This window comes from Neomonachus schauinslandi, chromosome 13, assembly GCF_002201575.2.
Source record: "Neomonachus schauinslandi chromosome 13, ASM220157v2, whole genome shotgun sequence".
NCBI classification, from domain to species: Eukaryota; Metazoa; Chordata; class Mammalia; order Carnivora; family Phocidae; genus Neomonachus; species Neomonachus schauinslandi.
This window is the reverse complement of record NC_058415.1, coordinates 55,927,076-55,988,023: the sequence shown is the minus strand read 5'-3', so window position 1 is coordinate 55,988,023 and position 60,948 is coordinate 55,927,076. Positions and strand designations below refer to the sequence as shown.

The 60,948-nt window shown below is 48.0% G+C and overlaps 1 protein-coding gene across 2 annotated transcripts; it reads left to right on the top strand.

The window, feature by feature from the left end:
- The first annotated feature begins 1,052 nt into the window (after positions 1 to 1,052).
- B4GALT1 (beta-1,4-galactosyltransferase 1) lies at positions 1,053 to 55,538 on the top strand. Of its 2 annotated transcripts, XM_021691376.1 has the most exons (6): positions 1,053 to 1,725; positions 32,760 to 32,995; positions 47,233 to 47,420; positions 49,876 to 49,998; positions 52,246 to 52,350; positions 52,573 to 55,538. In XM_021691376.1, exons 1-6 carry the CDS (start codon positions 1,308 to 1,310, stop codon positions 52,703 to 52,705), a joined length of 1,203 nt encoding a protein of 400 aa, XP_021547051.1. In that variant the 5' UTR covers positions 1,053 to 1,307; the 3' UTR covers positions 52,706 to 55,538. The 2 variants fall into 2 exon arrangements, with proteins under 2 accessions (XP_021547051.1, XP_044776501.1); XM_044920566.1 differs by lacking the exon at positions 49,876 to 49,998.
- Positions 55,539 to 60,948: the final 5,410 nt, after the last annotated feature.

Below are 60,948 nucleotides of genomic sequence, written 5' to 3'. Positions count from 1 at the left end.
GGGTGAGGTGTCCCTGCTCACTAAGCATCAGGTGTTCCTGAAGAGTGGCCTCTGGGTAAAATTTGAACAGAGCAACTTCAGTGCCTAAGCCTCCCACCCAGACGTGCAAATCAACCAGGGGGCAAATATGTGGTAAATAAAGGTTTTGGAGCCAGAATTCTACCTCTGTCTCTCACTAGCTGTGGGATCTTAGGTAAGCTTCTTAACCTTCCTGAGCCTTGAACTCTTCTATCTGTGAGATAGGGACAATTCCTACTTCCTGGGATTGTGTCTGAGCTCACGTAAACTGTAAACAAAGCTGGCTGCTCTCCTGCAGGCCAGCAAGGGAGTTACTGAGGCTCTTTGCCACCCTCTCACTCAAAGCACGTATCCTCGAGGGGCGGGATGCACTAGAAGAGGCACCCACACACCCAAAACCGAGCTGGGTGGGCCTCTGAGATGCCCCGGGCTGGGCTGCCGTAGGCTGAGCCAGACAAGCGGAGACTCGTGCCCTTTCCCGCGGCGAGAGGGTGAGCGGCGCCTCCTTGCTGGGCCCCCGCATTGGTAGAGGAGTCTGGCCCCGCCAAGGTAGGGGTATCGAAGGTCCCAAAGAATCCCTCCGCGGCTGTCCCACCTCCCTCCCGGTGTTGAAGCCCGTTTCCTGGACAACCTTTCCCCATCCCTCTTCCGGACCCAATCAGGCCTACCGAGGCGCCCTGGCTGGAGCGCCGTCGCGACCCCCAACCCCTCAAGTCAACGACCAGCCGGCTCTCTGCGCCGCCGCGCTGTAGGCCCAGGCCCGTACCCCAGCCCTTCAGCACCGCAGGAAGCGGCGGCGCCTCTCGAGGGCAGCCAGGAGGAGGAGGAGGAAGCGGAGGAGGCGCGGCTCGGTAGCGACCGAAGCCACACGACGAGGGCTCGGGAGGAGGGCGGTGTGGGAACCCGAGCACGCGGCGCGGCGCCCCGGGGAGGCCAGCCGCCCTCGGGACGGCTCCGCCCCCTGCAACTCCCTCCCGAGTCCCCGCCCGCGCGTCGCGGCTCCGCCCCAGAGGCCCCGCCCTCCCGCTCGAGTCCCGAAATCCCCGCTCCAACCGGCGGCCCCGCGCCCGCCCCCACCCGCGCCTCGGGCGCACTTCTGGTCGCTGGGCGGTCGCGCTGGCCGGAGTCTCCGAGTTCCGCCGCCTGCCAGCCGGGGCAGTGCTCCCTCTTCGCTTCCCCTGCGGCCCCTCCCCCAAGCGCCGCGGTCGGGCAGCGCCTGGCCGGCGGCCCGCGGGCGGGCCGCCCCTCCCCGCTGTAGCCCACCCGCCTCTTAAAGCGGCGGCGGGAAGATGAGGTTTCGGGAGCCGCTCCTGGGCGGCAGCGCCGCGATGCCGGGCGCGTCCCTGCAGCGGGCCTGCCGCCTGCTCGTAGCCGTCTGCGCGCTGCATCTTGGCGTCACCCTCGTCTACTACCTGGCGGGCCGCGACTTGAGCCGCCTGCCTCAGCTGGTCGGAGTCCCAACACCGCTGCAGGGCGGCTCGAACGGCGCCGCCGCGATCGAGCAGCCCTCCGGGGAGCTCCGACCCCGAGGGGCCCCGCCGCTGCCGCCTTTGGACGCTTCCTCCGAGCTGCGCTCGGGTCGCGACCCCAGCCCAGAGGCAGACTCTCACTCCGGCCCCGGCTCCGCGAGCAACTTGACTTCGGCCCCGGTGCCCTCCACCACAGCGCTGTCGCTGCTCGCATGCCCTGAGGAGTCCCCACTGCTCGGTAAGGACTCGGGGACTTTCCCGAATTTCCTCGGCGGGGTCCCCTGGACGTTCGCCCGTGCCCTCTTCCAGGATATCCAGCCTCCCAGTTCCGGATCACCGTCCCTAATCCCAGACAGAGGTTCCGGGCTGGATGGCGTGAGAGGGTGGGAGGCGAGTCCTTTTGGATTCACGTTGAAGACTGGGGTGGGGGTGGTACAAGGAAGCCGCGGGCCCCTCTGGCCCCAGGGCCCCAGAACCGGAGAAGGCCTTGTAGACTTCCCTGCTCTGGCTCACGCCTCAAGAAGTTTTGGAGTTTGAGTTTGTTTAGAGCTTGGAGCTGCCTTCGCCTCGCTCACTCTGGTAGGGACCAAGAGGCAGCTCAGAGTAACCCACTCCAGTCTGGGAAACTGATGATGAGGCCTCCAGTGAGGAAGGAAATTGACCTCCCAGTTCACATCCAGTTCACTATCTTGTCTTTCCCTAGAACCACTCTCTCCTGAGTGGGTTAACTTTTCGCGAGCTTTTGGGCGAGTGACTTGTTAACTTCTGGTTTTTCATCAGTTAAATGGGGAAGATAAATGGTACCTAAGTCAGGGTTGTTTGGGAAGATTAGGTGAAACAGTGTAAACAAGTATTTACATTAATGAAGGTAAGCCCTTAATAAATTGTTACTATTGTGTCAAGTTCCTCTTCTGTGTAGATCGCTGCCCTGGGGCCTTCCTACCCTGCTTCCTGCACCTGTAGGTTCCCCGAAACCTATGTGAGCAGAGCCCTCCCAAGGACTGAGGGTGTTTGTAGGAGTACAATGTGTGTACCACAGGGGCTGGAGGGCTAAACTGTAACCAGTCCACACCCAGTTGTTCCTTCCAGGGAGAAGCTTGGAGTCTCAGGTGTCTTGCCCAGGTGATCGGAAGGGTGGCCACCAGCCTGCTGGGAGCTTGAGAGGGTGGGTTTGCGTTCCTCCTGTCCGGAGGAGGCTGGGCGGTTCCCTGCCGGCAGAACGTTTCCTTGACATGTGATCTCCACAGGCCGTCAGGCCCAGGCGGCCACAGGTTGTTCCCAAGATTATCATACTGGTGGCTGCTCATTTTTTAATGCCAGAGTTTAGAGATTGTTGTTCTAAGTGAGGGGCCCTGGCAGGAGGGCAGGCATCCTGCCAGTAGGAACTCTGTCACCTTCCCGCAAAACCCTGGCAGAGCAGGCCTTCTACATGCTCTTGCTCAATTTCTCCAATAATTACTTCAGTATTTTCATATCAAGTTTAGGAGGAAGCTCTTGGAATTGGTCAGACATGAGTTGTGGAAATAAGGGGACTTTTTTTTTTTAAAGCAGAAAATTGAATCCCTTTGGACTTGGTGGTTAGTCTGAGAAGCAGACTAGTCTTATAAAATAAAGTTGAATATTTGCCCTGCTGTTAAGTGTCTGGCCTCAAGCATCTTACAGAGTTTTTCACAGTCTGTGTCTTGTATGTAAAATGGGGTTGTTGGTGTTTAACTCGGTTATTTTTAGGGCTAAGTGAGATTGTGTACATTAAGTACATGGCAAATAGGACTTGGGACTTGAGTTCCATTTTCTCAGACTCCTGTGGAGGTGGCTCTGAACAGCAGAGAGAAAGGGGGAAGAGAGAGATAAGTCCCCAGAACCCAGAGAGGCCAGTTTTCATGTTTTTGTTTTTAATTGTTGCCTAGATGTTTATGCAGAAAAAAGAGAAATTAGCAAATTAAAGTGCCCCAAAGTTCATTAGATTGGTATTTGAGGTATAAGGTCTTCTCAGTGAAGTTCGAGGGCCCATGGTGCTTTGTTTTTGTTTTGCGACGGTGTTCCTAATGCTTGGTGACCGGTTACTGGTATTTCTGAGCTGAATTTTGAATTGGCAGCGTGAAGGCACTTCCTGAGAGATAACATTTGGAGGGTGAGGAGAGGCCCTGGGTCTTCTCTAGCTTGGCCCCTTTAGTGTGACACGCATGGAACCGTGATGTTTGGGCTGCTGCTGTGTAGGTCCCACAAAGTGAAGGTGGCAGGTTTTTCTTCATTTTAATTGAGCCCTTAGGTTTGAGTGGTTGGGTCAGCTCTCTGAATGGGGGCTCCTGGCTGAGAGGGGGTCTCGAGGAGGCTGAAAGTCTCTCTAGGAGTGTGTGGGTTGGGGGGAATTGAGCCCATCTGTTCATCTGAGCAGGTGTCAATCAAAGCCCCTGCGGGGTGGTTTTGAGGTTGATGGGAGAAAGCATCCGTGGGGTTTAGAACTGTGGCCTTTTCACTACTTGCAGTTCCTTTCCTTGACTTGGCTCTACTTTCTGGTGTCCAGGGGTCTGGGCCAGACACTGTGATAAGCTCCTATTTGGTACGTGGAGGGCAATGGGCATGCCCTTCCCTGGAGGAGCCAGACACCAGACCGGGCTGTTGATGGTGTCTGTTTGATCTCTCATGGGTTGTCAGAGCCTTGGATAGACTTCAGAAAGACTTGGGCTTGAATCCTGCCTCTGTCTAGTCTTTGTGACATAAGGCAGGTTGCAGTGTGTTGAGCCATTCATTGTAGGCCCTGCCTCAGGATCCCCCGGTGGGCTAGTGGGAGGCCTTCAGGAGTAGGGACTGCAGTGGGGGAGGTGGGCCTTTCCTGAGTATTCCTCCAAGTTCCCGGGGGAGTTCTCCCAGAAAGTTCAGGCCTGCAGGCACTGTCCTCTTGGCCCTCAGGCTGTGTAGCATCTAGTCCACGTAACGCGGTCACAAGGCTCCCTTTCCTGGCTGCCTGGGTGTTCGACCTGGGAGGAGCAGCGGTCTTGCATTTTCTTTTCCTGGAATGTTCGTCTCTGCTCAGATTTGGTGGCAACTCAACGTGACTTGACTGGTGCTGGCCTTGGCGCTGCCAGCCCAGAGAGGGGCTAGGTGGAAGGTGGGCAGGACCTTAAGTTGGACTGGTTAGGGGAGGCAGGACTGACCTGGGGGCTCAACTGGGGCCTGGTACAGCTGCTACAGTCCCCTCAAGGGTGTATGGGGTGTGGGGGGTGAGTATAGGACTGCTTAAACCCAGAGGCTTCCTTTGCCCATCTATGCTTTGAAGAGATCCTCTTCATTTGTTCAAACGACTCTAATCTAGAGGTGGGCACCAGAGAGCCATGGGCACCTGGACCAGCAAACAGCCACCATAGGTAGCCAGGGTCCTGGGAGAGCACTTGTCCATGAGTCAACTTCCCCAGCTTTTGTGGGGGCTGTTAACCAAGCTTCTGTAGTGGTTTGTGCCCTTGGGAAGACAAAGCACTATCTGCGTCCCTGCTGGCTCTCAGCTCTCAGGTGTTTTTCCACCAGCATGCTATCCCCCTCTCCCCCTTCTCACATATTCACACATGTGGACACAAGCAGGCTGCCCAGGACAAAATGTACTTTGAGGACATCTGTCCCAGCCCTCAGCTTGGGGAAGGGCTCTCTCTCCCCTTTGAGTCTTGGAGCCTCATCACTTTCTGGCTTGGGGTAGAGCCTCATCCTCAGAGTTGGGGAAGGTACGGGGAGCCTCCCCTTGTCCAGGTCTTTAACTCTGGGAGATTATGTAGCTAGTACTTTAAACTAGTTTGTCCTGTTGTTTTTCCTTGGGAAAGTAGTTTATTGGCAAATACAAAGATACACCTTCTTGTCTAACAGTCTGAGATTGAGAAATACCCTCTATGACTATTGGGCTTGCTTCCTTCCACTCAGCCTGATGGTGGCAGGAGTGATTCCTACCTGTTGCAGTCTGTCCCAGACTCAGCAAGCATAGAAGCCTCCACCTTATGGACCAGGTGGACACTCCCTGGGGCATGGGGAGCAGAGAGTCAAATGTGGGATTGGATTCAAACTGCAGCATCTTGGACCCATAGCATCCCAGGATGGGACTGTCTAGTTCCCTGGCCTCATCCCTCATTGTGCTGGGGCTGGAACTCGGGTATCCTGCTTCCCAGCCCAGTGTTCTTCCTTGAGGTTATTGCCCAGTAGACACCTAGTGCAGAGGCTCAGAGCAGGCTAATATGACCTAGAGTTTGAGAGGATCCTTGCTAGGTATGTCTGTCTGTCCACCTGAAAGCTGGCCTGGACATCCTTGATGGCTAAAACATCTGGTAACTTCATTCATTTAGTTCCCACGATGCACCTGTCCTGTGCTGGGTACTAGAGCTGCAAAGAGGAAGATGACACAATGCCTCTTCTTTAAGAACAGTCCAGGCAGAGGAGGCATAATTAAACTGTGCTGATGTCATTTAGGGAAACTAAAATGTGTGTGTGTTTAGTCTCTCCCTCTCCTATCCATCCCACCTTTTCTTCCTTTCTTCCTTCTTTCTTTCTCTTATTCAGAAAACTAGAGTTGATATCAAAGTTCTTCAGTCCTGGTTTTGGTTGTTTCTGTAATTTCTGAAGCCTCAAATTAGCTCTGTTGAGTAATCTGTACCTTGCTGCTTTATAATGACTGTTACGAGACATCAGCAGCCATATGGTCTTTGGGTAGCAGCAGGGTAGGGATTTCCAGGCTGGGACTAGACTAATTTATGGGTTGGGAACGACAGGACAGTTAATGCTCAGGCAATCCCTGCCTTTCTGTGGATTTCACCCAGGGAATCTTCTGGGCTTTGGGGGCAGGTCTGGGAGGCTCATCCTCTTTGGGCTTAGCTGGGCTCTGGGTGTGTATGAAAGTGGCCCAGTCTCCCTCTCTTGCTGTCTCTCTCTGTCAAATAAATAAATAAAATCTTAAAAAAAAGAAAGAAAGAAAGAAAGCGGCCCAGTCGTCCTGTGGCCAAGTTAAACCTAGTGATTTCTTCCTTGCTTGCATACCCAGTGCCTCCAATGCCATCTTCACTATTCAGTGTTCCCTGCCTGCTCCTGACAAGAAGCAGAGACTGGAATTCTGCTTGTAATAATATCCACCTGGAAATTCCAGTTATTCTTATCTGGTTAAGTGGCAATCCATTTGTCCTAAAACAGATGGATTGCCCTTGCAGCTTAAATCCTGTGGGTCCTGGCACTGTGGCCATTTTACACTTGGCTCTGGCAACGCCCAGGGTGGTCTGGGCAATGAGGTCACTGTAAAGGCCAGCGAGCCAGACCCTAACTCCTGGGGGAGTTCACCAGGCATGGGATTGTGAGTGTTCCTAGGAGCTGGACTGTGGCTGTGATTGTAAAGGCCCCAGTTGTGGGGGTCTCTGTGCTTATGTGGGCCTACGCGGGTCACCAGTTTGGGGAGAGATTGCAGATCCTGTTGTGAAGGTCAAAACGTCCAGGTTCGAAGGTCATGGTGGCTTAAGGTCAGGGGATAGGGTCCGGTTGGGAGCTGGTTCTGAGTGGACGTGGCCTAAAGGGATTCGTCCTTAGAAGGCAGAAGGGCTGAGTCACACACTCAGTGTTTCAGGTTCCACTTTCCAGCCTGGCCTCGGCCCGCCCCTTCCCTACACAAATGAAGGCCAGGAGATATATAATTGGCCGTTGCTGAATTCTTTGGCAGTGAATTTAATGTCTGGTCTGGGTGTGTTATGTAGCTGCTTCCCTTTCCCCTGCCACCCCTCCAAAGCCCCTCACGAAGTCCAGAGAGAGGGAAGGAGTAGCTTCCATGGAATGCTGCAGGCTAGGGCTGTGGGTCTTTGCTTTTTCCTGTATTTTTTTTGTAAAAAGTAATGCAGGCTTATTGAAAATAACTTAAAAAGGTAAAAGAGGTAGAAAGGCACGCCTGTATTCCTTTCACCTAGAGGAAACATGTTGGCGTATCTCCTGCTAATCTTTTTCTTGTACATATTTAAGACTATAGATGAACAGATAGATTGGTATAGATAGACATAGATAGCCTGGTATCCAGCATTTGTCACTTAAGATTCTTTCTCACGAGCTTGGTCCTACACTTTTAAAAACCCCAAAAGCTGTGTCATTCTGTCAGCTGAATATGCTATAACTTTATTTTTTCAGTTGTTGTTGAACACACACACACACACACACACGTAGTTTTTGTTTTTTCTTAGTGGCCCTCTGAGGCTTGTGCATAAAGCATTGCATTTTCTGGATTGTTTCTCGAGTAGAGTTTTCTAAAAAGGGAAAAAAAGGGTGAATGCTTTTTGAGAAGAGCTAGGTTTTAAAACCAGTTTAAAAAAGATAGACCCATTCAAAATTACAGGTTTACTTAGTGCTGGCAGAGGAGTATCATTTATTGCTGAATGAAGGATGTGTCTAGAATTCTGATTAAAAAGGAAACTAGGTGCAGGAAGTGCCTGGGGCAGGGGCAGAGGGCCAAGCTGTAGGATGGACACTTGGGATCAGACTGAGCAGAAATCTGTTGTTAACAGAAGCAGTGGGGGTGATGCCCTAGGAGTCTGCTTTCTCAGTAACTTCTCCATTTGTCTCCTTAGCTGCCAAGTCCCTGGGCTAGGCTTGTGTGGACTGTGGCCCTGGGGCCGTGGTGCTGGGGAGACACCAGCTAGCTAAGCTGGTGCAGTTGACATGACTGACTGTTTCCACGGAGCCGCCCGGAAACACGCTAGCAAATCGGACTGTGAAACCAATAGCACAGTGAGATCTGGGGAGGGGCCCTGAAGTGAGACCCTATAGGTTTCCAGGAATTGCTTTTGAGAGAAGCCTCAGAGAGCATTAGAGCCCAGCGCTCAGTTGGGACTGGTTCAGGTGGTCTGAGCAATCTAGTCTCAGGCCATTAGGCTAGGCTCTTCCCAAGATGTCATTGCACTTGGAAATTATTCCACTTTGATTGCCCTCACCGGATCTACATTCTCCCTTTCTGAGGGACACTTGGGCTTTGGGACTCTGCCAGGGGTCATTTGGCACAGAGTCTGGGGATCCGTGGGGAGGCTGTGCTGAGGGAAGTGGCGGGGTCATGTCAGACCAGCACGACCAGTATGGTATGAGGTCAGGTTCCTTCCTGTCCCACCTCATGGGTCTGGAGGTCATGGGGAGGGGCCCTGGCAGGGGGTTCACTAATTGCCTGACCCCATGACCGTGTGCATTTAAAAAATGCCTTTAAAAGTTTCCTTAAGGGGCCCCTGGGTGGCTCAGCTGTTAAGCGTCTGCCTTTGGCTCAGGTCATGATCCCAGGGTCCTGGAGCCCCTGGGATCGAGCCCCACATTGGGTTCCCTGCTCGGCCGGAGGCCTGCTTCTCCCTCTCCTGCTCCCCCTGCTTATGTTCCCTCTCTCGCTGCCTCTCTCTCTGTCAAATAAGTAAATAAAATCTTAAAAAAAAAAAATTTCCTTAAAAGTTTCTTCCTGTTTTGCATAATGTCCTTTTGCCTTTGACATCCTGAAAGTGCAGAGCTGTCGTTAGTGTCTCAGGCCACCCTGCCGCCACCAGCTTGAAAAAACAGAATAGGACTCCAAGCTAAGGGTGGGTGTAGGGAAAATGGTATTTGCATCATAGCAGCTTGGTGACTTGGCGCTGAGGTGTTAGGTAGCTCCTGGCATTCAGATGAGTATAAAGGCAGCCTGGGCATGGCCACTGCCTGGCTGAGAATGGGTAGACCTGAGTCTTCACCCCAAGTCAGGAGGAGCCCTAAGGAAGTGGGTGAATGAAGACTGATTTGCTCACTCAGCAAGCTTTTGTTGGTAACCACAGTATCTGAAGCATGGGAGATAGACATGAACAAGGGCTCAGCAGTGGACAGACCCTGGCAATATGGTGTAGTCAGAAAGGGGAAGTGTGGGTGTCCCCAGGGCACTGGGAAGGTGCAGAGAACCAGATGGGTGATCTGGGCTAGGTCCAGACTCAAAATGAAGGGCCTCTCTTCCAACACTGATTCTAGCATCTCTGTGTTTCTCAGTGTGTCTGAACAGTCTCCCTGGTTGGGAAGGGCAGGGGTCTACTGCTGAACGCAGCCTGTAATTTCCTCTGGTTGCTGTCACATGGGAAGAAGGCCATGGCTGCTGTCCCAGCTGCTGCATGCAGTCACCAGCCGGGCAGGAGAGGACAGGAAGTGGGAGGCAGAGTGAAAGGAAGATAATGGAAGAGAGAAGGTGGTGCAGAAGGGGCTGTGCTGGACAGGGGAAAGCTGAAGATAGCTAGACTGAGGGCCTGAAGGAGAGAAGGCGAAGGGAGAGGGAGGTACAGAACCAGGGGGTTTGTGGTCTGCAGGGGGTAGGGGCAAGCCTCAAAGGCCACTGGTGTGAGAATTCCGTGTTCTGGTCCTTCTCCTAACTCATTCCATCATTTTGGGCAAGTCCCAACTCTATTGGTCCCTCTTTCCCTCTCTGAAGTTTGAGTGGGTTGGACCTGTTGGTCTTTAGTGCTCTTCCTTCTCTTCCTCCCGAAGTCTGGATTGGTATGGGGGAAATCCTGGTCATATCTGCAGCATGAAAGGGCTCTGAAATTCCCTGTGAAGCACACTACCCACTGGCTAGCTGTGTGATATGGGAGAGATGTTTTCCTTTCAGTGCCTCAGTGCTCTCACCTGTAAAATGGGGATAACAATAGTGTCTACCTCATAGATGTTGTAAGATTTAGGTAGTAGGCATAAAAAGGCCTAAAACAGTGCCTAACACTGAATAAGCTCTGAATATATGTTATCTATTATTGGTAGCACTGATAGTTCTTATTTGTGAAGATTTTGGTGTTTGCTTGTAGGATTTCTTCCTTTTTTCTCTTTTTTAGTTGAAAATACATCACCACATTAAATATTTTAAAAAATACAATTCTGCTGTTTACCATTGTAATGAAACATATGCCTACCACTGTAACAAAACTTGACAAGACTTTCTAAATACATACATACTTTACTCTGTTGTAATTGTAGTGTGAAACTATTCTGCATTCTGTTCATTTCATTCAACGCTATCTTAAACTGGTATGTTATTCATAATTATCCTAATTATCTTTTCAAGCTGCTATCTAAAATCCTTATGCAGGAGTGCCTGGGTGACTCAGTTGGTTAAGCATCCAGTCGGATTTTGGCTCATGTCATGATCTCAGGGTGATGAGATCAAGCCCCACGTAGGGCTCCCCACTTACCAGGGAGTCTGCTTGAGATTCTTTCTCTCCTTCTCCTACTGCCCCTCTTCCCTCAAATAAATAAATAGATATATAAATCTTTAAAAAAATTAAATCCTTACCGATATTTCCTTAGCATTCAGTGTTCCAGGTTTCTCCATCATGGTCATTGTTTTTTTTGTTTGTTTGTTTTGTTTTGTTTTAAAATCATAGATAATCTTGAACATTTTCTCTTATGCTTTGCTTTTTGCTTCAGTTGAATTATTTCCTTGGGATAAATTTCTAGAGAGGAATTAGGCTAAGGGAGATAGTCACCTTTATGACATTGGTTCACATTGCCACTTTGCTTTCCAGGAGGGTTGGAATAATCCACAAGCCCTAAACTGTAAATTCCTGGCCTAGAGATATTGGCTTTTAAACAATGTGGATACCTAGGGGAAGTCAGATCCATCTGGAGTCTCACATTGACACTCCCAGCTTGTGTGTATGTGTGTGCGTTAAGTTCCTTGTATAAGGCACTGCACCCAACTTGGACTTGAGGTTCTTCCTCTACGCCATTGTGTCTGGGAGTTCCTGCTGAGGTATATCCACCAAGGAGTCTTACTGGTGGCTCTTTCAATACTTCCTGTACCTTTGCCAAAGAGTTGATTTACACAAGGTAAGAAACTTTCCTCCTTCCTTTATTTGTGGAGCCAAAGCTGTAGAATGGGGGCAGACCCTGGCTTTATAAGCCTGGCTTCAAAATGGTGTTGGTCCTAACATAATATAATAACAAACAAACAAAATAAAACAAAACAAACACAAAAAGCAAAATGGTGTTAGTCTAAAACTTTGTGGGTTGATGTCTGGAAGTACCATATGCAGCCATCCACAGAAACTGTGTTCGGTTCTGACGGGCTGGCCTGGGCACCTGACCACCTAACCCATGTGGATCAACTCCAGTCTGACGACCCTGATTGAGGGGATCCAGAAATGAGGCCCAAAGGAAGGACTTAAATTATGTTGGGTAAAAATAAGTTGATCGATGGCTGGGAATCGCCAGTTCTGCCTCTATGGCCACCCCCTTCACATGCCTCTTTTGTAGATAGACAGGAGCCTGCTGACGTCCATAAGTAGTACAATGACTTTGGCGCCAGTGATTTCAGTGGCCAGAGGTTTACAAATTAAGCAGATGGGGTGCATTCAACTTGTGACAGCTGCTACTTTCATCTCACAGCCCCTCTTGTCCTCTTCTGCCAAGTTCCGCAGCACTCAGCTGTGATTTAACAAGGTGCTCCCTGGATGTATTTGCAGTCAGGCCAGAGCTGTTGTCTAGCATATTGTTCCTGGGGTGCCCAGGGCAATACTTTCTTCCTGTGTAGAATGGGGAGATAATTCTTACCTCAAGGGCTTGATAAGAGGATTGAATGAGATGAGGTATGTGGTGATGTCAGTGTTCTGTTCTTTTGTTCGATGTCTAACCCATTCCCTTGGGTGCAGAAGACATACACTCAACATAGTAGGCTGCAGAGTAAAATTTTCTCCAAATGCGGGTTGTTGTTGTTGTTGTTGTTTTCCATCTGCCCTGGGGCAGAGTTAAGAGGATAAGGGAGAGGTGTGAGGCTGTAACCACAACTTAGGGATAGGGTTTAGCCTGGAGCCAGGGTTTGGCGGAGACTGTGGCCTGCCTCGATGAGGAGACCTACCCCAGGCCACAAGGAGGCCTCCATCTTGTTGAATCCACACCACTGGGAGCTGGGAGTGAGTGTTGCCACGCGCCAGGCGCGCCAGGATTCTGTGGTGCTCCACAGCCTTCCCTTCGCCAGGTGGACATTTTTTGTCCATGTCCTGGGGAGAGGCCATCATAGAGTATAGAAAATTGAATGGAGGGAGCATTGGATGTGTCATGGAGTCTCAGGGGACAAGAAGAGATGTGTTAAGAAGGGAGGTGGGGGGAGGGGGCAGCCCGGGGTGCCCAGTGACCTAAGCTTGGTGTGTTATTAGGACAACTTAGGCAGAGGCCTGTAGATAGCCTGTCTTGTAAAAAAGTAAGAAATATTGATTTGTAGTTCTTTTTTTTTTCAGCTTTATTAAAATATATTAAAGATTTATTTATTTGAGAGAGAGAGAGAGAGTGCACACGCACGCACAAACTGGAAGAGGGGCAGAGAGAGAGAGGGAGAGAGAATCCCAAGCCAACTCCCTCCTAAGTGTGGAGCCCAACTCAGGGCTCGATCCCGGGACCCTGAGATCATGACCTGAGCCGAAATCAGGAGTCAGATGCTTAACCGGCTGAGCCACCCACCCACTGCACAGCATTATTAAGGTATAATTGACAAATAAATGAATTGTAGTTCTCTTTATTGTGATGTCTTTGTCGGATGTTGGTATCAAGGTAGTACTGCCTCATAGAATGAGCAGTACTACCCTCCTCTTCCCAATTTTAGGGAGAGCTGGTGAAAGATTTGTATTCTTCTTCAGATATCTGTTAAAATTCACCAGTGAGGCCATCTGAGCCTGGGTGTTTCTTTGTGGGAAGCTATCTGATTACTAACTCAGATTCTTGTTGCATGTCTATTCAGATTTTCTGTTTATTCTTCAGTCAGTTCTGGTAGTTTGTGTCTTCCTAGGGATTTGTCTTCTTCACCTAAGCCACCTAATTCATTGGCATACAGTTTTTCACAGTATCCCCCGGGGATCCTGTTTGTTTCTCTAAGGTTGGTAGGGGTGTTTCCTCTTTCATTCCTGATTTTGGTAATTTGAGTCTTCTCTCTTTTTTTTTCTAGCCACAAGTATGTCATTTTTGTTGATCTTTTCAAGGAACCAGCTTTTGGTTCACTGATCTTTATTGTTTTTCTGTTCTCTATTTCATTAATTTCTGCTCTAATCTTTATTATTTTGTTCCTTCTGCTTGTTTTAGGTTCAGTTTGCTCCTCTTTTTCCAATGTCTTAAGGTGGAAGGTTAGGTTGTTATTGATTTGACATCTAAAGGCCATATACTTTTTTTTTTTAAAACATTTTAATTTATTTATTTGAGAGAAAGAGAGAGAGCGGGGGGGGGGGGTGGGTGGCGCAGAGAGAGAGGGAGAAGCAGACTCCCCACCGAGCAGGGAGTGTGATGCAGGGCTCGATCCCAGCACATTGGGATCATGACCTGAGCCAAAGGTCAGGTCCAGCTTAACCAGCTGAACCACCCAGGTGCCCCTAAAGGCCATATACTTTTAACGTTTTTTTTTTTTAATTAAAGATTTTATTTATTTATTTGTCATGGAGAGAGAGGACAAGCAGGGGAAGTGGCAGGCAGAGGGAGAAGCAGACTTCCTGCTGAGCAAGGAGCCTGACATGGGACTCGATCCCAGGACCCCAGGATCATGACCTGAGCCGAAGGCAGATACCTAACCGACTGAGCCACCCAGGCATCCCTACTTTCAACATTTCATAGATGCTGTCAAATTGCCCTCCAATTTGTGCTCATCAGCAGTGTTTGAGAAATGCCTGTTTCCCACATTTATGCCAGTTAGCAGTCTTTTTACATTTGCCAATGTGATGATCAAATGTGGTATCTTGTTTTAACTAGTTTCTTTGACTACTGATGATGTTGACCAAACTTTCATGTATTCGTTACGTTGGCCATTTGTATTTCTTCTGTAAATTACTTGTTAATATTTTTACCCATTTTTCTTTTAAGATTTATTTATTTATTTGAGAGAGAGAAAGTGCGTGCATGCATGCGAGCAGGGGAAGGGGCAGAGGGAGAGGGAAAGAATCTCCAGCAGACTCTGTGCTGAGAGTGGAGCCCGGTGTGGGGCTTGATCTCAAGACCCTGAGATCATGACATGAGCTGAAATCAAGAGTTGGATGTTTAACCTACTGAGCCACCCATTTTTCTATTAGTTTTTTAAAATAGGTTTGGAGGAGCTTTTAATATTATGGATATTACTCCTTTATTATATATTGTTTGCAGATATGGCCTGTCACTTATCTTTTAACTTTATCTCTGGTATCTTTGACCATACAGAAATTTCAAATTTTTATATATTTAAATCTGTCTTTTCCTTTATGGCTTCAAGTTATTTTTGCACTCAGGAAGATCTTCATCCCAAGATTATGAAATTTTTCTTCTGTATTCTCTTCTAAGCTGGTTCTTTAACATTTTTTTAAGATTTTATTTATTTTTCAACAGAGAGAGAGACAGCGAGAGAGACAAGCAAGGGGAGTGGGAGAGGGAGAAGCAGGCTTCCCACTGAGCAGGTAGCCTGATGTGGGACTCGATCCCAGGACCCTGGGATCATGACCTGAGCTGAAGGCAGACGCTTAACGACTGAGCCACCCAGGCACCCTGGTTCTTTAACATTTTATTTCTGACAGTAAAAGATGAACAGAATCACTGTTCAACCCTCATGTGTTGCAAGAAACCTTATATCATACCCAAAAGGCCCTTTGAGGTCTCAGCCTCTTCTTCCAAATCTATCACTGATGCTGGTAGATCAGAATAGAAATGTGAAATTTTAGCCACTTGTGATTATAGGGCTATAATAATCTGTAGGCTTTGAAGGTATAGAGATTCAGGGCAAAAGGCAAAGTAATACTTATTGAATATCTGTTAGTGCTAAGTAAGCATTGTGATAAGTATATACAGGTGACTCTTGAACAATATGGACGTTAGGGGCACTGACCCCACCCCACCCCCTGTGTTGTTCAAAATCCACGTATAACTATGGACTCTCCAAAACTCCTAATAGCCTACTGTTGACCGGAAGCCTTATCAATAACAGAAACATTTGGTTAACACGTATTTTGTATGTTCTATGTATTATATACTGTATTCTTATAAAGTAAGCAGAGAAAAAGATTGTTTGTGAAGAAAATCATAAGGAGAATACATTTACAGTACGATACTGTAAAAAAGCTGTGTATAAGTGGACCAGTGCTGTTCAAACCTGTGTGCAAAGGTCAACTGTATATGACTTACCTCGTTTACCACCTGAAAAGAACACATTATTATCCCCACTCCTTAGAGGAGGAAATTGGAACTGACTGCATTTAAAATAATCCTGATACCAGAAAGCTATTGTCAGGAATGCGTGACTGGCTGACTGCCCACATGGTCCGTAGGGCAGCAGGCTCTCCATAGCTCAAGGTCTGGTTTTAGACAGAGAGAGGATGTATTTGTAACCAGCACTGAAGTTCCAGAAATTGAGTTAGGGCTCCAGAACTAATCAGAGGGGCAGCTGACTCACTAATAAAACTCCCACGAGACTTATTTACATGCTGGGATACCAAATTGCTGCTTTTGCTGCGAAGATTAGAACTGTTGTCAAGTGGCCTAGAGTTCTCTGGCTATTGGCGGTACTACAAGCGAAGCCATAGTACAATCAAATGAGGCCGCTGGTAAGGCAGAAGTCAGAGCAGGGAAGGGAGCTGTCCTGTAACGCTGGATGGTGTCTGGCTGTCAGGGCTCACGAACCCATCCCCACAGCGTTGCAGACCTTTTTCAGGGACCAGGGTTTGGTCTAGTCGTCAGGGCTTTTTCTCTTCTGTACAGCTCTGGAAGGACACATCCAGCTCCATCTCCACCACTCCCTTATTTGTTTCCTTCTGTACTTTCTTCCTTCTCTCCTTTCTTTCCATCCAGCCATCAAACTTTATTTCATGGCCCATTATCATCACAGACTCTCTTGCCTTATTTTCTTTGGTCTATTTTATTCTCATTCCCACTTCCATTTCCCAACCCCACCAGGAGCAACCATTCTAAACCATGTGTTTACCGTGTATGTTTTTCTTTTGCCCAATTGGAGCTGCTGCTTTATATATCTATTTTTAATTAAGAATTAATTTTTTTTAAAGATTTTATTTATTTATTCATGAGAGACAGAGAGAGAGAGAGAGGCAGAGGGAGAAGCAGGCACCCAAGGAGCAGGGAGCCCGATGCGGGACTCGATCCTGGGACTCCAGGATCATGACCTGAGCCGAAGGCAGACGCTTAACCATCTGAGCCACCCAGGCGCCCAAGAATTAATTTTTTTAGGGGCACCTGGGTGGCTCAGTCGGTTAAGCGTCTGCCTTCGGCTCAGGTCATGATCCCAGGGTCCCGGGATCGAGTCCCGCATTGGGCTCCTTGCTCAGCGGGGAGCCTGCTTCTCCCTCTCCCTCTGCCTGCCACTCTTCCTGCTTGTGCTCTCTCTCTCTCTTTCTGTCAAATAAATAAATAAAATCTATAAAAATGATTTTTTTAAGATTAACATACAGTAAAATTGGCCTTTTTTGGTATTTAGTTTTATGAATTGTAACACAGTGTATATTTGTATAACCACCACCACAATAAGGATTCAGAATAGTTTCATCACCCAAAAAATCCCCCTTGAAATCACATTCTCCTCCCACCCTTAACCACTCGCAACCACTGATCTATTCTCTATTACCAGTGTTGTATCTCCTTGAGAATGTTATAAATATGTATCATATATATATGTATCTGTACCTGCATTTTTATTTTATTTTTTTTAAGTTAGTTAACATAGTGTTATATTAGCTTCAGGTGTACAATATAATGATTAAACACTGCCCTACATCACCCTGTGCTCATCATGACAAGTTCACTCCTTAATCCCTATCCCCTATTTAACTCATCCCCCACCCACCTCCCTCTGGTAACCATCAGTTTGTTCTCTATAGTTAAGAGTCTGTTTCTTGGTTTGCCACTCTCTCTTTTTTTCCCCCTTTGCTCATTTAGTTTCTTAAATTCCACATATGAGTGAATCACAGGGTATTTGTCTTTCTCTGACTGACTTATTTCACTTAGCATAACACTTTCTAGCTCCACCCATATCGTTGCATTTGGCAAGATTTCATTCTTTTTGATGGCTGAGTAATATTCCAGTGTGTGTGTGTGTATCTCACATCTAATTTATTCATTCATCAATTGATGGACACTTTCGCTGTTTCCATAATTTGGCTATTGTAGATAATTAATGCAGCTATAAACATTGGGTACATGTAACCCTTTGAATTAGTATTTTTGTATTCTTTGGGTAAATAACCAGTAGTGCAATTGCTGGATTGGAGGGTAGTCTATTTTTAACTTTTTGAGCAACCTCCATACTGTTTTTCAGAGTGGCTGCACCAGTTTGCATTCCTACAAACAGGGCAAGAGGGTTCCCCTTTCTCCATATCGTCACCAACACCTGTTGTTTCTTGTGTTGTTGATTTTAGCCATTCTGACAGATGTGAGGTGATATCTCATTGTCATTTTGATTTGTATTTCCCTGATGATGAGTGAGTGATATTTAGCATCTTTTCATGTGCCTGTTGGCTGTACCTGTATTTTTAACTTACGTAAATGGTATTATTTTATAGTTTATTCTGATTCTAATTTTTTTCACCCAGGTCTGCTTTTGTTTTAATTTTTAAAAAGCTTGACATAACTTCAAACTTACAGAAAAGTTGCTAGAATTACACAGAGAATTTCTGGATATCCTCTGGGTTCCCCTAAATTCCCCAAATATTAACCTTTTACTATAGTTGCCTTTTTTCCCTCTTCTTTCTCTTTATTCATGTATATATGTGTGTGATAGATTATGAACTATGCTCCTTTACCATTAAATATTCAACATGTAGGGGCGCCTGGGTGGCTCAGTCGTTAAGCGTCTGTCTTTGCCTCAGGTCATGATCCCAGGGTCCCAGAATCGAGCCCCGCATCGGGCCCTCTGCTTGGCGGGAGGCCTGCTTCTCCCTCTCCCACTCCCCTGCTTGTGTTCCCTCTCTCACTGTGTCTCTCTGTCAAATGAATAAATAAAATTTTTTTTTTTTTTAAGATTTTATTTATTTATTTGGCAGAGAGAGACACAGCAAGAGAAGGAACACAAGCAGGGGGAGTGGGAGAGGGAGAAGCAGGCTTCCCCCTGAGCGGGGAGCCCGATGCGGGGCTCGATCCCAGGACCCTGGGATCACGACCCGAACCGAAGGCAGATGCCCAACCGACTGAGCCACCCAGGCGCCCCATTGTTTGTTTTTTTTTAAAAGATTTTATTTATTCATTTGACAGAGAGACACAGCAAGAGAGGGAACACAAGCAGGGGGAGTGGGGGAGGGAGAAGCAGGCTTCCTGCCGAGCAGGGAGCCTGACGTGGGGCTCGATGTGGGGTTCGATCCTAGGACCCTGGAACCATGACCTGAGCTGAAGGCAGACGCTTAATGACTAAGCCACCCAGGCGCCCCTGTCTGATGTTTCCTTGTGATGAGGTTCAGGTTACACATTTCTGAAAAGAATACCATTCAAGTGATTCTGAGTTCTTTTAGTGCATCATGTCTGGGAGGCTCCTGCTCTCAATTTATTTCTTACTAGCAATGTGACCTTTGATCATTCCCTTACGGTGGTGTTTGCTATTTCTCTATTATGAAGTTTACTATTTTACCCCCTTTAATTAAGAAATATCTTACAGGAATTTGCTTGAGATTATGTAAATATCCAGTTATTCCTTGAACATTCATCCACTTGTTTTTAGGATCAATTGATGATTCTTCCCTGAATCAGTTCTTAGTATGGTGGTTGGTGATACCATTCTTTCATTCCTTCTGTGTTTCATTCCTTCTGTATTAGTTGGTGTTTTCCTGTAAGGAAGAGCTTTCCCTTCTCCCCTATTAATTCATATATCAGTACAGACTTATGGATTCTTACTTTATTCAGTAACTCCTAATCTTTTACTATCATTATTTTGATGCTTAGATTGTTCCAGATTTGGCCAGTGAAATCCCCTTCAGGCTGTCTCCTGTGTCTTTTTGACATATCCCATCATTCTTTGAGCACTTTCTTTTAGGCACAGCAAGATGATCTAGGCTCCTCTTGTTCATTCCCTGACTCAGCCCTGGAATCAGCAACTTCTCCAACAAGCTCTAGTTCTTTTTAGTAGAGAATGGTATTTAGAAACCAAGAACTGGGCCCCAGGCATTCACCCTTGTTTTTGTTTTGTTTTGTTAAGATGTATTTATTTATGCTTCTCCCTCTGCCTCTCTCTCTCTCTCTGTCTCTCATGAATAAATAAATAAAATGTTTTTTTTTAAAAAAGATGTATTTATTTATTCATTTGAAAGACAGAGAGAGAGCGCGTGTGCGAGCAGCGCGTTTGCACAGGAGTGGGGGCAGGGGCAGAGGGAGAGGAGAGAATCCCAAGCAGACTCCCCACTGAGCGGGGAGCCCCACGTAGCTCGATCCCAGGACCCTGAGATCATGACCTGAGCCCAAACCAAGAGTCAGATGTTTAACCAACTGAGCCACCCAGGTGCCCCTCACCCTTGTTTTTTTTTTTTTTTTTTTAAAGATTTTATTTATTTATTTGAGACAGAGAGAATGAGATACAGAGAGCATGAGAGGGAGGAGGGTCAGAGGGAGAAGCAGACTCCCTGCTGAGCAGGGAGCCCGATGCGGGACTCGATCCCGGGACTCCAGGATCATGACCTGAGCCGAAGGCAGTCGCTTAACCAACTGAGCCACCCAGGCGCCCCCCCCACCCTTGTTTTTAAGGTCCGTCCATGTTGCTATGTGTACATCTAGCGTCCATGGTGTTCATCCCAATTTTTCTTTCTCCTGTAAGGATAGATTCCCACACTGCCTCCCAACACTGTCTTCACAAATACTTCTGTAAGGAACAGCCTTCTGCATGTTCTTGATGGACCTATGGCTGTATATTTGTATTGATGCGGGAGTGCCAGATAACCACTCCAGAATGACCACCCATCATTTACATTTCCACTGGTGGTGCATGGGGGTTTCTGTACTTCCAACAAATACTTGACATTAACCAGCTTCCTAATTTTTGGCCAAGTGAATCTATATGCTGGGATAGGTCTTGTTTTTTTTTTAAAGATTTTATTTATTTGAGAGAAAGAGCACAAGCAGGGGGAACGGCAGAGGGAGAGGGAGAAGCAGGCTTCTGGCCGAGCAGGGAGCCCGATGAAGGGCTCGATCCCAGGACCCTGAGATCATGACCTGAGCCGAAGGCAGATGCTTAACGACTGAGCCACCGAGGCGCCCCATGGGATAGGTCTTGTTTTAACTTGCCTTTCTCTGATGACAAGTGCTCATATGCTTTATGGCTTTTGGGTTTCTTCTTTGGTAAATTGCTTGTTCACGATAATCAGTTGCCTGTTTTTCTCAGTGGGGTTCTTACATTTTTCTCGATGATATGCGGAAGTTCCTTATACATCCTCAATATTAATCCCTTGCTGGTCCCAAACGTTGCAGATTTTGGATCTGAATCTGTCATCTATCTGTTCATTTGCCTGTGCTACCTTTTTTTTTTTAATATAGACCCTTTGTTTCCTCTTTGTGCAGTCTCTCACCAGCACTTCTTTTTCTATGTTAAAACCCTTTGTTCCTCCACATTTTAAGTGTGCTGGTATAGCTGAACTCAGCTGATTCTTTTCAACAAATGGTCTGTCTTTATGATGACTTAGCCTCTTATTGAGTTGTATTAAGAATGACTTTACCTCTTAGAGTGTGAGGGAGGCCTGCATGTAAATATTAGTCATGGATTTATTCAGCAAATATATGCTGTGGGCCTACTCTTTTAGGCACTATGCTATTGCTGAAAAGGTTCAGAGGTTATGAAACCTGCCTGTGGCTTTTCAGAGGTAGAGCAGGGATTTGAGCCTCTTCCTACCATACTGCTTCCCTCAGAAACTGAATTTGGTTCCTTACACCTGTGTGTCACATTTTTATATCTTATCTAACAAATGGCCTAGGAAGGTGCAGAGCAAAGTGTTCTCCCCCAGCATCCCGAGGAGGGGAAAGTAATCAGGAGAGGAATGGAGGCAGATGTGGCTTCTGCCATTGTAGGCCTGGAGCCCTCAAGTCGCAGGCTCTGGGCTACCTGCTGGGGACTGGTGAATGGCTCCGGGCTGAGAGCGGAAGTCCCAAAAGAGGCAGGAGGACGGCCTCAGTCTGGAGGGGGAGGTCATAAAATAAAACACCAGGCCTAAATCATTGAGAAGCTCATATCTTCTCTTGCAGAAGTGCCCTATTTCTAAGATGAGAGAGATGCCCCAAGATCTTCCTGGAGCTAACAGAATTTCCAGGCAAATTGGCTTCCCAAGCCTTTCCTGGTAGTGGTAACTGTGGGCAGGAACAGTTTCCAGAATTTCCACAAATTCCAGCGGAGGGAGGGAGGCAGGGAGGAAGGGAAGCCAAAGGGAGAAGAGCTGAGTGAGGAGGAAATCTGCCTTTGGGCCAGGACCAAACAAAGCAGAAATTCCTTCTGGGACGGATTTTCCCTGGAGAACAACACTGGGAAGCCTGTTTACTGGGCTTTAAAAGCCTGTGGTCCCCAGCAATTTCTTGACCTCAGGGCCCTGAATCTCTGTGGTTTCACTATGGATAGAAACTTTCTCCTTCGGTCACGCCAGGACAGAAGTGTATCGCCACACCCCCAGTCCCAGGGCCTCCCCGAGGTTTCCCAGTGCTCTTTCCTTGCTTCTCCTACTCCACTGAATTCCAGAGCCATGGCCATGTATGGTATAGAAATGTGCTTGAGAAGGGTTTAGATCAATCAAGTCAAGTAAGATTCACTTTTATGCCGCCTTGGATCAGTTGGTGGCTCCCTGGAACCCTAGATTAAGGATTCTGAGACAGTCTTGGTGGGCACAGCAGAGAGAGAGTAGAGGGATGTGTGTGCTGCAATTTGCTGTCCACTGTGTAGATACATCCATGAACGTCAGAACCCTAAAGGATTAATGAGGGGAAGATAAGGGTTAATTTTTGTTTTTTAAGATTTTATTTATTTATTTGTCAGAGACAGAAAGAGAGAGCACAAGCAGGGGGAGCGGCAGGCAGAGGGAGAAGCAGGCTCCCCGCTGAGCAAGGAGCCTGATGCGGGGCTCGATCCCAGGACCCTGGAATCATGACCTGATCCACACTTAACCGACTGAGCCACCCGGGCACCCTTAATCTCCTTTCTAAACCCTGGCTCCAGGTAACCACTTTTGTCTCTATAGATTAGCCTTTTATGGACATTTACCTTTTTGACTAGGGCCTTTACCTGGAATTTTTGACATTCTCTTAAGGATGGTCTTTTTTGCCAATCCAGGAGTGTCCTTGAGAAAGCCTCAATCCCTCTGTCCTTCATTTTCCCTCATGCGCAGCCTTGGGCCTGAAACGTAATCCTTTAAAAAATTTTTTTCTACCTTTTTATTTGTTTTTTCCTCTCTTTTATTTATTTATTTTTTTAAAGATTTTATTTATTTATTTGACAGAGAGAGAGAGGGAGAGAGCACAAGCAGGGGGAGCAGCAGAGGGAGAGGGAGAGGGAGCCCGTTGCGGGGCTCGATCCCAGGACCCTGAGATCATGACCTGAGCCGAAGGCAGACGCTTAACTGACTGAGCCACCCAAGTGCCGTATTTTATTTTACTTTTTAAAGCTCTATGTGGGGCTTGAACTCACAACTCTGAGATCAAGAGTCGCATGCTATACCGTCTGAGCCAGGCAGGCACCTCTGAAACATAATTCTTAAGGTCCCTCAGCCGTGATCTGCCAGGACTCTTCAGGGTTTTGGTTTGAGGTGGATCCTGACCCTTCAAAGTGGTAGAATCTGACATTGGCTTTGTTCCCTTAGGTTTAGGCCTTGGTACTCTTGGTGACTGAATCCTGGACTGAGTGACCACTCAGGGCTTTTCTGGTGATGTCTTGACCCACCTCAGACTGGGTTATTCTCTCAAGGAACAAATGGTATTTGGTGAAGAGCCTGTTTCATGTGGCTGTGTGAGGTTCAGGTGAGGGAATGCAGTGTTTTCATTAGGTTAGGGTTGTCCACTGCCACAAAGTCTCAAATTATAGGCCTAGAACCTGGAGGAAACTTATTTTAAAATTGAGGGTGGGAGCTGTGTCCGTAGATCACAAATCAGTTGCTATCCCTGGACACAAAAAGGCATATTTAGGGACGCCTGGGTGGCTCATTCAGTTAAGTTTCTGCCTTTGGCTCAAGTCATGATCTTAGGGTCCTGGGATCGAGTCCCGCATCGGGCTCCTTGCTCAGTGGGGAGCCTGCTTCTCCCTCTGCCTGCTGCTCCCCCTCCTTGTGTTCTCTTTCTCTCTCTGATAAATAAATAAAATAAAAAAAAAAAAAGGCATATTTAGAGCCTAGGAAGGAGAGTGTTTTTGGGCTTGGTTGCGTTGGTCATAGATGTGTAATTAGGACAACTAGATGTCTAGATTCTCAAACATCAAATGCCAGATGGTTCCCTGCCCTGTTAGTTCTGGTTCTTAACCCATAGTTTAACAAGTGCAGTGTGGGTCAACATACATTTGTGGATCCTACTCTACCAGAAACTGTCCCAAGGACAGAAAGGAATGGGACACAACCCTTGCCCTCAAGGAGAGGAGGGTCTAATGGAGGGAGCAGGTAGACAGACTGGCGCCCTCACCCCTAAGGGCTCTAATGTAGGCTTGTAAAGTTTGTAATGTTGGTTTGTAAAGTTTTTCTAAAGTTTGTGAGCTTTACGTCGAGTTTCCTCTGGCATGCATAGCGGGGACTGATTCATCCCAGGGGCTCAGGGAAAGGTCTGAAGAGGGGACAACATTTGGTTTGAACTTTGAAGCATTGTTACCTTACCTCTTTCACAAAGGTTTTCGATGTATCTTATAAGGATACATACTGTAAAAAGGACAGATATAAATAAAATCAGAAAAAGAGAAAATGTGATTTAGAAAGTTAAAGACCGGGGAAGAGTTAAAATGTAGATATTCACACCTTACGGCCCAACATAGTTATTACATCTGTCCCTTTGCAAAAGCCAAAAGTGAAACACATTCTGTTCTAAGTATTGTCAGAGAGCAGAAATGTACAGTAGTTCCTGAGTGTAGATTGTTTTTCTTGGTACCCACTCTTTTTTTAACTTTTATCTTTTTCATTTAAAAAATTTTTTTAGAGAGTGAGTGGGAGAAAGAGCACGCGCGAGCATGGGAGTTGGGGGGAGGGGCAGAGGGAGAGGAGAAGAGAAAGAATCCTCAAACAGACTCCACGCTGAGTGCAGAGCCTAACACGGGGTGATCTCACCACCCTGAGATCATGACCTGAGCCGAAATCAAGAATCAGACACCCAACCGATTGAGCCACCCGGGCACCTCTCTTGGTACCCACTCTTAAAGAGCTTCATGGGGGTGGGAGGGAGGTAGTGGTTAATGGGTGAACCTGTAAACCACCATTTCTCAAAGTATAGTTCAGGGACCTGCGTTAAAGTTGTCTAAAGTGCTCGTTAAAATGCAGAGTCCTGGGCCTCAGTCCCAGACTTACCAAATGGGAAGCTCTGGGGAGTAGAAGCCAGGAATCTGCAGTTTTATGTGCTTTCCCAAATGATTGCTCTTGCACTCCAAAGTTTGAACCTCTATAATAGAAGGAAACCTCACCAGTATTTTGAAAGCCAGTGCAGTAGCAAATAAGAGTACTTGGCCTTGGGGTGCCTGGCTGGCTCAGTCAGAACATGCGACTTCTGATCTCAGGGTCGTGAGCCCCACGCTGGGTGTAGAGATGACTAAAAAAAAAAAAATTTAGGGGCGCCTGGGTGGCTCAGTTGGTTAAGCGACTGCCTTCGGCTCAGGTCATGATCCTGGAGTCCCGGGATCGAGTCCCACATCGGGCTCCCTGCTCAGCAGGGGGTCTGCTTCTCCCTCTGCCCTCTTCCCTCTCGTGCTCTCTGTCTCTCATTCTCTCTCTCTCAAATAAAAATAAATAAAATCTTTAAAAAAAAAACACTTTAAAAATAAACTTAAAAAAAAAAAGAATACTTGGCCTTTGTTTGAAGATTGGTGGAATTTAATGGGGGAGAGAGCAGAGTGCAAGAAAGGGCAGTTTCACTGACCTGGATGGTTCATTGGTGGTGAGGTCACTTTCAGGTGATATTTTGGAAGACCTACAAATGTGGCAGTTCAGGCACATGGCAGGGCCACTTCTAAGCACAGAGAGGAGTAACGGATGCCACTGTTCTCGATTAGTCCAGCTTCCTCTTGGCCACCTGGGCTCTGCTCTGCAGGCCTCCTCTGGCAGGCTCTTTTATTTTTTGAGCAAATACTTTGTTTTTTTCTGTGCCCCCAAGTGCAGGGTTCTGAGAACACAAATGTGTTCTCTTTCCTGTTGAAAAAGCGTTCCCGTAGCCCTGGGGTCTAGTAGTGGCTTGGTTGGTGAGTTGGCAGAAAGAACAGTGGCTGTTGAAATTGTGTTGAGTGTATGGTGTGCTTGAGACATAACAAGTCAGCGTTAGCACTAGATTATTCCTCTTTTCTAGTCACTGAATTGTATGTTTTGAAATCTTTATTTTGGAAGACACTTATTGGGAAGGGGATGAAAGAGGGGGTCACACTTCCTTCCTTGGGTTATATTTTAAAAGAGTTATTGTTTAATTTTAAAGATGGACCCAAAGGTATAAAGAAAAATATCACGAACATCTGGTTTAAGAAATAAATCATTTCCAATACTTTGGAAGCCTTTGGGAGCTTGATTTTAAAATTTAATGAGTAATGGTCATCATGAGACTTGAGAAGTCCCTTCTGGTGGCTCTCTGTCCCCTGCTCTTACGTCACATTTCCTCGAAGCATATCGAAAGCCTCTGAGTTGGTGTGTCAGTAGTGGGTAAGCAGGGAGCATAGCTGTGTACTGTCCTCTCAGGTAAGATCTGTTGCTATACTCTGTGTCCCCGGCAGCCAAGCGGCCACAACTCGTGCGTGATGAGTCCTCTCTGAGAGGAGCTGCTTCTGTGCAGCTTTCTCCTTGACTCTATTCACTGGCACTGGAGTTAACACCCCTTCCTTCGTGCCATTTCAGCTGTTCTCACCACTGTCATCCTCACCCTGGTTTGCTGGTCTCCCTCCCCTCTAAGAGCAAAGAACTCTTCTTCACCCAGCCCTGCTGCCCCCTGCCTGGCACCAAGCAGCCTGGCCCTGTGCAGTAGAGGGTGCTTCTCATTTCTAGTCTGAGGGGCCACAAGGAGCACCATGAGTTCATGGGACCACTGTAGACAGCTCTCACCTCAAGCCTGGGGATTTGGTAGGACCTGGTTTCCGGCGCATATCTGGCCTTCAGGAGATTGGTACAGAGAAAAATGGCCTACTCACATGAGCCTGTGAACAGCGCTGTGGTTGAGGGGGAGATAGTTTGAAGAGGCGCTATGTCACACTGTCGGGGCTGAGGGTGGGCCAAGGAAGACAGGCCGGCACCCCAACTCAAGGACAACAGAGCTCTGGGCACTGCCGCATCTCACAGTTCCCATGTGTTTGAGCTTCAGTACCCAGGAAAGTTTCACAAGAAACTTAGGAGCCAGATCCCATGGCTGTCAAGTATGGGATTTTTTACAAATTGAATTTAAGATAAATCAATTCAGTCTCAAAATCCACCATGATCATTTCATCAAAGGACATTTTAACATTTAGAGTAAGAAGCCCTTGACTTTGGAAGAAAGGGCATTCTGATACATTGATTACACTTCCGCTTAATGAAGAACAATGTACAATGTCTTTACTTTTACCATTTTGTGACAGGCTGGTGAAACATCGTCTCACGACCCAGCATCAAGTCAGAGATTGTATCTTGCGCCACTGGCCAGTCAGCTGGGGAGCGGTGACTAGATGTTCCAGCCTGTTTTGCTGAGGATAGTGAAAGGAACGAGCGGCTCCAGCATGAAAGGGAGACAGGGAGTCCGTGCTGGGTTGACTCTAGATTAGCCGGGCTTTGATGGAGGGGCATGTGTGTGTTTGGGTTTGCCGTGCCGGGCAAGGGAGCAGTGGAATTTGTCTGAGTTGAGCTCACACATTGAAGTTATTGAGCGCCTTACACGCAAGGCCGTGACCTGGACTCCCAGCCGAGAGGCCCACGTGGCGGGGCTTTAGCGGGGGGAGCCGAGGACAGGCTCACATCTGCTCAGCTGCTTACGTAACCCTGCTTCCAGCTCCCAGAGCCAAGAAAACACACAAGCCAGCCCAGCGGGGCCTAGGGCCTGTGGTAGCACCCGCCATGCGCCGCACAGCAAGGGAGCCTCGGCTCAGCGTGAGGACTGTCATGAAGCCCTCATCCTCTGCTTCCTCCCCTTGCCCCTCTCTGAGGCCCCTGGCAGTGGCTCTGAGATCTGATAGCAGTTCGTTGTGGTTCTGGGCAGAGCTGGTCACTGCCCTCCTGGAGTCCGAGCTCTCTGGATTTTCTCACTGGGACAGCACCAGGCACGCCGTGGAGGACAGCCCCTGCTGCATGGCAGGGGTGTGCAGGGCACTCAGGGAGGCCTCCTGACTGGCACTGGACCCAGGAGGCATTTGGCTCTAGGTCTGCAGCTGCCGCCGACTGCTAAGGACTGACCAAGCTCAGGCGTGAGCCACCGGGCTCTCGGGGCTGTGGAGGCTTCAGAGAAAGCAAGCAGGTGGGGAAAGAATTGCCACGGATAGCAAGATTGGGGATCAGGGTGCTCTGGATGTGTCGCAGACATGCTGGGGGTTGTGAGAAGGGCCGAGAGAGGAGCAGGAGAGTGAGAAGAGGCTGTTGAGTAATAAAGCCCTGCATGAAGCCATTGGAGGAACGAGTCCCTTAGACAGCTTTAAACCAGGGTAGTTTTCACTTAGGTTCTGCCACCCCCTCAGCAGGGAGCTCGTTGAGGTCAGGAACTGTCTTGACTCTTCGGTCACCTCCCCTCCTCCACTGGGCACACAATCTGGCACACAGTAGGTGCCTAGAAAGTGTTGATTAAAACAAATTGGAAGTGGCTTTGACACATACCATAGGAAAAGTTGGCGTTAAACACTTCAAAAAAGAGTCTGGTTTGGCACTTGAGCAGGTGCCCATGGATTGTCACATGCTCTTGGCGCCTCCTGTGTGTGAATGAGTGTGCTGGGTTTGGGGAAGGGGAGGGGGAATAGAAGATAGACCACCTAGGGTATCAGCTCCCACAGTCTGGTGGACAGCCGTGTCACTTGGCCGAGGAAACTCTGGAGCAGAGGCAGGTTTGGCCGTAGGTGATGATGGGATTGGGGGTGAATAAGAGTTCGTTTGGTGCCGGTTGGATCCCAATCCTGCAATCTCCAGATGGGAAACCAGTATCCTGAGAGTGGGTGACACTTGCCTAAAGATCATCCAGCAAGTCACTGGTGGAGCTGAACCAGCGCCCGGGCAGCCTTTCTGCTGTCCAGGTCTTCTACCTCAGGACCGCCTTTTTGGAACCCCCCAATGGGCAAAACTAAGATGCTTTCTAGCCCGCAGGTGTCTGCTCTCGGGAGGTTGGGCAGACCAAGTGTGAATTCCTGTCTTCTGGGTTAGTTTCAGAAAATATGAGCAAGTTGGTAGCGTGACAGTCCAGATGCCTCTTGGGTTCCCAAAAATGGAGTTATGTTTAGCAGCATCTTCAGAACCAGAGGGAGGGTGGGGCTGCAGGGAAGTGCAGGGGGATGTTGCAGATGTTGTGGGGCCCTGTGAAGTGAGAAGAGCCCAGTGACTATCTTCTTTTCATGTTTTTCACAAGTGCACTGGGCTGCAGGGCCTCCCAGAAGCTTTGCCAGGGTCGAGCAGCCCAGGCCTACTGGACCTTATGGGGAAGGGCTATCTCCACGAAAGCCCCAAAGCTCGTGAAGATGAGAGATTCAGCTCCCCATTGCCCAGTCACCTGGGCTGCTTGTGATTTACCTCTGTCCTTCCCCAAATTGGCCAACTCATTCCCTAGGGGAGTAGCCTGAGATTCCATATTTTTTACGAATTGCCTCGCATGATTCTGATGATGGGTTTGAGAAAAACTGGTTCAGGTGACCCCTTACTTTGTCCTGGAGCATAGTACCCCCTCACCCAAGGGCACCCTGAGAAGTTGGAACTGAGTCAGTTGTGTGAGGTGAGGCCTCCGTGCCCCTGCGCCGGGGCGTCTGCTGTCTGAGCTTTGGTAACGAAGAGAGCAAAAGGACAAAGCTAGATTGGGGCTTTATTAATTTTAAGATTCCCTTCTGTCTTTTAATGCAAAAGTCTGTTGTTAGAGGAAAGAGGGAAGGGCATTTCTGGCAAAGAGAAAAGTGTGGACATAGGCATGGTTTATTGGAATGGGGAGGGAGGTAGAGCTGACTGGATGAAGGGCTTTGTGCCAAGCTAAGAGGTTTGGCCTTACTTCTTCTTCTTTTTTTTTTATTGTTATGTTAATCCCCATACATTACATCATTAGTTTTAGATGTAGTGTTCCATGATTCATTGTTTGTGCATAACACCCAGTGCTCCATGCAGAACGTGCCCTCCTCAATACCCACCACGAGGCTAACCCATCCTCCCACCCACCCCCCCCTAGAACCCACAGTTTGTTTTTCAGAGTCCATCGTCTCTCATGGTTCGTCTACCCCTTCAATTTCCCCCCCTTCATTCTTCCCCTCCTGCTACCTTCTTCTTTTTTTTTTTTTTTCTTAACATATATTGCATTATTTGTTTCAGAGGTAAAGATCTGAGATTCAACAGTCTTGCACAATTCACAGCGCTTACCAGAGCACATACCCTCCCCAGTGTCTATCACCCAGTCACCCCATCCCTCCCACCCCACCCCCCACTCCAGCAACCCTCAGTTTTTTTCCTGAGATTAAGAATTCCTCATATCCGGTGCCTGGGTGGCTCAGTTGGTTAAGCGACTGCCTTCGGCTCAGGTCATGATCCTGGAGTCCCAGGATCGAGTTCCGCAGCGGGCTCCTTGCTCAGCAGGGAGTCTGCTTCTTCCTCTGACCCTCCCCCCTCTCATGCTCTCTCTCTCTATCTCATTCTCTCTCAAATAAATAAATAAAATCTTAAAAAAAAAAAAAGAATTCCTCATATCAGTGAGGTCATATGATACATGTCTTTCTCTGTTTGACTTATTTCGCTCAGCATAATACCCTCCAGTTCCATCCACGTCGTTGCAAATGGCAAGATCTCATTCCTTTTGATGGCTGCATAATATTCCATTGTATATATATACCACCTCTTCTTTATCCATTCATCTGTCGATGGACATCTTGGCTCTTTCTACAGTTTGGCTATTGTGGACATTGCTGCTATAAACATCGGGGTGCACGTGCCCTTTCGGATCCCTACTTTTGTATCTTTGGGGTAAATACCCAGTAGTGCAATTGCTGGATCATATGGTAGCTCTATTTTCAACTTTTTGAGGAACCTCCATACTGTTTTCCAGAGTGGTTTGGCCTTACTTCTTAAAGACTACATGGCCTGTGAGCCCTCAGAGGTTTTTGTTTTTGTTTTTGTTTAGCAGGAAAGTAATATGATCATATCTGCGTCTCAGAAGAAAATAAATGGATGGGAATGGGTCCAATGATGGTGGAACTGAGTCAGCATTGGAGGGCGGGAAGGTGTGAGAAGTACCAGGGGATGCTGAGGAGGAGGAGGAAATGGGGAGTCTGCACCTGCTGACAGGCAAGAGGAGCAAGAATCACAGCTTCCTTTTCTGGGACTCGTTTCAGGGGAGTGAGTGATCTCTGGGCACAAGGGGTGCTTGGAGCGCCACATATTATTGATGAACAAATAGGGCAACGGAGTGATGCGTGCTGGGCCTCGGGTGGGTCTCACGAGCATGTTTCAGGTGAACTTGATCCCAGTTTGTGGTCCGAATTCTCACCTCTATTCTGTAGTTGCCTTTGTTCTTGTGGCTACTTGGCTTATTATGCTAGAGTAACAATTCTGAAAATATGTTCTCTGGTCGAATGGTTCTATGGCCAAATAAGTTTGAGAAAAGGTAGGTTATATAAAGTGAAGGGGATTTCTTGACTGCACAACTTCTCAGAGCCTTTGCTGTGCCTCATACTTTTCAGAAGCAAGATTTAGTATGCTTATTTGACCAGGGGACATGTTCTTCCATTGAGCGTTTTACTGGAATTATTGTTTCCTGTAACCTACTTTGAGAAAGTCTGGCCTCCAGGGAATACTGGGGCTCTGGGTTTGAGTATTTTTTTTTTTTAAGATTTTATTTATTTATTTCAGAGGGAGAGCATGAGAGAGAGAGAACACGAGCATGGGGGAAGGGACAGAGGCAGAGGGAGAAGAAGCAAACTCCCCGCTGAGCAGGGAGCCCAACTCAGGACTCGATCCCAGGACCCCGGGATCATGACCTGAGCCAAAGGCAGACACCTAATCGACTGAGCTACCCAGGTGCCCTGGGTTTGAGTATTGACTCTGTCCGCAGTTTCCTGCGTGTTCCTGGGCCTGTTACCTTTTCCCTGCCCTTGCCTTGCATGCCACAGGAGGGGCGGTCCCTAGCTGAGGAGTGCAGTCCTCTCCTAGCTCCACCTCAGGAAACGAGGACTTCCATGTCTGTATCTGGATCATGACCTTGGCCTCTCCCCCTACTCCTAACCTATCACTACCTCAGAATCCACCATCCACGTCTCATCGATTTTTCTTCTAAGCCAAGAGCTCTCTTACTATTCTCTCATCTGGAGCTGTATTCTTCCAGGCTAGAAACTTGGGGGACCTCTCTGACTTTTCCTCTCTTATTCATCCCCTTTGTTACTCCATGACCTACGTTTACTAAGCATTCTTCTTTGATGTTCTTTTCTGCTGTTTCTCTTCTCCGTTTCCCTGTACTCTGCTCTGGGTCTCAGTTCCTCCAGTCCCTACCCCTGGAGTTTTTTTTAAATCTGTGCATCAAGTGTCTTCCTGAGACATGGGTTACTCACACCACTTCTTGCTACCTTCTGATTTGAGGCTGATTTCCACAACACCATCCTCCCCAACACACACATACACACCTTTTCCCAACTAAGCTAGGTTCAGAGTCGATGGAAGTCCTTTGTGCAAGGTCACACAGTTGGGAGGTGGCACAGTTAGGTCTCAATCTCAGGATTCCTAAAAAAGTTCTTTCTCATCCATTTTCTCTGATCCTTACAACAACCTTTCAGGAAGTCTAAGCAGCAATCACTCCATTTCCAGTTAGAGCTGAGAAACCTAGAATCTCAGGGGGAGTGGGTCATGGGCAGTTGAGTGCTTCATAGGGTGACCAGCTCTCCGGCTTTACCTGGTCCTGAGGGGTTTCCTGGGATGGTTGGTCGTGCTAGTGCTGGATGTAAGTGCCTTTTTCATTGTCACACTGCCTCCCAGGAGGATATGTCTTCTGAGGCTGTGGCGTGGGGGAACCCTGTAGCCTGCTAACTTCTCCTTCCTTCCACCTCTCTAGTCGGCCCCATGGTGATCGAGTTTAACATGCCTGTGGACCTGAAGCTTGTGGAGAAACAGAACCCAGAGGTGAAGGTGGGCGGCCGCTATGCCCCCAAGAACTGCATCTCTCCCCACAAGGTGGCCATCATTATTCCATTCCGTAACCGACAGGAACACCTCAAGTACTGGCTGTATTACTTGCACCCAATCCTACAGCGTCAGCAGTTAGACTACGGCATCTATGTTATCAACCAGGTGAGGTCTGGGAAGATGGAGTGAGGGAGGGAGTGTGTGTGTGTTTGCGCACATGTGCGCACATACACGCACGCAAGTATGTGAGTAGTGAGGGTTAAGAGAGAGAACGTGATACTAGACATGTGGCATTTTATAACCCCGCCGCCATCATCCTCCTTAAGCAATGCAGATAAGCTAAATACCATACAACTTGCTTGCTTCTTGCTGTCTGCTCTTTAGGCAAGGGTAATTGCTAGGGTATTTTGTTTTCTTTTTGCTGCAAGTGCCCTTCCAGCAAAATTGAGAGGAAAATGACAATCCTAATTCTCCCAAAGTAAAGCACTGATTATTTCCTGTCTTTGGGTAGCTATGTATTTTCCTTTAAAAAAAAATAAAAACACCCATTTAAATATCAGAGTTTTAGGCAGCTTCGAAATTATCCAGTCTAACTGTATCTTCTGGGACACCTGCAGGAGATTGCACCCTTAGATCAGGGCTGAATGCCAGCCCCTAGCAAAATAGCTGGGAAAGTCTGATTAGTAGGCCACTGAGCATCATGTGCCCTGGGCTGGGTCTGAGAAAAGAGAGCTTCTCACTGCATGTCTGATTCATGCATGTTGAGCTTAGCCGTGCTTATGAAACTAATGTGGAAGACATGTCAGCCTTGAAGTCATGTCAGCATGACCTGGAGAATCAGATTGATCTAGAATGCAGTTTTTAAAAAATAACTTAACTGATTTCCAGTTTGTTTAAGGAGCATTATTATTTTTCTAAGAATGTAACTTTGGTGTTTTGAGTTTTTCAAAATACCTAAATTCATATTTTTATAATCTACTAGGTGGAATAACACATTTACCCTGTCTATATACTAAAGTTCATTGAAATTCATCTGAAGAGAACAGTATGCCCAATTCTAAAAGGCTCACTGTCCATTTCATTTCAAGATAAACTGTGGATCTGCTTGAGATAGTAAAATTGTTGGTAGTTGACCGCTTCGTCAAAGTAGAGGGACTTTGTATGCCTTCCTGGGACCAGTGGGAAGCTGGAAATAGCAGTGTGTCCATCGACCATTTCTGAGCACTGCCGTGACATAGTGCTGCAGAGAGAGTCTGAAGAAGTAAGGTCCCAGTTCTGTCTGTCCGGAGGCTTCCTTCCTCACAATGCCAAGTGGAACCCTTCCAGGGAATAATTTATTAATAATCCCAAATAGTACGTGATTGGATGGTGGCTGCCAAATGCTTTGGAAGCTCAGAGGGAGGAGAGAGCAGTGAGTGACCTGGAAGAACCAGGATATAAACTGCGTTCTAAGGGCTGGAGGGACATCTGGGCATCTCAGCTGGGCATCTCAATGCAGAGAGGAGCTTTGCATGTTCCCAGAGATAAAGTTGACCACAGGGGTAGGAAAGCAGCAGAGGTGATAGGGCCAGGTGCAGGAGCTGAATCTGTCAGGTAGGGAAGTCCTGTTAAAAGGGAACTGAAGTTTGAGGTGGGGGGAGTAGGTGGCAGGCAAACCCCTCGAGGCTGTTTGAGTCCAGACCAAGGCCCTCAGAAAATCGGCAGGCAAGACAGCCAGACAGTTGTGGGTCATCTTAGAAGAATATTTGAGAATGTAAGAGAGAATAGGTAAATGCCCTATAAAATCCAAGCCACTTCAATCCAACAAGTATTTGTTTAAGAAAACCCTTGTCATCAAGGAACATTTGTCTGATGCCAATGAACACATGTTGATCATGGCAAGATTCAGGAGCATATTAAAACAATGGCAGTGAGCGCCTAGAAGAGGAAGCCACCATCGCTGGGAGCCAGTAGGGAATCACTGAAAACAAGCCATGCCAGCTTCATCGCCTTCCTCTCTTCCCAGCTATTATACCAGTAGGTGAGGGATACACTGTAGACACAGTGTTGTCAGATCTTACTACGCAAAGCATGGACGGCCTCCCGCAAATCGGCCTGACCACAGGATAGACAACTGTGGGCTAGATAGCATATAAATTAGATTAAAATATATACTTGAGTAAAGTGCGTAAAAGAATTAGTGGTGATGCTGAGCTTTTGAATTTAGGTGACTGAGGTCAGGGAAGACTGGAGGGAAGGATGCTAAGGTAGAGATATGTTATATTTTAGGGGAATGGGAGACTTCCGCGTTCAATTACAAAGTCAAAACAAATATTGGACCAGTGAAATTTAGCCGTGATCTTAAATTCCTATGACATAATTTATATAGCTATTTCCCAGGTTTCATACAACAGGTTTTGGAGTACTTTGTACCAGCTAGATGCTCCTGCCTGCCCCAATCCAAGCTGGCAGAACAACTAGACGGTGCCAAGCTGGACAGTGGCACCGCCGTGCTGGCTCACACCGGATGCTGCATAAGACCGGGCTTCTTCCAAAGTGTGCTTTCCGAAATGGAGCGCTGAGGCCACATTTGAAAAATGCTGGATTGAACAACGGGAAGCAGGCTTCATTCCTACACAGCCTTTGTGCTAGTGTACGTTATAGCCTCCAAAACTGCTCGGTACACGCTGTTTTCTGAGCTTGGCTGACTGGAGATCTGTTTTCCAAGAATTGTCTCAAGCAATGAACGTTCTATGAATTACACTTGGGGGAAAGCAGGCCTAAACCAACACCTCCCTCCCCTCCATCCCCCACCCAACCCACCTCTTTACTTCCCTAGGATACTGAGACCGCCCCCCCAATCTCTTCCCACTTGCAACTTAACATCGGAAATATTTTATTTTTAGCTTTCCAAACATATTTACATCTTTTTTCCCTCTAGTCTTGTCTTGTCAGTATCACTCTCTCACCACCCCCCTTCCATGTCTTTTTGCTTCTCCATCTTTTCCTTCTTTTCTGAGGGTTACCTTTCTACCTTAGGAACATCTTTTCCTCCTTATCTCTCTCTCCCCCAGCTAATCTTATTTATTCTGCTCCAACTCTACCCTGATGATTTCTTTGGGAAAGTGTGATCTGACTTCCAGATAACCGAATCATGAAGAAACTTGAAGTTTGCTCGACCTTTCCAGTAAAGAATATCGTCTGTATGATATCCGTAAAGAGCACATAATAAAGTGGTGAGAGGAAACCTAATCCTTGAAAAGAGGCAGAAGAAGAAACATTTGGAGCATACCCCACCTGCAAATTAGGAATTTCCTCTGTTCTCTCTTGTTATACAAAGAAGAGGAAGAAAGAGAATTGGTAGCATCTGGCTTTGACCCTCATGTAAATAGGTATTCAAGCCTCCCATCATCCCCCTGCCTCAGACACCCTCCTGTCATCTTGACTCTTTGTTCACTGCCTGCCCCATTTAAGATGAGAGAGAAGGAATGCTTGAAGTAGGAGCCTCTGAGACCTCTATTCCAAGGGTTCTCCAACAGGTTTTCTAGCACAGAACCTCCTGCCCCATTAAAGTACTATGCAGTACCCCCAGCAACAGCAGGTCACAGTGGTGCTATTCTACTTGAATGGGACACCCTGTCCCCATCTCTGCCCCTCCCTTCCCCCAGGTAGTATGAAAATGTCTACTCTCTCGCACCCATGAGGAGACAAGGCTCAGCGAGGGGAAGGGACCGGTAGGAAGTCACATAGGTAACAGGAGGGCTCCAGCTCCAGCCCAGCCCCTGTTACCTGGTGCCCTCTCGCAGCCTCAGCGCTCACTCTGTCCTCTGGGCCATTTGGTCCCTTCCTTAAAGTCTTTCTCCCAGCTGGGTAGGAGGGCTGGGAGTGAGCTTCCGGCTCGGACTGCCTGGGTTCCAGCTCTGCCACTTCCCCGCGCAGTGACCATAGGCTTGAGTTCTTCAGACCTCTGTTTCCTCATTGGTGGGAGGGAGAGGTTTTGGTATTTGCACATGGGCCTATAAAGCGCCTGGCACAGGGCGAACCCTCAGTAAACATTAACTGTCCCTGCTATGATTTGCGTTCCTTCTCTCCACTCACCCCTCCTTTCTCCCTGCCTGTTTTTTCTGCCCAGTGCTATAGTGATGAACTCTTTACTGCTCTCCCTGCCTCCTGCTTCACCCATACTCAGTACCAGCCTCAAGACCCTCCCTCCCATTTGTACGGCCTCAATGGGGTCAGAGGATAGTGGATAGTGACAGAAAACAGAATCTCAGGGGACTTAGGGACCATGTGAAGCCCAACAGCTTCTTCTGAGTAGGGTTGTGTCTCAAGCTCCGCACACAGGGATAAGCTTTCATGAGCTTTTGTGGTTCCTGCCCGTGTCCATGTTAACCAGTCCCTTTTGGTTTAGGCCCCTCCAATTACCATAACAATTTGCATCTCACAGTAAGTGGGGTGGAGGGGATGGGGAAGGCTTTACCAGCTGAGATTGCTGTTAGTCCTCTGGTCTTCAGCACTCCTCCTGCCCTCTCCCCCCAGTGTTCGAGCCTTCCATTAGGCTTCTGGCATGTCCACCCTCTTGGAGCCAAGGGTGCTGCTCTGTGGCACCGATGTCCCAGCTGTGGTCCAACCCCGGGGACTTGGTGTGGCGGTGGATACCAGGATGTCAGAGCAGATGCGGGATGGGCACTGTAACTCCTCATACTTCAATGAGGAAAGGAAACTGTAAAACCACCTAGGCTGAAGGAAAGGCAGGTTACCACCTGGTAGTAAAGGCCGTACATACGAAATAGAGGATGTTTGTGAAGCTAACCAGCATAAAAATTACCAAACGGGTGAGGAATGCAGGTCCAGCTGGTCAGCTAGTTTTGTCATAACCGTGCAGCCTTTGTCCTGAGTCAGGGCCTGGGACCGGTCTCTCCAATTCTGTTTGTGTATCCTCTGGTGCTTCTGATCTCACTAGCTGCCCAAGATCTTTCTAGTCCTGACCATGTTACTCTTTAGGCCCTTGACTATGTCCCCACTGCCTACAGCCAAGGGTCTGAAGGGTCCAAAGCGCCGAGCTTGGTATCTAAGACCGTCTAGGTCCCCCCATGACCTACCTCTAGTCACTTCCTCCTCAGCCCTCCTTGAGACACACTCGACACGACAGACACACTGGACTCTCCATCTTCACTGAGACACACTCTGGGCTCCCCTCCTTGTGCCTTTGCTTATGCTACCCCCCCCCGCCCTGTGTGCCTGTCCCTTGTGTTCCTTGACCTAGTTCTTTCTTTCTAGCCACCATTTAACCCCCGGCTCCCCACCCCCACCTTAGCTCTGTGAGACCTTGCAGTAGAGTCAACTTCTCCCACAGGCCACGCGATGCTTTCTAGTGAGGGGTGAGGGCTGATTCTGTGTGTGCATGTTCTCCCTGGTCTGTGGCCTTTAAACCCCAGGCCCCTCAGGTCTGATTCCCTCTGCCTTCCTGACCACATAGCTCCATGCACAGTCCAGTGCTCAGTCAGGGTTTGGAGATAGAAGCTGCTCCCTGTGACTCCTGCCCATTTACTGAACACCCATCCTCAGGACCCCTTGCTCCTGGTTCTCTGGTGAGGTCTGTTCCTCTTGGAAGTGAAGCCTCCTTTCCCAGTCAGGCCAGGTCATGATCCTTGGGAACCAACCTGCACAGCCCTTCCCTGGGGCCTCTCTCCAAAGCTTCCTCCTCCTTCCTGACCAGAGCAGGCTGCCTGGGACATTGCCCTCAGGGCGACCTTGCTTTTCAGGAAAAATGCACAGAACCTGCTTTAGCCCCGTGGTCATTGATGGTCATAAGACTTTATGGTCCTTTGGACTGAACCTCTTTCATGGTCTTCACTTTGAATTTTGACCCTACCAGCCCCCCAGTGAGGCAGATGGGTACTCATTGTTTCTGCTGAGAGAAAGCTCACGAAGGTAAGCAGCTTGCTCGGGGCCCCATGTTGGCTGGGTGGCAGAGCTGGGATTTGGATAGAGATGACCTGAGGCCTAAGGAATGCCTTGCTTTGCCACGTTCAGTCCCGAACACACTCGTTCCCCTCACTGGGTAACAGCTCCATATCTACTTGGCAACACCACCTTGAGTCCCGTGGGTCATGAGAGGTGAGTAGCAGCTTTGGAGTAACAGCCTCAAAAGGAGGCTTGCCCAGTTGTCATGCTGACAGGTAAATCCTGGTCTGAAAGCCTGGGGGTGCAGCAGAGCGGGGCCTGCCTGAGGATTCTTTGACTTTGGAATTTTTTTCCCTCTTCCTTCTTGTCTGTGCACTGTTGTGAGGTAGTTCCAGTCTGCTTGTTTGGAACCAAGTATGGCCAGGTTTGGAGACAGCCCTTTGTACCCTCGGTGAGTGAGAGTACTGTCACCACACCTCAGCAACTTATTCCTGTTACTGGCCCAAGTCGCTGGTTCCTACTTGAGGCCAAGACGAGTTAGATTGAATCAGACTCATGGGTCCATCCCATTGTGGAGAAGGACAACTGCCTGGGCCGATGGCCCCCACTGGTTTGGTTTCTGTGTTGATCTTATTTGTTCACCATCCCCCCATCCCTGCCTTCCATTTTCTCCTGAAGCTGTCAGCACCCAGATTGATGTGTGCAGGAATGGGGCTCGGGAGTAGTAGGGCCAGTCCCATCCTGCAGCACCCCCTTCCTTGAGCACTGGGATGTTCTGGATCCTGGGGCACAGGAGTGTTGTGGGAAGTCTGTGTCCCACCAGAGCTCGTGTGCAGTCCCAGTGACTGGTCGTTTCCTTTGCTGTGTGTTTTCCCCTCTCCCTATCTGTGGCTTGGTCCGTTCTCCTGGGGAATGTGGCAGAGCCCTTACAGGTACTCACAGACATGAATTGCCTCCCTGGACATTGTTCTGGGAAACATCATTTTCCCTGTAAACCTGTGATGTCATGATGGGGAGTGACAGCTTCTTAGGAATTTGCCTTTGCCCTGGAACAAGGGTCAGAATGCCCCTCCTCCCCCGCTTTTCTTCACAGCCTTGACATTGCCTCTCTTCCTTACCTCTCTCCCTTGCATCCATCCTTGTCTCTTTTTTTTTCCTTCTAGTGGGGGCCTTTTGCTTTTACTTGTTAATCCTGTTTGTAGCAAAGCAAGCTGAAGGAGGAGCTCCTCTCTGTGATCTGCTTCTTACTCTCCACCTACCTCCTCTTCTGTGCCCTCCACCTCCTAGAGAGAGAGAGAGAGAGGAGTGCCGGCCTAACTCCTGCTGTGACTGCCGTCGCCGCCGCCACCACCACTGCTGCCACCCTGGTAATGTCCACACGCCCCAAATCAAACCTGAGCCTGGGCCCCGGGGTCCCCACGCAAGGTCGTAGTCTCTGTGGGCTCGCTCGGAAATGCTGAGGTTGTGGGGAGCCAGCCTGTCGTGCAGAGGTCTGAGATACTTTGCCTTTAAATTAAGCCACAGTTGAGCTCATGCTGTGTGTGTATATCCTTTTGTGTCCTGCATTTTTCTTCAGTTCCGTGTCATCAGCATCTTCCCGTGTTCTCTCATAGCCTTCCTAATCTCCACCGTCCGCGCTCCCCTAGTCGTTAAGCACACAGCTCTACCGTAAGGAACTTAGCCGTCCCTCTACTACAAGGCATTCAGACAGTTGCCACTTTCTCGCTGGTATCAGTGACACCATAACGCATATCCCTGAGGCAGAAGCTTATTTGGTGCTTGCTTGCTTCCACATTTAGAATCGTTTCCCCAGGCTAGATTTTCTGGCACGGAATTATGGGTTCAGAAACAATTTAAACATGTTTCTAGTCCATTATATAAATGGTCGAGTTGCTTTCTGAAAGAGAAGCCCTTTATTTTCTAAAATGTTTTCCTGCAGAAAGTCAGATCTCAGGGCCTCAGATCCAGGGAAGAAGGACATCCTACTATGGCTCCTGTGGAGCTGGAGTTTAAAAACTCTGTTTCTCTGTGCTCACCTCCCCCCGAATCCCTGCTGGGCTGTTCTATTCGCTCAGTTCTCTCTGAAGGCAACCTAGGGCTTCTGACCTGTGTTCTAGTCCAGCGGGGGCCAAGGATGTACTCACTCTTGCCAGTTACTTTGGCAAACAGAGAGCCACCCCCCGACCCCAGCTCCCTGACCCTGAAGGGCCCCGTTTCCTTTACTCCCTGGGTGAAGAGCTGAAGTCTCAAGTCCAGGTTTTGTTCAGAGCCCTCTCCAAGCTCGAGGCTACCATATTATTATGGTTAAGAGCGGAGGCCCAACTGCTGTGAAATCATGGGTGAGTGGATATTAGCCTTCCACAAACTCAGCGTTTGTATAATCCCAGCAATTCTCCAGGGATCACCTCCCAGCCAGCCTGTCTACTACCCCGGGGTCCACACGTAGGCCCGCGGGTCAGTCCTGCCACAGGACCGCCCAGCCAGAGCTTCCTCTGCTCTCCTGCCACCCACTGGCCTGTGCCTTTTCTCTTGGTGTCTGATTGGGCACAGAGAAGCATGCAAGGGGCGTTTCAGCAAGCATTTCCACTGACTGTAGCCCTACCTCCAGAACTGTGGGTTTGAGAGCCTGTGGGTTACTATCGGTGTTGAGAAGGGGGCGTGTGTGTGTGTGTGTGTGTGTGTGTGTCTTTGTGATGGGCCAGGGCATGTGTATGGGAGCAAAATTGTCTCTCCCATCACATAGAGATTCTGATTCATTGAGTCTTGGCTTTGGCTTGCTGTTTCCAACCTCATTGTTGCTGTGTCTTTTGGTGGAGGAGGGGCCAGGTGGTCAGTCCCCAAGCTGTCATGGTTGGGGGAAGTGTCTACTGGTGTATACACATGGGCCTAACATCCAGGGAAGGCAGGGTGGTTTAACCAATCCTTTAGAGACTGTTAGAACTTGGTCCAGAGAGGCTATGGCCTTCTGCAGTTGGTCGTGTGTTTTGCTGTAATAAGGAGAAGCCGCTCTTGCCTTAACCACAGTCAGGATTTGCCTGGGGATTAGACCAGACTCTGGTACCTATTCTAAAAGCCCCATGAAGGCTGCTTGTGGGTACAGTGCACGTGCCCAGGGAGCAGGTGAGGCACGAAATGGGAACGTGGAGCCCTTGCATTAGCCCTTGGAGGAAGGCGTTCTCTACCTGCCCACCATTACTGCCTACTCTCCATTTCTCATGTGAATCATGTGACAGCTTCCAAACAGATCTCCCTGCTTTCAGTTGTGGGACAGGGCACAAGTCCCTCCTTGACATGTAAAACATAATCTTTGTTTAAAATCTTTAAGGGCTCCCCATGGCCTAAATAAAAGACAAAGCCTGAGTACTTTAGTAGAGTTCCCAGCCTCCCTCTCCCCGGCAGGATTTAGTCCACATTCACCCTCATGTCTTATTCTGGCTTCCCCATTCTGTATTTCTTGTAGCTTCTTGAATGGTTCTTTTTTTTCCCCCACAGCCTTGACAAATGCTGCTTTCTCTTCTAGGAACACTCTTCTCATGCTTTTCCAATCCCCTAGGATTTGATCAGTGTCTTCATCTCCACATCAGCCCATTATAATTGCCTGTTTAACTCAGAACTACTCAAAAGCTGGGCCTGTGTCTTTTCCTTTTCTGTATCCCTACAGCTAATAAATGACAAGAATGAATATATGAGATAGAGGGAGAAATATGATCCTTGGTCCTCTTCTGCCTCTGGAGCTAGCCTTTCTCCTTTTTTAAACTTTTTTTTTCTTTCTGATAATCACTTTATTGAGATATAATTATATACCATACAATTCACCTATTTAAAGTACATAATCCAATGGCTTTTGGTATATTCAGGAGTTGTGCATCCATCACTGTAATCAATTTTAGAATATTTTCATTGCACCAAAAATAAACCCGGTATTTCTTAGCTTCTACATCCCTTCATTTCCCCTGGCCTAGGCAACCACTAATCTACTCTCTGTCTCTATAGATTTGCCTGTTCTGGACATTTCATATAAACAAAATCTTGCAATCTGTGGTCCTTTGTGACTGGCTTCTTTAACTTAATATGATGTTTTCAAGGTTCATCCATGTGATAGCATGTCTCAGTATTCATTCTTTTTTATTGCTGAATAACATTGCATTGTAGGGATATACTACATTATATTTATCCATTCGTTAGTTGACAGACATTTGGTTTGTTTCTACTTTTTATCTATTTTGAATAATGCTGTTATGAATGTTGTGGACAAGTTTTTGTGTGGACATAAGTTTTCATTTCTCTTGGGTATATACCTAGGAGTGGAATCGCTGGATCATGTGGTAACTCTTTGTTTATCCATCCAGTCTGAGGAGCTGCCAGACTGTTTTCTAAGATGGCTGCACCATTTCACATTCCCACTATCAGTGTATGAGGGTTCCGTTTTCAGTGGACATACCACTTGCTCTCCTTAGTATAAATGAGGGCTCTAGAGAAAGGTGTTAACAGTCTTAAAGAGAGCAAGTTGCTTCTGATGCTTCTTAGGACATCTGTCCCTGCCATGTAGATCTGCCAGAAAGGCCCTGGGTTTGTTGTTTGAGGTGTCTGAAGGCAGCCTCTTCCTCCTTTCTGCTCCCCGAGGAGCTTGTCCTCTCCCTTCTGGTATTGTTGGCTTTGCTTGACTGACTGTTACACCCATTTTAAGTACAGGCCCAGTCATAAAAGGTTTATAGGTTTTTCTGTGAGCTTTGATCAGTGAGACAGCTTCTCTGTCCAGCTGTGGGAATGTCATACCATTTTTGTCCTTTCTTCTTTCTTCTATCCTCTCCTTCTCTTAAGAGGAGCCAGTTGCCCTTGAAGGAATGGATATGTATAACTCTTATCTACCAAAGTAACACGAAACCTGTACTAAAAAACTCGGCCTTTCAGAGGGACCCCTGCTCTCAGAGCACCAGTTCCTCTTCATGTGTGACTTCCCGAGCGTATCATACCTCTAAAGGTCTCAGACTTTCTCTTGTTGCTATAGAGATTCTCATTTTGTGAGCCACAGGCTAACTCACTTGAGCCCTAATCCTTTTTGGACACCCCCCCCCCCCCCCCCCCCCCCGCCCGTCAGAGAAGCAGGATTTGGGAAGTTTCTTGAAGCTGATTGGGAAGGACACACACAAACACTAGAGAAGGGGAAGTCTCCATGTTGGATTTCTGGGAGACAATTTGAAAGGTCTGTTCAAGATGGATGGGAAGACCTACTCCTATAATAATGATAGTAGCTGACATTTGTTGCCAGGCAGTGTGGAAAGGTCTGTTCGTGCATTGTCTCATCTAATAAAACTCACCTGTTGGCATCCAAATAACCAGATGAGGAAATGGAGACCTAGAGGTGTGATTTACCCAAAGTCACATAGCTAGGAAGCCAAGAAGTAGGCATTCCTGGGATAAAAATGCATGTGTCAAAAAAAAAAAAAAAAGCATGTGTCTGTCACAGCTATGTATTTGGCGTTGGCTGGACGGTAGTGGTGCTTGATAAATATTTACCTGAGGGAAGGAAGTAGCAGACACACTGGATGCATGTGCCCATTGAGAAGAGGCAGGAATGAAGGCTGGGTGTCTTCCCACCTCCTGTTAGTGGTGGGGTTTGACAGGCTTGCTAGGGCCTGTCTTTCTTATCAAGAAAGTTACCCAAGGTGTTACACCATTTCACCCAAAGAAGCCTAGAGTTGACTTTTCTATAATCCCAGGGGAGGGAGGGGAAGACACATACTTTCCTTATCTACCATTCTGCTGCTCTGATGTTCCTAAGGGCCCTGGTAGGAAATTACACCTGAAAGAATGTACCCCGCCTTCCTCCCCCCTCCCCCCCCAGAATCACAGAGGTGAAGCCAGGATGAGAGGAGTGATATACAGTTCAGGCTATTTTAGAAAACTGGCTGACTAATTTTAACTGTGGACCAGACACTGAAGTGCCTTATTGAGTTGAAGGAACTGTTATGCCACAAGTAGGGAAAAGGGTAGGATAGATCTGCTCCTTGGGTTTCTCCTCTAGGCTACCATTGTTCTTGGGGTGTGGTGCCAGAACTGTCCATTCATGGTTCCAAATTGGCAGTTCCTGGGAGAGGAAAAATGCTTAGTATAGTCTCAGTCAGACATCTGCTTAGTTCAGACAGTCATGGCTAGCAGGCCAGCCCCTGTGGTTCGGGCATGGCCATCAAGAGCTCCCTGCCCCTGTTATTAGAGAATGTACCAAGAGAAGGGAGCATTGCGTGGCCACCCTCAGGAGTCTACTACCTGGGTGTGAAAAGGCTTTGTTGGAACACCCTTTGACTTGTTGGAAAAGTGATCAGTGGGGCTGCATTGTGTTTGAAAATATTCAGAGAAAGCTAACTCTTAGGGTCTTCATGGGGCTAGAGGAGCAAGATGGAAAGTACCAGGTGCAGATCTCTCTCCGAACTGCCAGAAGGGGGAAGGGTCTGGGAAGAGTGAAGTAAGTCTGGGTTGGGATGAAGGTTGTTACAAGACTGTTGAGATGTTTAAAAGCATGTAAAACACTTATCCTATACCTTGCATGTCATATCTCCCAATGAACTTTAGCGGTGTGTTGTAATAATAGTAATTACAACACCTTTATAGTTTTCATATCTAGTTTCTAAACTTTAAACTTCTTTTCGCCTCAAGACTTACAGAGAATTAGCTGAAGGCAGGATTCTGAATGACTCTTAACCGGTGGGTACAACTAAAGGACACAGTATGTGCCTTTGGGCTCAGCCTTCTCCTTTCACCATGTGTGATTAGAAAGCTTTGTCATGGGCTGAAGGAAGGAGTTCTTGTATAAAATGTTTCCTTAATTCATTCACTGTTCTCTTGGCTGACTTCCTGATGCTCGTGTTCCTTAAGTGGCTCATTTCTCGGAGTCACCCAGCTGAGGGCGGCTGTGGCACTGCCCGTGTGCTCTGTACTCGCACAGGCAGCCTGTAGGGCACAGCTTCCAAAGCCTCTCTTGGGGGCCTAGAGAGAGGATGTTGGGGATCCCACCTTTGAGATTGTATAGCCACTGCAGGCCCCTGTGAGATATACTTTCCACCAAAGTTGAAGGCCCTGATCTTGTTGACCCCAAGAGATATTGGGAGAGAGCACTAGGTGAGGACTTTAGTGTTGGGTCCGGCACAGGCTGTGTCACTTTGTAGCTTAGTTTCTTCATGGCGTTGTTGGGAGGATTCTGGCTGGGGTGAGAGTACGCGAATGGAAGGGCTTGTGGACTGCTAGATGTAAGGGTGGCCGTGTTGATGCTGTCACTGTCCTTATTAACCTGGGGCTGTGGTTAAGAGCAGAGACTCTTGGTGGTAACCCTGAGGGAGCCCTTTGGTTGAAGCTTCCCAGAATTGTCATCTGCCATTGTTTGTTGAAACCCATCCCTTGGTCTACTCATCCATCTATCCATCCATCCATCCAGCAGTTATTTATTGAGCTCTTATAGTATGCCAGGCAGTGTTCTAGGCACTGGGTGAATAAAAAGTTAGAAATTCCAGCTTTCATTGAGTTTATATTCTAGTGGGGGGAGCTGAAAATAAGTAAATAAAATATGAAGTACTTTTGCACCAACAGACTTGGTGCTTCGGGACCCAGTGGTTGGCATCCTGAAGCAGGTGTCCTCTTCTCTCTCATACACTCTGTTTCTATCATAGCGTGTATCACACAGCTTCCTACCCTAGGTTGTGAACACAATGAGAGCAGAGACTGATGGGTTCACCATATTTCTCTGGTACCTAGGTTTTTTTTTGTTTGTTTTTTTAAAGATTTTATTTATTTATTTGACAGATATAGACAGCGACAGAGGGAACACAAGCAGGGGGAGTGGGAGAGGGAGAAGCAGGCTTCCTGCAGAGCAGGGAGCCCGATGTGGGGCTCAATCCCAGGACACTGGGATCATGACGTGAGCCGAAGGCAGACGCCTAACGACTGAGCCACCCAGGCGCCCCCTCTGGTACCTAGTTTAATGACAGACACCTGCGAAGGCACACAATAGTCAGACCCATAATCAACCATACAAAGACGGAAGAAGTGGAAAGTCCATAGGTACCAGTTTCCTGGCTATCTTTATGGGAGTTAGTCTATATAAAGTATATTAAATATATGACACATATGTTTAAATGTTTTTTCACCTAACAATACTATCTTGAAAATCATTTCCTTTAAGAGCTTTCTTATTTTTTTAACAACTCTATCCCATTATGTGGATGTTACATAGATTATTTAACCAGTTCCTTAGCAATGCTTATGGCATTGTTTGCAATCTTTTGCTGTGATAAAAATCCCATGGTGAGCAAGTTCATTTTTGCGTATTTGCAAGTCCTACATTAATAATTCAATTCCTAGAAGAGGGAGTGCTGACGCAGGGCATGCCATTTGATTTGTAAAGTGAGAGCAGAAAAAATGAGTGGACTAAGGATCACATGTAGTCGGCAGGTGACCAGTCCGTGTGAGTGTTCTGTTCAGTGGCCTCACGATATCTTATAGCACTTCTTCTGTTTCTGCCCCAGGCTGGAGAAACCATGTTCAACCGTGCTAAGCTCCTCAACATTGGCTTTCAAGAGGCCTTGAAGGACTATGACTACAACTGCTTTGTGTTTAGCGATGTGGACCTCATTCCAATGAACGACCACAACGCCTACAGGTGTTTCTCACAGCCACGGCACATCTCTGTGGCCATGGATAAGTTTGGATTTAGGTAAGAGATATCCACCAGAAGCTATGGAAAACCTGACAACTAGGAAATGCAGCTCCGCCAGCCCAGGAGTATCTCTTTAGGTTCCAGAGGAGAATCCTTCCCCTGAGAATAGGGTGCTTTTTAAGACCAGAGTCAGTCACGGTTTGAGGAGGAATGTGAAATTCAGAAACACTCATATCCCTGCACATCCAGGCAAGACGAGTGTTTGTGTTTGGGATGGCTCTAGCCTGGAGGCTCCAAACAGATGCTGTATTTCCTTGCTTTCTTCTATCCCCTCCCCCCCCACCCAGTTTGAGAAGCAAATTGGAATCATTTCCCCCCAGTAAATTCTTGGGGTTGGATACCTTAGCAGATGTACCTTGGAACTTAATTAAGAAAGAACATGATACTGTTTCCCTGCAAAGCACAGGCTTCTGTCTGGACATTGGGACCCAGACTTTTCCATCAAAATGCCCCTACTGAGGAGGCCAACTGATGTCTGTCCCCAAGGGCAGCGGTATAATCCAAAGCATATTGTTGTAGGTGGAAAACAGCCTTGTAGTCCTCTTTTTTTTTTAATCTTAAAAAAATAAATCTGCATTTTGTTCCATAATTATCCATGTTTATATTAACATAAAATTGTTTTAAATCACCTATTAGTTGAGTAAACTGACCCTTCCCTCACTGCTTTAAGTCAGCCTGAAGTTCCAGGAAGCTGTGTGCTAGGCATCCCTGGCTTAGGCTGACTACTCCAGTGTGGAGGCCTTTGCTGACCAGCAGTCCCTTGGTTTCGTTACAGATGCTGTCTTTCAGACTCATTTTATTCCCATAATTTCTTTCTATCCTCCCTTGCCGTGGGAACGAGGGCTGGGAGATGAAAACAGGGATGCTAAGGGGCACCTGGCTGGCTCAGTTGGTAGAGCATGTGCCTCTCGATGTCGGGGCCGTGAGTTTAAGCCCTACGTTGGCCACGGAGCCTACTTAATTAAAAAGAAAAGAAAAGAAAATAGGGATGCTGTGAATTCCTTCCCCCAGACCAGCGCCTAAATTGCTGTCTTAAGGAGGGGAGAATTGGGCTGTAAACATCACCCTGCACCCTCCTATCTTCCCTCCCTACCTCCCTGTTTGTGTATCTTCTTCTCTTTGAGATACACAGGCTCAAACCCTGCCCCCTCTGCATCCCCCCCCTTGAAGCGTGGTGGTGACGCCTTCCTTCTTTGCCACAGCACCAGGCCTGTTGTACCCAGAACAAGTCAGGCTTGGGGGACAGGCGGTTGGTCAGAGAAACCAGCACGGACGGCGAAACTGGATCTCACCATCTTGGCATGTACTTTCTGTGAGGTCACCAAGAGTCCTTTTTGTATAAACACTGATGGAGAAAGCTTATTGGCTTGGCCACCTGCTTCAAACCCTCCCTTGTAATCAGGCACAGACTGTAGTGTGAGGTACGCCCAACGGTGGGTGACTGGGCACCTAAGTGATGACACCTAATTACAGATAGATCACCTTTGACTCAGTAAAGCAGGCCCCTGGGGATCCTAGTGGATACTCACAGTCAGATGTTCTGAATGTATTTGAAAATAATAATTGCACTTTTTTTTTTTCATATGTTCTGTATGGTTTGGCTGACTTCCCCCTTGAAGTCCGAGTTAGAGTTTTCCTTAATCTGTGTGATGGATTTTTAGTCGCTTTGGATTCCAGTAAGAGCCCTAGTGTAGTTTGGTGCTGCACACAAGGTCATCACAAAAACCACAGCCTTTAAAGGCCCCGTGGGAAAGCCTTTGCCAGGCTTCTGGACGTGACCTGAATCTTAACATTTCATCACCGTTGAAATAGTAAAATACCAAAACGTGTGGAAAGATGAGAGTCCAGATGCCCTACTGCTTGAAAATGTGTCAAAATAGATTCACCCTTACACATTTTGCTAAGTCAGGATGTGGTAGAAATTTTCTAGAAAATGTTATTTGAGCAGATTTTCAGAAATACTATTTTGACTCTTGGGGTCAGTGTTGAAACCAGTATGCCTGTGAAGAATGAAAGTTAGACTGGTAGATGGGCTGAGGGTGGAAAGGGAGGGCATAACCAGATGGGCACAGGGAGGCTTTACCCCAATCTCAGTTTCCAGGACCTCCTGGATAAAGATTTCCCATGCAGGAGCAGGACACATGGAAAAGCAGATTCCTGAACGGGGCACAAGAAGTGGGCTTATGCTTTTGTCACTGACTAATTTTCCAGGTAACCACAGAAGCAACACAGTATTCTTAGAGCAAGATTCTCCTTTTTGGTATCTGTGTCTTCTCTAAGATCATCTGAGTCTGATAGAAAAACAGAACAAAGAAAACCCTCATAAATCCCCAATTAAGAAGTTCCAGAGACTAAATATAACACTAGAAGTGTTTATGCTTTGAGCGTGCTTTATTTTGAAAAGTCAAGACTTACCTAGCCACTGGTCTTTGTGTATGTGTTTCTCCCCCAGCCTACCTTACGTTCAGTATTTTGGAGGTGTCTCTGCTCTAAGTAAACAACAGTTTCTCACCATCAATGGATTTCCTAATAACTACTGGGGCTGGGGAGGTGAAGATGATGACATTTTTAACAGGTAATGGTCACAACTTAGATCTCTTTCTTCTCTGTCTCCTTTTACTCCCAGTTTTTCTATCAGCACCTGGTTATTCTGCAAGGATTGCTCCTCAGGTGGGATGCAGTCCCCACTTGGCCCACATTCTTTTTTTTTTTAAGATTTTATTTATTTATCAGAGAGAGAGAGCACAAGCAGGGGGAGTGGCAGGCAGAGGGAGAAGCAGGCTCCCCCCTGAGCAAGGAGGCTGATGCGGGGCTCAATCCCAGGACCCTGGGATCATGACCTGAGCCGAAGCCAGATGCTTAACCGACTGAGCCACCCACGCACCCCTTGGCCCACATTCTTAAGTGTGCCCCGCAGTAGGTACCATAGGTGCTGAAGAATGTCTTTAGGAAGATTAGCTTCTGTGATTTTTGCATTAGCCTTGGAACATGCAAAATGAGAACCAAGTGAAGGGTTGAGTTTACTTTGATTTATACCACATGCTGTTTTGTCTTGAAGAAGTAAACATGTGTCCTTTGCAAAAATTCAGCATTTCATTGTGGTCCCGTTTGATTATGAAATAAGTTTCTTTGGGCGGGATCCTAAGTTCCTTTACAGAATCTCTCTGTTATTTGTTTATTCTGGAACATTTTTAACATACACCAAAGAGGACTGAGTAGTATAATGAACTTCTGTGAACAGCTCCCCCCTCCCCCAGCGACCATCTCTCCACTGCCAGCCCCGCCCCACCCACACCCCAGGGGCTCCTTATAAGCTGGTAAGCCTTTATCATGGGGGTTGTCATTGCAGAGGGTAAAAAAAAATTCTAATGGCATTTGAAACCACATTCTGCCCAGTTCTCCCTGGCCATGGAGACTTCAACCCTGCCGCCCATGGATAAGAAGTGCCTTCTCCCTCCGGGAGCTGGTCTGAGCTTGTCACTGAGCTTGATATCAGAATAAACCCTAGCACGTTCCTGAATTGGAGTACATTATTTGATCCATTCCCAGAAGGTGTGTGTCAGAGCAGCACCCAAGGCAGTCACATTTAGCTTGGTGCGAGAACCTGTCATAGACTCAAGTCTTTACTATCGGCCTGGGAGAAACCGGAGTTGGAGCGCATGCAGATTGATGATCAAGCACCTTTAGCATACAGAGCACTGTGTCCTGCAGGCCGGGTGGGGAGGCCGCTGAAGCCCCGGGTAGGGGGTCCAGACAGATTTGCTTCCACAGCACCACCTGGGCAAACATGGGGCCCATGGGATGGCGTTCAGGGCCGACATGCTGCCACAGATCTGAGCGGTGTAGAGGGTTAGTGGGGAGGGAACCCTGAGGGTGGAGGGACTAGAAGGCAGAGTGATTTGTGGAGCAGCTTTCTTGAAAGACAAAGGACCTGTGTCTTTTGCAACTGTGCCAGGCACGAGATCAGCACCGGGGGAGCCGAGGCCAGAAGAAACCTTTAAGTCATCCAGGACCAGCCAGGCCTGCCTCTTAACTAACTTGAACTGCTGCTGTCAAGGCTTTGGCTTTGGCCCTCATTCCTTTCCCCCAGACCTACACAAAATCTTCCATCCTGTTCTGGCTGCCTCTCGCCTTGTTCTCTGCTCTCCAATCCTTATGGTGCTTATCAGAGAGACTTCCCTTTGGCCAAAAACCTTTGGGGAACTGGAAATTATGTCCCTTTCAGACACCGGCACTGATCGCTGGCATGCCATAAAGCTCTGGGAAGGCCTCCATCATGTAGCCTTCACCCTTCTTTCCAGCCTCATCTCTGACCACTTCCTACTCCAGACTCTGTCCACAAGTCCCCAGAAGTTTGTGTTGCTCCCTGAGGGCCCTGTGTTTGCTCTGTCCCTCTGCCTTTGCCTCAGCTGCCCTGGGTGCCTGAAATGCTCTGGCACCCCTTCATCTTCACAACTGGCTCTGCCTAGTCTTGCTCAGGGAAAGTGAGTGGCTTCTCCTCAGGTGCTCAACCCTACCTCCCCTCCTTGCCTCCATCCTGACACTGATGGTCCTGTGTTCTAAGTGTGCACTTTAAGTTCTGTGAGGGCAGACACCCCCAGTGTCTGGCCCAGAACGGTCACCAACACAGACTACAGAACCTGTGGTAAAAGGACCTGGGGATTTAGTGTGTGTTTGAACCAATACCCCAGTGGCCGGGGTATGGGTTGAGTGAGAACAATAAACAAGATGGTGGATGGCGCACAAGTCTTGCAGCTGGGGCTTTTGGACCCAAGCCTTATGGCAGCTGTACAATGATGACTTGTCCTTTTACTTCTTGCAGATTAGTTTTTAGAGGTATGTCCGTATCTCGCCCAAATGCTGTGGTTGGCAAGTGTCGGATGATCCGCCACTCAAGAGACAAGAAAAATGAGCCCAATCCTCAGAGGTGTGTTCTGTGTTCATTTACATTCCTTCTTTCTCCTTTCAGATGGGGAGGCCGCAGGAATGAGGCTCTGGAGAGGGCTCCATGCCTTGAGGGAGAGGGAGGGAGGGTTCTGTCCACGGGACTGGTAGAGTAGGTGGGCATGTGATGAAGGACAAATGTTTAATGCTTTTTTCTTAAGATTTCTGTTTTGACACCAACCCTTTGCCTGTCTTTTCCTTGTAGGTTTGACCGAATTGCACATACAAAGGAGACCATGCTCTCGGATGGTTTGAACACACTCACTTACAAGGTGTTGGACATAGAGAGAAACCCATTGTATACCAAAATCACAGTGGACATCGGGACACCGAGCTAGCATTTTGGTACACTAATAAGAGACCTGAAAATGGCCAGGGACCTTTGCTCTGTGTCTCTGCCAATCTGCTGGGCTGGTCCCTTTCATTCTTAACAATCGGAGTGATAGGCCCCCTTCATTCATCATTCAGATGCCTTTCCAGATGACCAGGACGAGTGGGATATTTTGCCCCCAACTTGGCTCGGCATGTGACTTCTTAGCTCTACAAGGTATTTGTAAATGTAGAAACCATCAGCCTTTGGGGGATTCTCGGCATGTTCACAGTGTCACCCCAAAGAATCAGTACACAGCCCAAAATTTGGTGACTGTGGGACTCATTCCCAGTGATAAACTGCTAAGTTGTTGTGAAATAGGTAAGAATTTCGCTTTAAATTGTGGTATTCTTATTACTTTATGAAAAATTGGAGAGTGCTGCTGAAATCAGATTGGTGTGATGTTTTTTGTTTGCATATTTTAACAGAAAAACACAATCTCAACCATTCTCATTTTACCCCTTCCCTACCTTCTTTTAGCGGTATGCAACTGCTACAATCGCTGTGTGTGCGTGCGTGTGTCTTCGTAGCAAAAGGATTTTAAAACTTGAGCCTTGGACCTCTTGCCCTGCTAATGTGTGAATTCCAAGGCAGCTTTAGTGTTCTCGGTGACACTGAGGACAAGGCAGCCTTGGCTGTTCTCACATTCAGTGGCCTTTCTCCAGATTGTCTGATTTCTGAATGTAAAGACTTTTTTTTTAAAAAAGCGGTTTGTAGTATTTTAAAGAAAGAACAAATCGGGTTCTAATTATGATCTAGCTTGATTTTGTGTTGATCCAGATTTGCCTAGCTATTTAGTGTTAGATCATGGCAATTTATTTTTCTGAGCATGCTATATAAACTTGAATTTCTTATGTATTTTTATTGTGGTGTTTTAAATGTGGGGAGGGGGTTGAGCATTTTTTAGGGGAAAAAATAATGTATGCTGTACTGGCCATGAATGGACCTTTGATTTAGTCAGCAGGCCAGGTTTTGTGAAGAGCAGAATCACCTTTAGGCCCTTTGAGGGTAAGGCCTCCCTGGTCAGAGTTATCCTGCTAGACCTCTGGGGGAGGCAAAAGCCTAGGCCTGCTAGACAAAGCTCCCCACCTCCCTCCCCTCCCCAGGTGGGAGGGAACCTCCACCCCTCTTCCAACCCACCCTGGGACCTCCCCTTGGGGCCCTAGGCTGTGGAGTTGTAAATGACAGCAATCAGGTTGTTTGCTGGCCCCATGAGTCTCTGGAGGGGGAGGAAATCACTGTTCTGGCCCCTGTGGAGTCTGGGGGCCACCTCCTTGGCTGTGCTGGCCGCACTGTCTGGCCTACCTTGCAGGACCCGTTCTCCTCCCCCCACCTTCCTCCTTTTTTTTTTTTGCCTTTCTCCTTCCTTCCTCCCCGTTTTTGTTCCTTTGCCTCTTGCCTGTTCCCTAAAACTTGCCTGTCGCACTCAGGGTCAAACAAACTATTCATTCTCCAGCATGAATGTGCCTTTTAATTAGTGATCTAGAAAGAAGTTGAGCTGAACCCTCCCACACTCCCCCACAGCCACTCTGGTGCCTAAAGCCTCCCATCCCCCTCAGGTTTTTAGCAGGTGCTCCCACTCCAGGGAGGCTGATCCACAGGGGTGCCGTCTCCAAACCCATCTCTGCTGGGAGAGGTTTAGCCTCTCTGGGACGAGATGCACAAGGGCGTTCCTACCACTGGGCGCCCTCGCCGAGTCCAGCCTGGCCGGGCTAAGGGCAAAAGATTCAGCTGTCTAATCCCGGAGCTGACGCTTCAGCTGGTGGCAGCCTGGAGCCCCACCCTGACTTCCCGGGAACCAGCCCTTAGTGTGGAGGCTGAGCTGGTGCCCAGCCCCAGTCTTACCTGTGCCTTTATCGCTTTGAGCATCTTGGATGCTCACATGGTTCCTTTTCCAGAAGCCTTTGTATTGATTAAAAATTATTTTCCGCTGCAGAAGCAGCTGGGCTATGCAAAGAGTATTCTTTCTGTCAGTTCCCCATTCCTGAACAGCGATGTCAGTGGAACCAAGAATGACCGCACTGAGAGGGAGTTTTGGGAAATGCAAAGAATGAAGACTTCTCTTTCCAGTCTCCAGATCCTGACTTTTCCAAAGTGCCTTAAAAGAAAGGAGACAAATACCCTGGGTGGTAATTTCTTTTTACTTACTTTACTCTCAAAGAAAATTCTGACTTTTGTTTGTTTTCCTGTCCCTTTACGTTCCATTGGAATAGTCAAGTATGTGGTTCATTCTCAGAACCACGGGAAATCCTGCTTCACCTGTTGCCCATTTGCTGACCTTCTGGTGCTCTCAGGGGGCCCACTTGGGCCCAAGGGTAGGCCTGGATGCTTGCCTGGTTCCTAAGATGCTGCAGGTCTGTTTCCTCCCTGATAAGTTCAAGGCTGAGGGTTCAGGGAGCATTTCCTTCACCTGGAAGTAGTCACCGTGAAGTTGTTGTATGCTGCGTCTTTTCTCTGTTTCTCTCCGTCCCGTTGCTGGTGACCCTGTAAAGTGGCCTTTGGGAAAGAGGATGGCAGTGGCACAAGAGGGTAAAGGAAATGCTGGTGCTGGCTCTCAGTCTGGGCAGGGGCTCTGCCGACCTCAGGGCTGGGCGTGGGGTGCCCCATTCAGCCGGGACGGCAGCTTTCCTGTCCTGGAGACCTGTTGTGTATTTTGATTTCCCATGTATGCAAATGTATGGATTTACCATTGTAAGTGGGCGGGGGGGGGGGGGGGTGTGTGTGTCTGACCTTGGTGTTCAAAACAACTGTAATTTTGTCTTTAAAATCCAGTAATATAACGTGAATAAATGACCTTATCTTTGTAATCTCAGGTGGTTTCTTTTCTGATTTCCGGGGTTTGGGCTCTCCCAGGGCTGGAGGGAAGTGATTGGGACTGACTGCTGGGAGGATCAGAGGAAAGCAAAGGTCTGTCACCTCTTGGGGGGGCGGGGCTCACCTGACTATGCTCCGCCCACCTCCCCGGGATCTGCTGTTTTTGAGGCTTGTGTCTGACGTACTGACACAGGCACTTACTACGTACAGAGCAGCTGGGGCCACATCAAAATAACATTCTTCCTAGCGAGCCTCAGGCCGCATTCTGCCATGGTCAACAAATGCTGCGGTAGCTCTGAGATCGTCCTCAGAGCCCTTTCCACAAGGTGTTCACAGGGTAACTTGAGTGGGTATTCTACAAAATAAGATCTCTTGTAGAAATAAGATCTTATTTCTACAAAATAAGATTCTACAAAATAAGATTTACCAGGAAAGGTAAATATTCTCCAGGGTCTTAGCTGTGACTCAAGGACCTGAGGCACTATGTACCCCGGGTGCCTCCTCCTCATCGCCCCCAGCATCAGGCACCAGCTACCTCTTACGTGCTGGCTGGATTGACTTGGCATCTGGAAGAAATGTGTCCGAGGAAACCAGGGTGCAGGAGGGGTCACCCTTGCTGTCCAGGCTGATGGAGCTGGGAATGTGGGGCCAACTGGGCAAAAGGAGCAGGAAGAGCAGCACTTTATAGCCCCCACAGTGCCATGGCTGTCCCCACCCATCCTTGTGATGGCTAGAAGGATCCCTAGGGGCTCCAGACCTGAACAGAGGTGGCCCTGGGCTCAGATCTGACCTTCAAACAGGAGACAACGAGACTCTGGTCCTTTGGACAAAGTGCTGCCTTAGAAGGCTTTGTAAGCCAGAAGGTCTGGGTTAAGTGGAACACCCTTCTGTCCCCAAAGATGCATATATCCACACAGATACGTACATACTAACATGCATAACACACCTGACATGTGCCTAAGAGAGACCAGAGTGCCTGGGTTCAAATCCTACTGTTGCCTCTTCCTGGTGCTGTGACGTGACCAGTCCCCTTCTGGAGATACCCAGGACCTCACGGTCGTGTTTTCCCACCCCTTCCTTGCCTCACACCAGCAAAGGTGTTTGGAAGGGCAACACTGGGGAGGAAGGGGGCTTGAAGCCCTGGTGGGCTCCAAGGATGCCAGGAAGGGAAGAAGGCAGGAGGAAGGGGCCACAGACAGGCCCCTGGGGTTGGCCACTTCCTTGAGATGTGCTCTGTCTCTAGTCTCCCACTTCACATGGACCCAGACCAAGTCTGAGCCAGGCAGAACCTGGTAGTCGTGAGTGCGGATTCAGTGGGCCCCAGGTCCCCCAACACAGTACCTTTTTCCATGGGAGAATGTGACCTGGATGCCAAATCACTGTCTTACAAACGTCCATCAGAGGCAGGGCCGTGGTACCCAGGTTGGTGGGTACTTGTGCAGGTATATGAGTGGGACCTCCCAAGGCAGGACTTTTTGCTGTTGGTGACAGAGGGAAGCCATGTGTGGGGAGGGTGGCCAAGTTCTAGGTGTTGCCAAGTCTCCACCACACTTCCAGGCTCCCCTCCTTTTGTTTGTTCCAGGAGGTGAGAGTGCACATTCCCCGGGGCTGATTTCTTAGAACTGGGACTTCTTAACCCTGTTAGAAAGGAGACTAAGTTTGTCTGGCTGAGCAGGTCATGCCAGACAAGTCTTATTTCCTTCGCTGGCAGAGTCCCTGGGCAGGGACTGTGGCTTTTGCCTTTATCTGGGCTCAGGGAACTGTACGCGGGCCATGAGGCAGAGGAACCTTCAGGGCATGGTTGTTGTGGGTAGGGAGTGTTAGGGTCAGTAGACCAGAAACCAGAGGGATATGACACTCCAAGGACATCTGCCCTTGAGCAAGATGTGTGCCAGGTCACCAGGCAGGGGGCCTGGGAAGATGGCCAGGAAAAGGCCATATAAACAATGATCATTACTGCTGGCTCTTTCTGCCTTCCCACTCACTGTGTAACCCTGGACAAGTTGATTCCCCTCTCTGAGCCCTGTTTGCTCTTCTTCTGTTTTAGGACTTGCTCTCAGAATCCACCTCTGGTCTCCCCATAGTTCTGCCCTTCCTCCAGTAGGAAGTGCCCTGATCTTGGGTTTCCTCTTATACCTGAGGTTAACCCTTCTTATCACCTTGAAGGAAGTCAGTTTATCTCTGAGTCTTCATTTATAAAAATAGCAGGATCACCCCCACCTGCCCTGTGCAAATCAAAACCACACTGAGATACCACCTTGCACCAGTTAGGATGGCTGTTATCAAAATAACAGGATAAATACTGCAGAGGATGTGGAAAAATTGGAACCCTGGGCACTGCTGGTGGGAATGTAATATGATGCAGCCCTTGTGGAAAATCACATGGTGATTCCTCAAAAACTTAAACATAGAATTGCCATATGGTCCAGTAATTCCATTTCAGGGTATATACCCAAAAGAAATGAAAATAAGGACTCGAACAGATATTTGTATACCCGTGTTCATAGTAGGTCACAACAGTCAAAAGGTGGAGATGACCCAGTTGTCTATCAACAGATGAATGGAGAAACAAAATGTGGCGTATACATACAATGGAATATCATTCAGCCTTAAAAAGTAAGGAAATTCTGGGGCACCTGTGTGGCCCAGTTAGTTGGGCGTCTGACTCTTGGTTTCAGCTCCCATAGTGATCTTGGGGTCATGGGATCGAGTTCTGTGTTGGGCTCTCTGCTTGGCCTGGAGTCTGCTTGGGATTCTTTCTCTCCCTCTCCCTCCCCCCCCACTCTCTCTGTTTCTGAAATAGATAAATAAAATGTTTAATAAAAAAAAAAGAAATTCTGACACATACTACAACATGGATAAACCTTGAAGATGTTATGCTAAGTGATATAAACCAATAGCAAAAGGACAAATATTACAGGATTCCACTCACTATATGAGGTACTTAAGTAGTCAAATTTATAGAGACAGAAAGTCGGGTGATGGTTGCCCTGGGGCCGTAAGGGAGAGTGAGTAGAGGGAAGAATGGAGAGTTAGTGTTCCGTGAGTCCAGGGTTTTAGTTGTAGAAGATGAAAATGTTCTGAAGATGGATGGTGGTGATAGTTGCACAATATGAAGGTACTAAATGCCACAGAACTGTGTACTTAAAAGTGGTTAAAATGATAAATTCCGTGTTATATTTGCTACAGACTGAATGCGTCCCCCCCCCCCCCAAATTCACATTGAAACTTTATTCCCAATATAATGGTATTTGGAGCTGGGGCCTCTGGGAGGTGGTTGTGTCATGAAGACCGAGCCCTCAAGCATGGGATTATGGCCCTTATAAAAGAGACCCAGAGACCCTCATCCCTTCTGCCACGTGAGGTTATAGCAAGAAGGCGCGCAGTCTGTGAACCGGGAAGCCTCCCGTCACCAGACACCAAATCTGCCAGCACCTTGATCTTTGACTTCCCAGCCTCCAGAACTGTGAGAAATAAATTTCCGCTGTTGATAAGCCATGCAGTCTATGTTATTTTTGAGATAGCAGCCTGAAAAGACCAGGAGAGTATATTTTACCACAACTTTTTTAAAAAGGAGGCAGCTCCCTGTCGCCAAACTTGACCTCATCCTGCTCTGGAGGTGGCTGAGTCCAGCATCCTCCTGGAGCTTTTGAGTGTGAGAAGAGCTGGCCACGTGGGGAGTGCCACCTGAGGATCTGCAAACCATGGGCACTCAGCTTGATTGCTAACTCCAACCTGGGGCTCTGCCCCAGACGACCGGCTTTTCAGTTGCTCCCTTTGCCCAAGACAAACACCCTTGCCTACGGAAGCTAGATGCAGCCAAGCTATGACACAGGTACAACGGTCCCTTCGCTGGGGGGGTTGGGTGGAGAAGGTGGAGCCTGGACTCTGGCAGGATATCAGGACTAAAGGGCAAGGAGGTGCTTACTCCCAGAGTGCCCCCTTGGTTCCCATTTTCTGTTGGCAGAAACTAGGGGTTGAGGTGGAGGCTTTTTTTTTTTTTTAAAGATTTTATTTATTTGACAGAGAGAGACACAGCGAGAGAGGGAACACAAGCAGGGGGAGTGGGAGAGGGAGAAGCAGGCTTCCCGCTGAGCAGGGAGCCCGATGCGGGGCTCGATCCCAGGACCCTGGGATGATGACCCGAGCCGAAGGCAGACGCTTAACGACTGAGCCACCCAGGCGCCCCGAGGTGGAGGCTTTTTAAAGGAAAAAATGACAAGCTGGGCCATATTACACCTAGGTGTGAAAACAGTCACCTAGACGAGTTCTGTCCAGATGAAGGGGAAGGCCCCCAAGGGTCAGGAGGGAGAACACAAATGAGTTCTGGAGGACAGGAGGGACACTTGGGAGAGATGGTCCTATGACTTGGTGTGGGTGAGGGCGGGGGGACCCCCACCCTCATGCTGCTACATTGGTACAACCTTTCTGGGAGTGGACTGTAGAGAAGTAAATCCTTTTTCTTTTTTTTTAAGATTTATATATTTAGAAAGAGAGAGCACACATGCATGCTCGAGCCAGGGGAGGCGCAGAGGGAGAAGGAGAAAAAGACTCTCCAGCAGACACCCCTCACCCCGCACTGAGCTTGCAGCCCAATGCAGGGCTTGATCCCATGACCCTGACATCATGACCTGAGCTGAAATCGAGAGTCAGCTGCTTAACCAACTGAGCGACCCAGGTGCCCCAGTAGAGAAGTAGATCTTAAAAGTGGGCCTATCCATCGACCTTGCAATTCAGCTTCTAGGAATTTATCCGGCGAAAACAAAGCCATGCACCAAGATGTACGGACAGTAGTGTTTACTCAGCCAGCGCTTGTAATACGAACACTTAGAAGCTACCGTCAATGGGGGCCTGTGCTAAGTAAAATGAGGTGCATCCGAGCAATTAAGTACAGTGTGACCATTGAGAATGATGAAGTGGATCTATATTTATGGATTGGGAAGAGGTATAAGGAAAAAAAAGCAAACTACAGAATGGCATTTCCATATGCGGCAGGGAAATGTGTGAATAATTTAGTGCAGAAATTACTCTGTAATTTTTTGTGGGAGCAGATGCATGAGCAATAAAACTGAAGAGACGATCTTCCCTTTTCTGCACAGACTATACGGCCAGGCTCCCATTTGGGGGTAACAATCTTTAGTGTTTGGGGGTTGCCTGAGGGCTGAGGCCATTAACAGTGCGGGCCCCATTGAAAGAATGAGCTGGATTGTCCCCTGGCGGTGGGGGAGGGGTTGCATTCTCTGCCAGTGCCCGGACTTGGAAGGAAGCTGGGGACTTCCTCCCACAGGGAATGGTGGAGGCCTGTGGCCTGTTCACATGTGGTAGTACGTGGCATGCTGTGGGGATGTTCACGGAGGTCGGACAGGAACTCAGCTGGGGCCGATGAGCTTCTAGCTA

What these genes read in the sequence shown, in the direction of transcription:
- B4GALT1 (XM_021691376.1), top strand. Translation starts at nt 1,308, where the DNA reads ATGAGGTTTCGGGAGCCGCTCCTGGGCGGCAGCGCCGCGATGCCGGGC. An exon ending in GCATCTATGTTATCAACCAG is followed by an intron (nt 32,996 to 47,232) that starts GTGAGGTCTGGG and finishes TTTCTGCCCCAG; the next exon opens with GCTGGAGAAACCATGTTCAA. An exon ending in ATGGATAAGTTTGGATTTAG is followed by an intron (nt 47,421 to 49,875) that starts GTAAGAGATATC and finishes TTTCTCCCCCAG; the next exon opens with CCTACCTTACGTTCAGTATT.